General features: G+C 38.1%; 8 protein-coding genes and 1 pseudogene across 9 annotated transcripts; 3 read left to right on the forward strand and 6 right to left on the reverse strand.

The window, feature by feature from the left end:
- Positions 1–268: 268 nt before the first annotated feature.
- On the reverse strand, positions 269–1309 carry LOC137708904 (uncharacterized). The gene is made up of 3 exons (XM_068448066.1): positions 978–1309; positions 689–896; positions 269–496 (listed from the first exon to the last, which is right to left on the reverse strand). Exons 1-3 carry the CDS (start codon positions 1307–1309, stop codon positions 269–271), a joined length of 768 nt encoding a protein of 255 aa, XP_068304167.1.
- Positions 1310–3005: 1696 nt separating this feature from the next.
- Positions 3006–3910, reverse strand: LOC137708905 (uncharacterized). The gene is made up of 3 exons (XM_068448067.1): positions 3845–3910; positions 3345–3743; positions 3006–3236 (listed from the first exon to the last, which is right to left on the reverse strand). Exons 1-3 carry the CDS (start codon positions 3908–3910, stop codon positions 3006–3008), a joined length of 696 nt encoding a protein of 231 aa, XP_068304168.1.
- Positions 3911–7760: 3850 nt separating this feature from the next.
- On the forward strand, positions 7761–12782 carry LOC137708906 (putative E3 ubiquitin-protein ligase RING1a). Its single transcript, XM_068448068.1, has 10 exons — positions 7761–7950; positions 8094–8166; positions 8603–8661; positions 9928–10009; positions 10160–10280; positions 10450–10491; positions 10845–11363; positions 11578–11685; positions 12056–12286; positions 12750–12782. The coding sequence occupies exons 1-10, from the start codon at positions 7761–7763 to the stop codon at positions 12780–12782; spliced, it is 1458 nt and encodes a 485-aa protein (XP_068304169.1).
- Positions 12783–14174: 1392 nt separating this feature from the next.
- LOC137708907 (protein TPX2-like) lies at positions 14175–19412 on the reverse strand. Its single transcript, XM_068448069.1, has 18 exons — positions 19144–19412; positions 18305–18387; positions 18104–18219; positions 17852–17986; positions 17471–17740; positions 17288–17384; positions 17014–17205; positions 16761–16913; positions 16613–16675; positions 16446–16526; positions 16180–16347; positions 15953–16087; positions 15790–15867; positions 15575–15694; positions 15027–15193; positions 14776–14944; positions 14579–14673; positions 14175–14484 (listed from the first exon to the last, which is right to left on the reverse strand). Exons 1-18 carry the CDS (start codon positions 19313–19315, stop codon positions 14367–14369), a joined length of 2412 nt encoding a protein of 803 aa, XP_068304170.1. The 5' UTR covers positions 19316–19412; the 3' UTR covers positions 14175–14366.
- A 2172-nt stretch (positions 19413–21584) lies between these two features.
- On the forward strand, positions 21585–21938 carry LOC137708909 (non-specific lipid-transfer protein 13-like). Its single transcript, XM_068448070.1, has one exon. It carries the CDS (start codon positions 21585–21587, stop codon positions 21936–21938), a length of 354 nt encoding a protein of 117 aa, XP_068304171.1.
- A 297-nt stretch (positions 21939–22235) lies between these two features.
- On the reverse strand, positions 22236–27946 carry LOC137708854 (double-stranded RNA-binding protein 1-like). Its single transcript, XM_068448011.1, has 6 exons — positions 27627–27946; positions 26862–27020; positions 26261–26496; positions 25929–26148; positions 25361–25543; positions 22236–24222 (listed from the first exon to the last, which is right to left on the reverse strand). Exons 1-6 carry the CDS (start codon positions 27928–27930, stop codon positions 23921–23923), a joined length of 1404 nt encoding a protein of 467 aa, XP_068304112.1. The 5' UTR covers positions 27931–27946; the 3' UTR covers positions 22236–23920.
- Positions 27947–29384: 1438 nt separating this feature from the next.
- On the forward strand, positions 29385–30920 carry LOC137749423 (zinc finger CCCH domain-containing protein 2-like). The gene has a single exon (XM_068489518.1). It carries the CDS (start codon positions 29385–29387, stop codon positions 30699–30701), a length of 1317 nt encoding a protein of 438 aa, XP_068345619.1. The 3' UTR covers positions 30702–30920.
- A 3772-nt stretch (positions 30921–34692) lies between these two features.
- On the reverse strand, positions 34693–52784 carry LOC137708323 (phospholipid-transporting ATPase 2). Of its 2 annotated transcripts, none has more exons than XM_068447380.1 (25): positions 52552–52784; positions 51681–51901; positions 50941–51154; positions 49329–49445; positions 48659–48751; positions 48340–48514; positions 47490–47656; positions 46605–46709; positions 45364–45461; positions 45120–45262; positions 43812–43908; positions 43583–43692; positions 43338–43502; positions 42206–42360; positions 41978–42058; positions 41718–41838; positions 40903–41009; positions 39994–40125; positions 38072–38225; positions 37138–37255; positions 36810–36983; positions 36605–36656; positions 36264–36391; positions 35888–36038; positions 34693–35446 (listed from the first exon to the last, which is right to left on the reverse strand). In XM_068447380.1, exons 2-25 carry the CDS (start codon positions 51803–51805, stop codon positions 35108–35110), a joined length of 3321 nt encoding a protein of 1106 aa, XP_068303481.1. In that variant the 5' UTR covers positions 51806–51901; positions 52552–52784; the 3' UTR covers positions 34693–35107. The 2 variants fall into 2 exon arrangements, with proteins under 2 accessions (XP_068303481.1, XP_068303482.1); XM_068447381.1 differs by lacking the exon at positions 52552–52784 and adding an exon at positions 52204–52499.
- Positions 52785–65744: 12960 nt separating this feature from the next.
- Positions 65745–68255, reverse strand: LOC137709493 (reticulon-like protein B18; annotated as a pseudogene).
- Between the last annotated feature and the right edge of the window lie 1802 nt (positions 68256–70057).

Below are 70057 nucleotides of genomic sequence, written 5' to 3' on the forward strand. Positions count from 1 at the left end.
GAGTGAGAGTTGAGTGTTGAGAGAGTGAGAGATCCGAGAGAAAGAGATCAGGGAAAAAGAGAGAGATATGGGATGAGTTAGGGTGGTGCCACGTGGCAGCATAGGGGATAAGGGAAATCTAGATGGAGGGTCCGGATTAAATTAGGATAGAGGACCAAATTGCACATTTTTATAAACTTTCAGGGACAAAATGAAATTACAAATTAATAATGGGGGTGGGGTTTCACTATCTACCCCCTTATAAAAATTTCATCCCTTAAATTACAACTCAACCAAATAAAAACAGATACTGGTTACTCATCAACTCCTCCGTTTCCCATGTCGCTTCCTCGACGGTATGGTTTCTCCACACTACTTTCACCAATGGGATAACTTTGTACCTCAGTACTTTATCCTGTCGATCAATGATAACCATTGGTTTTTTAACATAGCTTGCATCTTGATTCACTTCTAGTGGTTCCAGCTGAATAACATGAGAGGGATTTGACAAGTATTTCTGAAGCATGGAAACATGGAAAACGTTGTGAATCTGTGACAGCTCTGGTGGTAGCTCTAACCTATAGGCAACTGCACCAATCCTCTCTGTAATCAGGTAGGGATCGATGTATCAAGGACTCAACTTTCCTCACTTACCGAATCAAACTACACCCTTCCAGGGAGACAACTTCAGGAAAATTAAGTCACCAACCTTATACTCTCGATCCTCGGAATGGCGATCTGCAATACTCTTATGTTGATCATATGCTGCCTTCAAGTTTCTCTTAATTAGCTGGATGTTAGCATTTGTGGTGTCAACAATTTCTAGTCCCATTAACACCCATTCGTCGACATCTGTCCAACACAACAACATCTGACACGCTTTCCCATAAAGTGCTTGAAAAAGTGTCATGCCAATACTGGAATGATAAATGTTGTTGTATGCAAACTCAACCAACGACAAATAACTATCCCAGCTACCCTTCCACTAGAGAACAGACACTCTCAACATGTCATCCAAAGTCTGAATTGTCCGTTTGGACCGACCATCGGTTTGTGGATGGTAGGCAGTGCTAAACAATAATTGAGTATCCATGACGGCATTAAAAGCTCTCCAAAACCTAAAGGTGAACTGGGGATCTCTGTCTGAAATGATAGAGATGGGTACACCATGAAGTCTGACAATATTATTAATGAACAACTTTGCCAGCTTCTCTAGTGAATAAGTATGTCGAACAGGCAAGAAATGAGCAGTCTTAGTGAGTTGGTCTACAATCACCCAAATGCCGTCAAGTCTTGACTGCGCCCTCGACAAACCATACACAAAGTCCATAGTGACGTCTTCCCACTTCCATGCTCATATCAAGAGATTATGTACTAGCCCTTCATGTATGTGTCTCTCTGCCTTCACCTGCTGGCAGATAATGCATCTCCTCACATAATCCGTCACATCTCATTTTATTCCAATCTATAATAAAACGAACGGATAATGTGATATAGTTTGGTGTTTCCCAGATGCATGGCGTACGCTGAAATGTGAGCCTCATCAAGGATTTCCTTTTTCACTGCTTCATTATCCTTAGGCACATACAACCTGTTTCCCATCACTAAGGCTCCATCTCTTTAGATTATAAAATCTTCCCTCTTCCCATCCTGCACTTATCTCTTTATGTCGGCACATTCCTGATCAAGTTCCTGAGCTTCTCTAACCATATCCACCAAAACAAGTTTAACCTGGAAGTGTGCTAACCAAGTTCCTTGTTTATCTAGTTCCACGGTAACGTCGGTTTCTCAAAGATATTCCGACTAAGTGTGCTAACCAAGTTGTCTATGATATTTCTGGCTAAGTGCATCCACCACTACATTGGCTTGTCCGAGATGATATTCGATAGTGCAGTCATAATCACTGATGAGTTTTATTCATCTTCTCTGCCTTAAATTCAAATCTTTCTAAGTGAAGACATGTTTAAAGTTCTTGTAATCAGTGAAGATGCGGCACTTTTCGCCGTACAAGTAGTGTCTCCAAATCTTTAAAGCAAAAACTACTGCTCCGAGCTCCAGATCATGAGTAAGGTAGTTTCTTTCATGATTCTTGAGTTGCCTGGAAGCATAGGTAATGACTTTCCCATGCTGCACCAGTACACAACCCAAACTTGACAGAGATGCATCAATGTAAATCTCAAACTCACCACCGCCGTCTGGAAGAGCAAGGACGTAAGCTTGAGTAAGATGTCGTTTAAGCTTCTGGAAACTCTGTTCATAATTCTCATCCCATTTGAACTTGACCCCCTTACTAGTCAACTTCGTAAGAGGCAAGGCAATTGCCGAGAAGTCCTGCACAAAATGTCTGTAGTAGCCAGCCAGACCTAGAAAACTTCTCACTTCAGTAACATTTCTCGGTTGCTCCTAAGTAGACACTGCTGAAACTTTCTGAGGATCCACACTAATTCTCTCAGTAGAGACTACATGTCAGAGAAAACTGATCTTGTTCAGCCAAAATTGACATTTACTGAACGTAGCATATAGTTGATTGCTTCTCAACATTTCTAACACTAACCTCAGATGTTTCATGTGCTCGGCAACACTCTTGGAATAAATCAAGATGTCATCAATTAACACAATCACAAACCGATCCAGGTACGGTCTGAAGACTTTGTTCATCAAATCCATGAATGTTGCGGGTGCATTTGTTAATCCAAAAGGCATGACACGAAATTCGTAGTGCCCATACCTAGTGCGAAAGACAATCTTCGACACATCTTCTTCACGGATCAGTAGCTGATGATAACTCGATCGAAGATCAATCTTAGAAAATACCTGAGCATCCTTCAGCTGGTCAAACAGACCGTCGATCCGAGGTAGAGGATAACGATTCTTCACCATCACCCGATTTAGTTGTTTGTAGTCAATGCAAAGTCTCATCGACCTATCCTTCTTCTTAACAAACAAGACATGAGCGCCCTAAGGAGACATGCTGGGCTGGATGTAACCCGCATCCACTAACTCCTAGAGATGAATCTTCAATTCTCTCAACTCTGCTGGTACCATTCGGCATGTGGTAAGGAGATAGGGTTTGTACTTGGAAGTAAATCAATGGTGAATTCAATCCCCCTAGCAGGTGGTAACCCTGGCAAATCTTCCAGAAACACATCGATGAATTTCTTCACCACTGGCACATCTTCAGGACGCAAGAAAGGTTCATCCCTCGTAACAACGTAGGCTAAGAATCCCACACATCTTTTCTGCATCAATTTAGTCGCCTGAATAACAGAAATCATACTATTAGGAATGATTCATTGCTTACCCTGAAATGTGACTGACGGTCGTCTAGGCCGATTGGATGTCACAAACTTCTCCCTACAACCGACATGAGCATGATGCCTGAACAGCCAGTCCATCCCCAAAATGACATCGAACCCCGCAAGTTGGAAGGGAGTTAAATTAGTCTCTATGAGTTCCCCTTCAACTATCACTAGGCAATCCCTATATTCACACTGTGCATAGAAAAGATCTCTACGTGCCATTTGTACTAGCATATCAAAACCAAGTGGGGTAGGTTGCGAGTTTATATTCCATGCCAAAGATGGAGATACAAATGAAAATGTGGCACCTGAATCAATCAGAACTCTAGCTGGAATACCACAAATGAGCAACGTACCAGTAATGACTCGGGGGTCATATTCAGCTTCTTGCTGAGTCATGGCGTTGATACGCCCATAAACCTGACGTCTTGCACCACTATTACGACCACCTCGAATCCTAGGACCCTGGTTGTTATGGCATACTCTGTTCCCTTGATTATGGCTACCTAAAGCTGCTCTGGTATGATGTGGCTGTCGTTGGGCAAAAAACTGGGTAATCTGGCTACCACTGCCGTTATAACTCTGACTACTACTGCCACTGCCGCCATAACTCTGTTTACCACTGCCGCCATAGTTCTAAGTCTCACCATAATTCTGAGTTGTCGAATAATCACCCCCACTGTAACCTAAACCAGAAGCATAACTCTCAAAAGGGTTCGCTGAAGGGCAAACATGAGCATAGTGCTCCGTACCACCACATCTGTGACAAGTGGAGGTAGTCACAGCGTAATCTCCTCGGTGACGCATACCACAACGTGCGCAAGCCACGATTGGCGTAGTTGAACGATCGCCTCGCCAACTCACTGCCTGAGCCGTCACTCGATGATCTTGAACCCTGGCTTTGCCGTTTAAATGAATAAGAGTGTTTAGGGCCAATAGGGTTAGAAGAGCTAGCTGGTTCCCTCATACTCCAAGATCGAAAACCTCAACCTCTCTGGTTCTAATTCCGAGGTCAGTTCTGTCTCTGGGGCTAGTTCTGAATCTAAGGTTGGTCCTAATTAAAACTGTCAAATCTCTACTGTTCGATATTCAAGGCCGTCTCGATCATTTCCTCGTAGGATCTAAGCCTCTGTGTGGCCATGAGCGCGTTATAGTCCGGATTCAATGCAACCTATGCTTGTATCATCATTTCTCACGGATTCCCATAAGTCCCCTCATGATGTCTCGACAGGCATTGAAAGGTATTATCAAACTCTGTGATGCTTAGATCGCCCTGGCGAAACTCTAGGAACTCTTGCCTTTTCCTTAACTGATAGTTGGGGCTCAGAAATTGTGCACTGAAAAGTCTCTTGAATATGGCCCAAGTCATCAAGGAACCAGGTGGACGAGACCTCTTTGCTGATTTCTACCAAAGCCTCGCATCTCCCTTAAGGAAATAGCCAATGTTAGTTGCCAATTCAGTCATTGGGCATTTCATGGCCTCTAGTATCCTCTATTTTCTCCAGCCAATCTTCAGCCTCCTCACAAGCTCCAACTACCCTTAGTTCCGAAACTCCGTGGCTATGAGCTATTTCCATATGTGTGCTGCTCGACCTGTTATTACTGGGAAAAATATTCTTTAAAGCATTGGTTAACTGCTGAAATCCCCTCATAAGACCAAAACGAGGTCGTCTAGGCACATTCCCAATAGGATTAGCCATGATTCTGATAAGAACTAAACAAGATTTAGAAGGACTGAAGATTATGGATACAAGAAGGATTAAGATTACCAAATGGAAAAATGAAGTCATAAGTATGCTCAACTACCAAACTGACACACCTCGATCCTAAATCATGTGATGGTCGACACCCGAAGGTGACGCAAGCCATTTATGAATGCAAATGCTGAGAACATGCACCTAAATTGTAGCAAGATAATAGAATGTGACATAAATAATATTCAATTGCCAACAATGAATTCACAAAGATAATGCATGGCATGTTCAAAGCATATTCTAAATCAGATTACAACGGAATGTGTTATTACAAGAGTGGTTAAGCAGAGGAGATAGCACGATGTCACTGGTATGAGAATGCCTCGTACGTCGGATCGTAGTCCTCGTTTCTATGTCCTGAAGGGGCGCAAAACAAACATGAGTGGACCAAGTTGATATATATATATATATAACAAAACAGTTATCAACATACTAACCCCTAAAGTTTTATGAAAACTAATAGCATAGTAAGTGGTAGGTTTTCTGAAAACCCTAGCATGCCATAAAACATTCATAAAATGTATCTTGTATATAGTGTGCTTAGCTAGTGGTATCAGTATCAGTATTTCTCTTTTGCACAGAACAGTGCCCTACACACGCCCGCCCGAAGGCACTAGAAGTATCATCTTCCATATGCACATAACAGTGCCCTACACAAGCCCGCCTGAAGGCAATATAAGTATCATCGCCCGGAGGCAGAACAATGATCACTAGATACACACAGAATCATTTAACATAATCTTTTCAAACATAGGTACATATATCTGAAAAAACATCTTCATAGTATAAAGTCATCCATCATCTATACTATAAAGAAGTGTGTAAAAACATATTCTAAATAGTATATCGTCATCCATCAGATATCCTACAAAGAACATGAGTTCAATAGAAAATATTGTATTCCAAAATAAGCTCAGTATAGCATGATAATCAATTTCTCATAAAACGTTCACAAAACGTAATCATTAAATCATGCTTTTCATGTATGCATTTCTACTATTAAAACATGCATTTTACAAGGGGTCCACTCACAGATACTCTGTCATAAATGAGCCATACGAAATAGGAATAATGGAATCATCGCTAGAAATTGCACCTAAGCACATAAAGAGTACAATTAACAAAACTATACCCCAAATGATTTAATTTGGAGAAACGAATGTCATAAACGGGTCCAAGATGTCGAAATTAGCTTAGGAGGGGTTCCAGATGAAACCCGAAAAGTCAATGGTCAACGTTGACCGGTCAAAGTCAACAATCAAAGGTCAACGGGTCCAAGTTGGTCAACGGGTTGGGTCAACCTAGGTCAAAGTCAACCTAGTCAAACTAGTTTAAGGTTGGACCAGGTCAAGGGTTTGGGTTAGCCCGGTTAGGGCCCTATGGGTTTGGGCCTAGTAAGTTAGCCGGGTTAGGGTTTTAGGTGAGCTGGGTTTAGCTTTAGGGAATGGGCTTAGGGTCCAACCCCAAGGCCAAGGGCCCGTGGTATAAACGGCCTGAAGGCCTACAAGAAAAAGGGTTTGGGTTTTATCCTAACAAGCCTTGGGCTGAAGGCCTGGCCCAAAACCTTTGGGTTTTAACAGAAAATAAAAGAAAATTAATAAAATGATTTTGGGCTGGGTTTAAGGGGTAACGGGCCTAATGCCTGGGTTTTGGCACGGCCCAAAGGGCTTGGTTTCGAGGGAAAGCGAACGCCAGAGCTTTCCCAACTTCGATTGACAGCGACCAAACACCCTAGGGTCTGATCTAGGTGCTAAAATAAAGGTGGAGGTGAGAGGAAGGAGTTGGAACCTGTTTCACGACGAGTGGTGGCTGGGAAGTGGCCAGATTTTGCCTCGAGACTCACATGTGCGCCGAGGGTTTCTCCTGGATTTCTAGGCTTCCTAACTTCATAGAGACAAGAGATAGAGAAGAGAGGTCCTCGGGCATGGTGGTGGAGCTGCGCCGTCGTCAGGGTTGTGGGTGTGTAGATGGGTGCGTTTGTGGGTGTGATCGGGAAAGGGAGTGAGAGTTGAGGGCTGAGAGAGTGAGAGATCCGAGAGAGAGATCGGGGAAAAAGAGAGAGAGATTGGGGATGAGTTAGGGTGGTGCCACGTGGTAGCGTGGGGGAGAAGGGAAATCTAGATGGAGGATATGAATTAAATTAGGATAGGGGACCAAACTGCACATTTTTATAAACTTTCTGGGACAAAATGAAATTACAAATTAATAATAGGGGTGGGGTTTCACATTATTGCAAGCTCAGCGTCGTCTTCAATAGAGCAATTTACATAGAATGAGTTTACTATCATGTGACGTCTTAATAAAATATTATAATACCATGTATTAAAAATTTACGCATGTTACTGTTTTATTAAATGGACCTCACAATAACAATGACGATATCAGTTAATGCATTCTATATAAGTGAGAATTTTTTTTCTGTACCTAGTACACAAATCGATACCCACTTATCATATCAAATTAAAAAGACCCGAAAAAATATATATTCTTTCCACTTATATTATGACGCTTGGACCAGCGGCTTGTGCATTGGGTAATTGTAAATATATCTCCATATAAGTCCTCGTCGCCTTCTTCTTTCTTATTAGGCAGGCAGTGAGATACAGAGAGAGAAACGTTTTCACAAACAGGCACAGCCACCGACCGATCTCTCTCTCTCTCTCTCTCTCTGTTTCCATCGAACTGTGTGTGTGTTTTCTCGTTGTTTTGTACGCAATACAATACATCAATGCCTTCACAGAAGCGTTCGTCAGCAGAGCAGCTCAGCGATGATGTAGAACATCGCCACCACCAACGGCAACGACCCAAGCAATCTCGACTGCAAGATGAACACCAACTCCTAGACCAAGAAGAGGAAGAAGAGGAAGATGACGAAGTAGAAGAAGAAGAAGAAGAAGAAGATGACGAAGATGATGCCGGTTACGTATCATCTCTCTCTCCCATCCCATATTCTCTGCTCTTTATATGGTTTTCTTCATATGGGTCCTCTTTTGGTTCTCGATTGACTAACTTAACAAGTTTTCTTGGTTTTTTTTATTTTTTTTTATTTTTTACACTTCAGATTCTGATGGAGGCGCATCTTCAACTTCTCAAGAGATTCCCGAGTACTCTCTCTATCTACTTTATTCTCTGTCGTACTTAAATATCTTATGTGGATAGTACTAGCTAGTTGTAGATTCATGTTGATTTTATCACCATTTTCAAGCAGTTTATGAAAGCTCCATGGGTTGAATGATGATCGGTTTTCGACGTCTATAGTAAAAGATGAAAGTTGGTTTCGATAATGTTGGATCGTCGTCGGTTGTCAAATTAGCTATTACCAAGTTGTGGTTCTGCTTAATATAATGGTCCAGTGATTGTTGCATGTTGGGATCTGAGCCTTGTTTTGTGCTTGCATGCGTCGATATATTAAAATTCGACAGGGCAGGGGCTAGTTTTCCGATTTTCTATTTTCGAGTAATGCAAACTGTTATTGTGTATCGTCCAACTAGTGCTATATATGCTTTGAAATTTTGCACCTTTTTCTATATTATTGAGAAACAATTCCACGTATTTCTTGTGCCCTTGCAGATTGATATTCATACAACTGCAAGAACTCCGTAAAGACGTACACTGTCCAATATGTCTCGGTAACTTCTGCTTCTCAACCTTTTGAGTTTGAATGAAATGCAATGCTTTAAGCTTAAAATTGCTATGTGTTCACTCACTGGACTCAACTGATGAAGATTTCCCCCTCGTGGCGTACATATCCTTTTTCTCTTTTGTTTCTACCCAGAAAACATGAGTGTTGCTTGCTTTAGGGTTTATTGCACTAAGATGTACTACACACATATACACATAACAAAATTATTAATTCACTTTTCATTTCAATGGTGGTTAACTGCTAATTTTGCTATGCATTTCGGTTCTTGTTGTTGCATTGCATGCCCGCATTTCTTGGCATGGATTCTCAGTGATGTAGAGATTGAGTTGCCTATAATTAAGTAGTTAACTGCCAATTGTTATAGTGTCCTTTGTAGTCTTCACACTATAAAATGCAATGTGGTATCCTTTGAGGCAAACTATTTAGGGACTGCAATTTGAATAATTTGGTTGGCTCCATATATCGTTCATCTTGTCAACCACGATATTTTCCGGCCAAGAATAATCTGGATCTGGAAACAAGGGCTATCTAATACCAAAACCAACTATCAGTATTTGATTTAGCCTATAAGTGAGCAAGGGGAAGGCTAAGAAGGGTGTGACTTGAGTTGAAGAAGGGAGAAAACCTCGGTGATCTATGGTTTAGCAATGACATGCCGTTGACAGATGGTGGGAAACCTGCCTCCTTACATTACACCTCGTTTTTCTTGGTTTATGAAACCTTCGGTACTCAGTGAAGTCCTACTTTTTAGAAATAAAGATAGCTTTGGCGTACGCGTAGGAAAACTATTAAGTAATGAATAGTTTCTAAGATATAAATAATAAAAGATATATTGATGTGGAAGAGTGGGAACTCAAGTGTGTAGAAAGCACACATACTTGTGCTGCTGCTTGGCTGATTAGAACCTTGAAACTATGACTATTGATTCATTCCAAAGAAAAGGTGGTAAAGGTATTCCAGTTCGATTATTCCCAAGCTTCCTGGACCTCACTTTCCACCGAGCCAGCATCTTCACTAATAATATTTGTTGTGAAATATGTCCAGATACAAGCAACCTCAACTTCTCTAAAAGTGTTATTTTTGTAGTGGTTCTGGTAAATTACTATTTTATCGTGATCTTGTTAAAGAAGAAAACTGTGATTCCGCTTCTATTTTCTTCTCCTGTTGCTTGCTTACATTTCCTCTTCTGTGCTATCCATAACGGGGTATCAATCTAGTAAACAAACATTGATAAACTTCTTCTCCTGGACAGGAATTATGAAGAAAACACGTACTGTAATGGGATGCCTACACAGGTTTTGCAGGGAATGTATCGACAAGTCAATGCGATTGGGGTATGTAATGTTAAGCTCTTTCCCTCTTAACTTTTTATTATTTTTTGTAACAGTGGCATTTGATTTTCTGATTAATAGAATGAAAAATATATTAGAATACGAGTTGAGAACCAATCAAATTTATTTATTTAGCTTGATATATAATTTCAGGAACAACGAGTGTCCTGCTTGTCGCGCACACTGTGCAAGTCGGCGTTCATTGAGAGACGATCCAAAGTGTGATGCCCTAATAGCAGCTTTATATCCGGATATTGAGAAGTATGAGGAGGAGGTATAAATTTAGCTGTTGTTTTTTATGTTTGGTAGCACTTTGACACACAGAAAATAGAGAGGGATACTTCAAATTAGTGTCGTTACAATGAACTTTTGACTTCATATAGATGACTCTAGTCTAATAATGTTTTTGCAAACGAAGAATTAAATTTGCAGCATGGTTTCAGGAATTGTCTTTCCATCAGGAGGAGAGGACTCGAAACGAGCAGGTTAGTTTCTTTTTTGGGTAAAAGTTTTCTTCCTAGATTTGGATGGTGGTGTTTTCTTCACTGACAATTTCAATCATGAAGTATCGCGTATCATCTTTCTTGGGACATGCCACTACTCAAGAAATATGTTCTCCAGTACTGTAAATAGTATGTGGTTTCATCAGTCAGAAATTCTCTTCAAACTATTAAGCCGAACCCTCGCCCAAAGAAAGCCAAGGAACAAGGAAATGGAGCAAAGTCGAAATGACCTTCCCTTATTTTTCTTATTGTTGTTTGTTTTTTGGCTTTTGGTTCTCTAAATAGGTGCTTACTGACAACTTTGATCCTGGTGCCATGTTAATGCCTTAATACAGATCCAAGCATCAATTGCCAAAGTTTTTGAACAACAATCAGAAGCTCTAACTAAGAGACGCACATCTGGAAAAGATATATCAGATTCATTTCCTATGAGACCACGGCCCAATGATCGGAGTTCTGTTTTGAGGAAACGGAACTCTCGAGCCACTGGGGATGATAATAACAATGACAATAATACCAAGGGCAACAATTCATCTTCCACTGATGACCGGCGTACTGAACTTAGGCCAAGACAGCGGAGAAGACGGGCAGGATTTGGATCCTCTCAGCCTCTTGCGTCTCTGGCCAATTCAAGTGGAGGATGCACTGAAAATGATGTAGAAGGGAAACAAGAGAACCGCGGAATTTCACCTGGTGTTGTCTGGAGCTCTGAAATGCTTGTTTGGGGGCGGGGTAGTGCTCGAAGTCACACACGGCGTGGCATTGCTAGTGGTTGCAACAGTAAGAATTCTGAGAGTACTCGCATATCAAAGTTGGTTGATCATCTCCAGAGCTTAGAGGAAAACAATGATGAGGTATAGGGAAACACTGCTGGCCTATTTGTTTCGTCGTTAGTAATTCCATTAATTCCATGTGCCACCCAGGGAGTACTCTTGCTGAGTTTTAGTTTCTCGGGTGCAGATGGAATGAGATACTTCTTTGAGCACCACAGTGACCAAATTAGAAACGGTATTGCTTTCTGTTTTCGTTGTTTTGTATCCACTTTGATGAAATAATTCTTTTCTACAGTTAGATGTTCATCTCATGCTTATTTCTTTGGATACAAGTTGTACACCAAGTTTACAGCGCCCACACCTTTCCTGTCGGCCGAGTTTGTCAGTGAAGCACCTGTGTGAAGTAAGATTATTCTCCTGATATTACTAACCTTAAACTTCTAAAGATGTAAACTTCATTGGTTAGACTTCCTTTGATTATGTAGTATGCATAATTTGTTCTTATGCGTGTTTGGATGAGAGTTATAACGTCTTGTCCGTGAAACTTGCTTGTCATGCCTCTTTACCTCATCTTGCGCCGGAATATTTGTTCGCATACAATTGATAAAGAATATAGACCCGATTCATTTGAAACTCTGACTAGCCTTAGATTTGGTAGGATTTTTGTTCAATGTGGAAATGTTAGTTTACCGCTCTTCATTCTTTGGTTTTCTTCTACATTACACAATATCTCCAGCGCCTGTGTAATTTTTACGTGCATATTTTCTGTACAGTATGTGTCTCACCAGACGCCTTTGAGGGCTGAGGAAGTTGAATTATTGGCAGTTAAAGGGCCTTCCAGTTCCAATGACAAGAAATTGAACCTAAACCTGGCGCCCTTAATTGATGATCCGGATTCTGTGCCATTTCTAACAGATCCATGTAGATATGAACTGCAAATTCTGCAAGAAGAAGAAACTTTGGGAAGGATCAGAGCCAATTGCACTTCCAGCAGGGACCATTTGGTGAGTAGACAAACTCTTTTAAGATCTCTACTTTTCACCATCTGCAAGCTAAAATGTGTGCACTGGTTGCGAATGACAGAGATCGCCAAGATTTTGTCAAACTTTACAATAATACGCATTTGATCAAGTAACAAAATGCATTCGCTGGTTGAATTTTCCTCTCTGATTCAACCACGAGGAACACTCCGACATCCATTTTTGCATTATATTTGACTGTTTTGAACTGTGCAGAGTACTACTTGACTGCGTTAGTTTGTTAGTAATGACGGTAGGAGTAGTTTTCTCTTGCTAGAGAATCGTGTATTATGCTGTAAAACTGTGAATGAAGGGTGTTGATTACACTAATCGTGTGCGAATAGGCAATCCCTTCTGTGAAGTGACAACATGAAATACCATTACGATTGTCTGGCAGGCGATCATTCTTTATGATCGTACTAAATTACTATCTTCTACTTCTTTTCAGATTCTCGCATACAGGCGAAAGGAGATTAGTTAGGAATGAAATTTTGAACCTGCCAAATGCATGCGGACGAGAAAATTGTTGTATTCGCTGTTGACAAGAGAGTTACTGTAAACGCAGTCGAAGATAGATACCGGGATGCATTGATCCCCGGTTGAGACATTGTTTGTTGTATTCTTGATTCCGTAAAACACTTGTTTGCATTGTTATTTATATTAAACCATCCTTTAGTTAACAGTTCTTAAGAGCCCCGTCAAGTTTTAAAGGCTTCCTGTGAAGAAGAATTCTGTGTTCCATGCTGACGGAAGTTGATGAAAACCTGGACTGTTGTTTCTTCGTGGTAGCTCCAAATGCAAAACAGAAACACGGAAATGGTGGTGGTGAAGCAGGATGAACATGTTTCGTTCCTGAAGAGAAATTTTTCTGACAAAGGTTTACAAACGTAAATCCTTCAAGACCAAAGTTGTGAATCCACCAGTTTGATAGAAATTCCAAAAGATAATTTGATTAATTGATGAGTTGACTATAATGATAACATCCAAGGCTTAAATAAGTCATTTACAACTCCATGAGACAACTCAAAAGTTTAGAAAATTAAAACATAATTAATATTTATTGGACGGAAATTGAAAGCTTTGATTTTTATTACAGAAACTAAAGTTGTGGTTTGGAGGTTGAAACGGCCTCGGATGGCTAAAAACCATCTTATGTCATGGAAGAGTAGTGACTTTGAACCATGGTGTTGTTTCCATTCCGAAAAGTATCATTGACCTAAATCGAAGTCGAAGGCCAATTTTGCAAATTCTCACTGTGTTCTTTTGTCTTCCAACAGTTTATTTCCTCTTCAATCCATTCAGCCATATGTCTACGTCATTTGCAGTGTGCCGAGAACACTACCTCACGCACTAAATGTCATAATACAACTGGTTGATTTTTTTTTTTTCAAGTATCCAACCATTTGTATTATGACACGTGGTGTACTGTCCCTTTGCCGGCATCCTTAGGACTAAAAATTTTCGTATTTGGGTTGGACGTACGCAATGAAGCCGAGATACAACATGATCATTTGCAGTGTGCCGATAACACTACCCCACACACTAAATGTCATAATACAAGTGGTTGATTTTTTTTTTTTTTTTTCAAGTATCCAACCACTTGTATTATGACACGTGATATACTGGCCCTTTGCCAGCATCCTCAAGACTAAAAAATTTCATATTTGGGCTGGACGTGCGAAATGAAGCCGAGATACAACATGATCATCAAAACCGAAATCGAACCCTCAACAGCAATAACACTAAACACAACCTAAAATGAAACTTCTGAAGCAACAAAGTTGTTAGTAAAAACTAAACACGAAGCAATCGAAGCAGACAATGACGGGACGGCCGCCGATTCTGATTCTAGAAATCTTTGATGAAAGGGTGGAGGAGGTTTTACATTGATTAGTAAAAGAAATTACACAAGTCATATTGAAAACATTACACATTGGATTGACATTGATACAAGAATTGGTAGATTCATGCTGCTAGTAAAGCAATAACTACATTTACTCGAACGGCCCTTCCTTGTACAGGGTTCAAGAGTTCTTGAACAAACTACCGTAGGGAAGGGAAACAATCATCGCATCTGTGCCGCTGCACTGGAAACCGCAGAGTTGATCACCATTTTTCGCCTCTCTTTCCGTTGGAGCACACGTAGATATGGTGATTTCGGTTTTGTTGCTTCCTTAGGACACCTATTATGTCATGAAATACACCATTTGATCAACCAGTCATGGAAATAATAATGCAGCACTCAAAATGCAATCTGGAATATTTACAATTCCTTACTTTTGGGGAAGGAAAGGATGCTCAAAATTAGGCGCTGGCCTTGCATGGGGTACCAATGTCCTTCTGAGTTGTTTCAGTGCCTTCTCTTCTTCCACCTGCAGATAGTTGACAACATTTCGGAGTATATGTCAGTTTAAATCATGCAAGTTCCCAACAACTATGCAGCAAAGAGTACGTATAAAAAGCATGACGCTTACCATTCTTGCTGCCTCGCTCTCTTCTCTATATCTCTTATACATCATCTCTTTCTCCCTAACTTTGTGATCAAATTCTGCTCTATCAACAGCTCGATGATCAGCATGGAGATTGAACTCTTGAACTTGGGTGAGAGGCTTGCGTTCTTTTTCGGGAATTGGAATTGGGTCCCTGCATTACAAAACAAAGGGTTATCAGTCCCTCATCTCTTTAAAGACAAACAATAAAATCATGAATAAAGTAGTTTGCTTACTCTTTCAAGATTGGCTGTGCCTTGAACACTCTCATCTGAGCTTCTTCTTTCTCCTTCCGCTGTCTTTCTTCCATTTCCCTTTGCAATTCCTCCTCATGCCTCACTAAACTCTCCAGCTGGAAAGGTTCCGGTTTTGTACATTGCTTAGGCTCTGGCTTGGGTGGGATCTGCATTTAAAACAACAGGATTTGGGGACCATCATTTCACCATTTTTGTTCCAATTGCATGTAATTGAACCAATGTATTAAAAGCGTGGCATGGGCGAGGTGTCCGAGGGATAGCCCGGGCTAGGCGTGAGGCGAAGCCTCACGGGACCTAAATTTTTTAATATATACTGAGCATACACATATATTATATTAAAAAAAAAAAGATTATTAATAATCACCATGAGCACACCTAGGCGGCTCCGGCGAAGCCTTCCGCCCACTCCCTCAAAACAGAGGCGGCAACCCTCACACCCAGCCTCAGAGGATGCCTAGGTGCGCCCTGAGGCGAACCTTTTAAAACAATGAATTGAACTCAAAAAACAAATTGATAAATATATGTACCACAGGGTAATCAGTGGTATAAGGATATGGGTTAGCTTTGGGAACCCTCGCTCTTTCTTCTTCCAATTGCCTGTGCCAGACTTCAGTAATGAATTTCCTTTCTTTCTCGGCCCCTCTTTCCTGATCATTACGTAAACACAAAATCAATAAGCAGGTTACAAGCAGACTGCATGCATCGCTGAATTACTAATGCTTTAGGAATTGAATTATCATACCTCTGTGTGGAGATGGAATGGGTTTGGCGTTGTGTTCCTTGGAACTGGTTTTTGGTGAGGCTCTGAGTTTAACGACAGCTGAAAAATAAATACAAGATGTATAAGAGAAGCTGTACAGATGTTTTGTCTGCTACTTATGCAGTAGTATTGATAACATACTTACTTTATCAAATAGATCAACAACAGACGAAGATTGGGGTGGTATCCTTTCATTTGTTGCAAAATGGAATTCCCGAGGTTTGGTCACATGTTTCTTGGCGTTACAGAACACCCCCATATCTCCTTTACTTTCAAATATCTGTGAACAATGAACATTTAGATAAATCAGTTCAGTAACTAATGTTTCCAAGATGAATATCTCAAACAGAAATTGAAAGGCTTGACATATACCTTCTTATTTAGAGGCTTGGCCTTGAATTTTGGGATTCTTTCGAGTTCTTCCTGTTCAATTTCAAACGAACTTTTCACCCTGGGTGGACGAGCCCTCAATGATGTTTGTAGCACAGGGGTTTTAGGTTCAGTAAGAAAAGACCCTAAACGAGGCTTCCATGGATTATTCTGTCATACAATGCAGAAAGAGAACATTGTCAATGAGATTCCTCAGCTGGCTTAGCAAGAACAAAGAATGGAAAGAGCAATATGATTCTGTCTTATACCTGATGGGACACTTCGGTTGAAGCTATCGAGGATGTTTCTGCACTCTGATTGGCCCTTGCCATTGTCTCCAAATGGAATTCCTACAACAATTAGACACAAGAGACTTATTATCACCACTGCAACATTGTATGTCCTATTTATCAACCTCCAATCCACAGTAACTTACGTGAAATTCTGGTGGCTGGGGTGTACTTCTTGGTATTGCAGGCAATGATGAAGCTTCTAGAATCTATAATCAGCAACAAAGATCCAATAAACTCAACTGATATAGACCGCAAATGAAACAGAAATAAGAGTATAAAATTACAAGTTACCTTTTTGTTTAATGGTCGAGCCTTAAACTTCGGAATTTTAGCCATCATCTCTTCTTCAAGCTCAGCAGTACTCTTCACTCTCACTGAACGAACACGCTGGGATGTTTCAAATTCAGGCTCCTTAGGCCTCGTCAAGGTGAGTTTGGGTTTCATCTGAATAATAAAAACAGCATCAACCTTTCATCATTAACATGAGAAATAAATGGAGTCATGAAAAAGAACTTAAAGGGCCAGATGGAGATAGATGCTTTACATGTAAAATATGCGGCAATGACAAGTCTCTGGTACTTGATTGGAACCTTTTCATCATTTCAGCCGTCGAAACAAATGGTGCTGCAGGTTCCCTAACATAAAGTTTTCTGTCCTCTTTTCGCACAGCAGCTGAAGAAGTTATATGACCCAGTTTTGACTTGTGGGGATATGCTTGGGGTTTGGGATTTAGAATCTGTATAAAGGAAAACAATTAGGGTAAATGTTGTCTACAAATAACAGTCAAGTTAATAAAACAGTACAGGAATAAACTTTACCTGTCTAGATCTTCCTTCATCCAATTTCTGCCGCTTTATCGCCTGATTTTCCTGTCCTAAATTGGGAGTTCCAGTTGCATTCTTCACATGTGTTTCTCTAGAGTTTTAAGTTATGTAGCTAATCAGTCATGACTATTAGAATAAATCAACACATACATCAGGTAAAAACGTACATACACCAACCTTTTCACACTATTTGGTTTAATGCTTTTAGTTTGGGATGACTGTGAGTGACTTTTTTGCTTCAGTGCTGAGGGGTTTCTGACCATGCTCGCTATCTTTTTAGCTGTTTGGTGCTTCTTGGAATGACTCGCAAGGCCTCCCCCCTTCTTGGAATAACTCATGGGTGGTTTTGGAGTGCAAGCTTCATTTTCATCTTGAATGATAGGTTTACTATTCTCCTTACCCTTGGTCAGATCAGTTTTCTTAATAGAAGATACTGCACCCAAAACACTGCAAAATCGAAAGTAATAAATGAGAAACCGTGGAGCTCAATGTTATAGTCCAATCGACTAGTACGAGTCAAGAGGCTTGAAACAAGCTTAAGAGGACCGCCCCCCTAACCTTCCATTTCCACTAGTACATTTGTCATCATGACTTGGACTGCAAGCTACAGTTTCAACTTGAATGATAGGTTTGCTAGTCTTCTTACCGTTGGTTAAATCAGTTTTCTTAATAGAAGATTTTGTACCCAAAACACTGCAAAACAGAAAGTAATAAATGAGAAACCGTAGAGCTCAATGTTATATTCTAATCAACTAGTACGAGTCAAGAGATCTGAGACAAAGCTTTTAAGTAAGAGGAGCGCCCCCTAACCTTCCATTTCCGCTGGTACAATTGTCAGTTAAGGCTTCAGCAGGCATGTTCTCTGATTGAGGCTTAGTTTCCATAGATTTATCATCAGCTTTTAAGTCAGATGATGATTCCAAGTTCTGCAAAACATAAACAACCATGGAGTTAGAGAGCTATAAACAAGTCTAAGTTTTAAAGGCAAGAAAGAATGAATGAGAACACCACCTTCTCCATTTTCTCTGCTTCGCTAAAGTCACACATGCTCTCGATCGTAAAGGATCTACCAGTCTTGATCTTAGGCATAAAGGCTGCACAGAAAAATACAAGTCCCATTACAATTCTAGAGAAACAAGAGCACAAATGAAAGTCACTTTCAGTGACAAATGGACAACTACAGATTGAATGTCCCTTGCTCCGTCAAACCAAACTACCAGTCATGTTCATACCATAAAGACCTATTCAAATTCTGCAGAAAATTTGGGAAAGGAAGAACGAAAATCCGGAAAGTTAAAATCTAATTCCCTTGAACAAATAACTACTTTAAATGCCTAAGATTAAAAAGTATAAAAGAACATCTTGCTTTCAACAATTTGGAGTTCCTGCTTTCAACAAATAGAAACTGAATTGTTACTCCTACTACTTAATCTTCTGGGAAATAAACACAACCTAATGATATTTTCCAATAATCAAACACCACAAAATAAAGCAAGCATCCAGATTCCAGACTGCAATCACATCCTAGTCGATTTCAATTTCAAGAAACGCTTGGAATTGGGGCAAAATTCACCACGAAAAGAAAATTAAAACCCTAAAAATCCAATAGAGTTACAGAAATCAACGCAATTCAGAGAAGAAAAGAAAAAACCCCTAAAATCCAAAGCAAATGAATCGCAAGAAAGACAGATTTGAGAGAAACCCTAACAAAGAAGACGCAAAAAACATACAGGTCTAAAGATATGAAAAGCACAAAAATGCGAAAGGCCAAAACTGAAATTAAAAATATGTCAGATAATAAGAGGGAGAGAGAAGAGACAGAGAGAGAGGGATTAGGGAAGACGACGTACGTGAAGGAGCATAGGCTAGAGCGCAGTCGAACCAGAGCTCGGCCTTGCGCCTATCGTCCTCGCTCTCGCCCTTTGTGAAGTCGAAGAAGCGTGGAGCCAAGAACTCGTACGTGTCATCGACGATGATCGCCGTCGCCGTCGGCGCCGGCGCGTTGGGCTCTTGATCGGTCATTTGGTCTTCTCCTCGATTTCAAAAACTCGTTTGGGATGTGGGGATTCAGAGGAGGATGAGGAATTAGAAAAGATTTGGCCGATTAATGAAGAAATGATGAAAATGAGAGGGAGGGAGGGAGGGAGGGAGGGAGGGAGAGAGGGAGGGAGGGAGAGAGAGAGAGAGAGCGTTGGAGTGTGCCTGAGTGGGTGCGGAGAGGAGTATAACGGTAGGGGGAAGGATCTCTAACGGTCTGATTTTTTGAATTTGGGGGCCGAGAGCCAATGTGACTGCTCGGGAGTGTGCTGTTTCTAACGGCTCTATTTCACTTGCCTTTTAGGGGAGGAACGACGTCGTTTCGTTTGGCTCAACGACATCGTTTGGTATGGGTAAATACCAAAATAATAAAGTAAAATAACAATTTTCAACTCAAAATTTTAACATAAAAAATTTAATAGAAAATTTAGCTCATATAACCTCATTCTACACTCATATTATTATTAATTAAACTGTCAATATTTCTTTAAATTCAAATTTACTACCTAAACTAATCTCACAAATCAACTTTAATATGTATAATTATTTTTATGCCCATTTAAAATGTAAAAACTCGAAATCAAAGCATACGTTCACAACTCTGACATTTTCTCTACCTGATCTGTTGTCTTTCCATTCAATAAATAGAAATCAAAATCAAAATCCATAAGAATTGGTGAGAATTAATTTAACATTTGAGTTTACAAGAGGATGGCCATTGGATGTTGCTAACACTAAAACACTTTCTTTTGATGGAGTCTCCATCACCTCTATAGGGTTGCGCTTGATAAATCCCAAGTTGCCTTGTGTGACCATGTCAAACAAGTCGTCCCCTCATCCTGAGATCCAACCGCAATCGATAGGTTCCTTCTTTATCCACAGTTTCCATCAGAATTAACATCAATTTATCTGATAATATATGTCCCAATAGTCTCTGTGAATTCTTCTCTATATATCTACGTGGGCAAGAAAACATTAAATTCAGGTGGTGTATAAAGCTAGTAAGACATAAGGGAAATAATGAAAAAATCAACACTTTTTCTTGAAGTTAATAAAAGGAAAAAGCTTTATGTATTTTATCAATAGATGCTTAAACTTTTACCCACCTTAAACTGTTTTGTTGTGGCAATATATTAGTCCTTGGTTTTTGAATGTCATAACTAAGTTGGGCAAGGACAACCTCAATATTCCACGTTTATGATGTGGCAGCAGCAATCATCTTTTATTTCTACGAGAGCATCTTAGGTTTTAGCCAATGAAAGAACGTAGCTAATAGCAATAACATCTTATTTCTTGCTCTTCCAACTGATGGCCCCACCTCTCATAAACATCAGACTAGAAATTTGCATCTATATAGCCTTCCTATTGCATAACCATAAATAATTCTACTCATTTGTTGCACTTCCTCAATCTAGAAATATGCATTTGTCAGCTGCTAAGTGTTTTGATCCTAGGTTGGATTGATATCGATTAGGATTGCTCACAACATATGCAATATCTGACCTTGTCCATATCATGGCACACAAAGACTTCCTATTGCATAAGCATAAGAATTCTACTCATTTGTTGCACTTCCTCAGGAGTTTAGGTCCCATCGGTTTAGAAAGGTGAATTCCATATCTCACATGAAGATAAACTTTCTTAGATTCCTCCATGTGGAAATACTTAACACCTTGTCTACATACATGGATTGGGACAATTCTATTAGTCTCCTAGATCTATCACAACAGAACTTTATTCCAAGTATGTATGATGCATCTCCAAGTCTTTCATGTGGAAGGTTTTGGACAACCATACTTTTACAAAAGAAAGCACTGCAATAAAAGTTTAAAGCTTAAGTAATATGTGGTAAATTTTAAGTGGCTGATAGTGATGTAATGTAATCTCAAGTTAAGTCTTAAAAAAGTTTTTCTTCAATATAAGGGTTGGCAAAAGATGATAGTTTTAAGGAAATGATAACTACCCACCCTTGTTTACGGGTGTGTTAGGAGGAATAAATTCTCTAAATTCTCTAAATTAATTATATTAGATTATATTCAAATCATTCATGAAGCATGATATAGTCATTTGTTAACTAGCAATCAACAAACTAACTGAACAACGTGCCGTTTCTTACTTAGATTACTAAAACCAATGAAGCTTTATTTGTGTTTTTATATCTAAATCATGTCCTACTACTAAAGCATCATATGATCATATACAATTAATCCCAGTTTAATTAGCCTGTTAATTACAAATTATTATCGCGCGATAGATGGCGCCTCGCCTTTTGGCCTATGTAGCCATGTTTCTGCTAGTTTGTGGATCTGCCAAGGCATCGCACGCGTCCAGTTTCTGTGTTAGTGTGTGGTATGAGTTGGGCAATTGCCTGAATTTTCTTACTGGGTTTTATGCTGACCCTACGCTCGAATGCTGTAACTCCGTCCGGACGTTGAACACGATGGCCAAAAGTGATGAGGCTGAACCTCAAAGTATTTGCGAATGCATTGAGGGCGTGGCTGATGTTTATCGAATTCGTTTCGTAGCCTCCCTCATCCAAGATCTTCCCATCAAATGCAATGCTCATCTTAGTTTCCCTATTTCTAATAGCATGGATTGCACCAAGTAAACTCTCTCTCTCTCTCTCTCTCTCTCTCTCTCTCTCTCTCACACACAAACACACGCACGCACGCACATTTTTATGAACTGAATTGTTACTGTTTTTTTTTTTTTTTTTTTTTTTTTGCAGCCTCAACTGAGACTTTATGAAGAGAAGCAAGGGATTGCTGCGAAAAGGGTTCGAATTCTTTTAGTGCATGAATGTATTAATATGATACAGAAGATAGAAAAATAATAATGGGAAAATAAAATAATTTAATAATTTATGAATAAAAGCTACTCTACTAAATATCTTTGCAGCCCTTACATTTGAAATTGTTTTTCTGTATATTCAGAACATAATGTGATACATCACGTGTCATAATATAAGTTGAAATACATTGAAAATATACACTAAAAGTAAGACATATCAATTATATCGTTCACATATTTCAAGCACACATGAAAGGATTAATGAAGTCGAGGCATATTCATTGAAGACCCCTAAAACTTGATAGTTGGAAACAAAAATTTAACAAAAACCTAGTTAAACAAGACTAGAAGTTCAATCTCAAAATTGTGAGATACGAATCCCAAGAAGCACTAGATGTGTGCTTTTCTTTGTGCCACCGAGTTGTAATCAGTGTGGAATGGAACATTATAACCACTAAATAGGACATTGACTATGTATATTAGTGGCTGCTTGGTAGCTATAAACTTTTGACACCCAAGTCAGCGAGATAAATCACTAGGGGGTTTGGATGAGGGTTTTACAAGATCCAACGGATTAACGTCAAGCTACGAAGAAATGGACCATACAATGTAACGTAAAGGGGATTAGAAAAACTCTGCATGAGCATTATAGAAAGCATGTTGGAAGGTTTTGCAGATGATACCTCCCATGTGAGGAGCAGAAGGGAGAGGTTCATACAGGCTTTACTAAGGACCTGATTCAACTATGAGAGACCCATACGCTATGCTTTCAAAGTTAAGTGCTTAAAATGTGAAGTTATGTGCTTATAATATGTTGTGTTGCTCCGTGTATGAACCCTTCTCGACACTCTTTTTCTATATACAATAGCCGTTGTGTTTCTTGACTTGTGCATAAATGTGCTTTTTTCTGTCTACGATGCATTCCTTTAGTATTAAAATCGAGTTATGTTTGTGCTTTGGATAAATGTGCTTGCTGTTGAAGTTGCATTTCCTTTATAACTCGTGCATTTTTTTAAGGATAAAAAAAATGTTATGCTTTCATTTTTTTCGAAAAGAAAAAAAAAAGAGAAAAAAGAAATGGAGATTATGGAAGAACATGCTTTTGTGCTGGGTATGCAGTCAACTACAACTGTTGTACTTTAGCCTCTTCACACTAAACTTATCCATATTGAAGATTAGGAGGAAGTTTTCCTGCTATAAGCAAGTCACTGTGTGTGCTCTGAACCAAGCACATTAGGAGAGGCTGTATGTGAGAGTTGGAGGAAATTAATCCAGGTCACTTCACTCCGCTTAGCAAACGGGTTTAATTTCCTCCAATATCTCACCTCCAGTTTTTGCTGCAGTATAGTTTATATCCAAATTTCAACAAAATCAATGAAGCAAATGAAGGAAATTAACTTCTTTTGCTTCTCTTAGCAAAATGAATTTAATTTCCTCCAATATCTCATTTCCAGTTTTCATTAGACAAGCAAAAACGATTTTCTTATGGTGCATTCACACAAAGTTTAAAGGAAATGCAACTTCAACAGCAAGCACATTTACCCAAAGCACAAACATAACTCAATTTTAACACTAAATGAATGCATCGTAGAAAGAAAAAGCACATTTATGCACGAGTCAAGAATGGCAACGGCTATTGTATATAGAAAAAGAGTGTCGAGTAGGGTTCATACACAGAGCAACACAACGTATTATAAGCACATAACTTCACATTATAAGCACTTTAACTTTGAAAGCATAGCATATGGGTCTTTCATAGTTGAATCAGGTCCTTAGTAAAGCCTATATGAACCTCCCCCTTCATGTGTGTGAGCAAACAACCCACGTTTCATCGCTCATGGGCAACATAGTGGTACCTTCAGGATATTCGATATTTAACTTGCGTGAATAAACAGAGATCTTGTTGTACGCACTCCTTTTAGTTGGTGGCTCAAGAGAAGAGTCCATAACGCAATTAGTGGAGCCATTTTGGGACACAGGGCTAGCTCTATGGTTCGTCTCCTGCACACGGCCATGTACAACATCAGAGGAAGAACCTTCCCCACCTGACGTGGGAGTGCAGGGTCCTGAAGATGCAGTGATCAAGCGTTGACGTTTTGCTTCTGCAATTAATGTAATCAAAGAAGATAAGCCCAATGATATGAAAACATCAATTACATGTAATATTGTGATATTTATGTAGTATAAGAAGATATAGTTATACAATAATTTAAGAAACAGAGAGGAGGATGTTTGAATATCAACATCTCTTATCCGTCTTCATGGTTCATACCCTATTTAAATTCTGAGTTAAGCCTGTGATGCCATGAATTTCTCTAATATTTGGGGTTTGGGTTCGTTTTCTTTACTTTTTTTTACTATCCTTGTGTCAATCAGAATTGTAAGCACGATTGTTTGTATTACTAAACTGAATCATTAGTGAGAAGTAGTCAACGACAAAGTCAACAGAGGGTATGTCCTTCGTTCAATGTCTTTGTATTGCAATTGTAGTGTTTCCGTAGTAGCTTTCAGGTACATGTTAACTAATGTACGCAGGAAAAACCCTTGCCATAAATCACACACGTTATGAACTCCATATGGAATTTGCTTCTCTGATGGATTTTACTTTTATTAGCTTTCTAATATATGCTCTCAGGGTGCAGCAATTGTGAAGTATTCACATATATGCAAGACCATGAATTCTCTACCTTCACTATCAGCCGTCCAATACGTTTTAGTGGAATCGTGCGGCTAGAAATATAACATGCCTTATAACCTTATGTGAATAGTAAAAGACGCCTGAAAGTTCTCTGCCTTCACGAACAGAGGACTGTCGTCTCACCAACTTAGCTTCAATCCCTTTTTCCGCGTGCCATATCCTCCATCAACAAAACCTACTGGGTTCTGAATGGGTTCAAGGATCTGGTTCTTGGCTGTGATTTTATCTATTTTTTAAGCATAAGGTAACTATTAATATTTTCAAAATTAAATAGAATTTAAGCTGTCCAACCCAAATTCAATTCGTGGCATAAAGAGAATAGTTGTTGTTACTCTCCTTAAAACCAGAGCTCCTTTCAGAGAGTTGGCAGCTTAGTTAAAAAAAAACATCAGAGCTGTTTAATCAGACTTTCATAGCTAACCAGCATACTCTAATTTGATGTACGTATTTTGTCCCGACAAAGACATTCTGAAACATATGAAAGCAACGACAATATAGCAGTGGGGTAATAAAAGACTAAGAGTTTTCGGGGAAAACAATACCATTTTTCTCATTTTTCTGCTCTTTAGTATTCCTATTTGGAGAAAAGATCGCAGGTGCGTCAGGCCTGGCTTGTTGATGTAGTTCAGCAGCTGGGTTTGACTGGAAACTTGAACATAAGATCTCGGAAGCTTCTTGCCCTTTCCGAGCAGAGGATGGGACCAAAGGTAGCTGACTTGATTTACCTGAAGAGGACGGTTCAAAATGTTGTGAAGCATACAATAGATCTATTCATCTTTTGCTTCCCCATATCATCTGATATTATTTTTAATGGAAAAGGTCTTGCAAAGCACATCTTGTAAAAAAAAAACTATTTCATAGGATAGTTACTTAGAGCTATGAAATTGAAAAAAAAAAAAAAAAAAATCCATAAGAACTATAGGTAACATATTTATGAAATTTGATGTAACGAATGCATTGAAAATACAAACACAACTTTAATAAAAAAAAAAAAGAACAAAAGAAACATAACTATCTTAAGCACGTCAACTTCCATAGAGAAACATCGTAATAAATTAAAAAGAATATAAACAGCGGCCAACACTAATTTGCAGCTAGTAATACACTTACGCTCTCTCAAGGTACGGTAAGCGACCTTTGCTGCACTCAACTCTGCCTGCTTTTTGCTTCTTGCTTCTTGACCCATAAAAGTTTCTCCTTCTATCTCCACTGACGAAACAAAAATTGGCACATGAGGTTTACCAGACATCCTTGAGCTATAGACTGGTATAGAAAAACCTTCCTTTTGAATCAATTCTTGTAAAAGGTTTTTGAATAAACCAGAATCATCCTATGGAAAGAAAAAGAGAAAACGAAACAAAGACAAAAGAGATATTTAGAGATGCTCAAAACAATCACATTTAACAAAAAACACGTAGAGCATATAATACACAATTTTCCACCTCTTGAACTCCATTTGGAAGAATGGACATTAGAGCAGCTTTTGCAGCTGCATGTTCAGCATCCTTCAGTGTGGGAAGAAACTCTTGACCCTCAAATGTCTGTCCACCAATAGTTACTCTACACTTGAAACGACTGTTATGAGGTGGACCTTCCCGCTCACAAGAGTACACAGGTGGAAGCAGATTTCTCTTCTGTGCATAAGTTTGCAGTTGATTCTTGTGAAAATGTTGTATATCTACACCCCATATTAGAAAAGTATAAGTTGTAAATCGACTTAAAGTAATCAAGACAAGGTTCAGACAATTCACAGAAGCTAAAGAATTGAAGGTATTATATACTTGTCTTATTTCTGTTTTGCATATCTATTATAAGTTAAAAGTTTAGATTTCAACAGTTTTTAGCAAGCTAGCTCCAACATTGAGATGAAAAATGTTATTTATAGGCTCGGTTGCCAGCAAAAATTAAGTTCAAAGCAAAGCTGCTGCAGGATATATATATATATTTTTTATTTGTGAAATAATGCTCAAAACGTCAAGGTTCGGTGAAACGATCATAAAACATTGAGGCTCAGTGCCAAACCAGAGAATATACACATCTTACTCAACAAGGTGGCATTTGCCTGAGGAGTGGCTCCTGATTTGTTACCACTAAACTGAAGTGGCAGCGGAGGAATCTGGTGCGTTTCTTGAATCTTCGGTTGCACTATTTGTGGTGATTCATGTGTAGTATTGGAATCAGCGGCCGCGGTCGAAGGAAGTGCTGGAATAACAGAACCCATATGTGAAAACAAAGTAATACATTGAACTCAATTTCGAATGACATAAATTATCTCCTAGATAATCAGGCAGAAATGGTAATTAACATAGTTAATCAGCATTCACACAAGTTCCGAATTTCGAATGAGACATAAATTATCTCCAAGATAATTAAACACAAATGGTAACACAAGTTCCGAATTTTGAATAAGACATAAATTATCTCTGAGATAACCAAACACAAAGAATTTCGAATGAGGCATAACTTATCTCCTAGATACTTAAACACAAATGGTAACTAACATAGTTAATCAATATTAGTTCCGAATTTCGAAAGAGACATAAATTATCTCCAGGATAATTATACTCAAATGGTAACTTGATCAACATTCACACAAGTTCCGAATTTCGTAAGAGATGTAAATTATATCCTAGATAATTAAACACAAATGTTAACTAACATAGTTAATCAACAGTCACAAAAATTCCAAATTTCTGCGGGTTTAGAAATAAAAAATAAAAACCCTAGAAAATTAAGGAAAACTGAAAAACCAGTAAATAAAAAAACTTCCTATTAATATCAACGGCATTTTTCAGATCGAGCGATTACCTGAGCAAAAGGAAGTGGAGGAGGAAGAGGGAAGACAAGGTTGAGGGAAAGAGGAAGGGACGGGAATGGGATTCCTGGGTTTGGGTTGCGGATGATCAGAGAGGTGGTCGAAGGCGTGTTTAGCGGCGTCGTTTTGGGCTTCTTTGGAGGACCTAAAGGTATCCACAGTGTGGAAGTCGAAGCCATTGATTGTAACGGTGGCGGAGAAGCAAGGGATATGATCGAGGCCAACCTTGGTGGTGTTGTACTCCGGCAACCGCCATTTCCTCTGCTGGCAGAGCTCCTGCAGCCTCGACTTGTACATCGTCCCTTCCCTTCAAATGGCGGTGCAATGTCTCCCGTTGTTTTGCTTTTGCTACTATTTATTTAAATTTATTTTTTGCGGGTTTCTTGTTTAAATGAACTAACTTGGGCTTGGGCTGTATTCATTGTCCTAATTGGGCCTAGTGATGGGCATTTCATCCGCAAGATTGGTTTGATTAATAGAGCAAATTGTCATTTATTTTTCTTTATTAGTACGATATTCCAAATATTTATTAGTCTAATAGTATTTTTAGTAATTTTTTCCGCTTGTAACTAAGCAGTTTTAGGATTGAATCGCGGATTTATCCTAATTTTTTACTTCATGTGTTAGTCTAATACATAGGAAATATTGGGAAAATATTCGGACTTATCATAATTTTGTTCTTCTTCCGCTTAGTTATGAAATCGTAGTAGTTGAGGTATTAGGGTTTGGATTCGTGAGTGGAGAAGAATGAATTTGAGATGCATAGTCAGACGAAGGAGAAGCAGAGGTCGTCATTGTCAAGATTTAGGGTTTGCAAGGAGAGGCAAATGATCGAAGATCCAATCAAGAAGGATAAAGGTTCAAAACGAGAGAAGGAAGGAAGCGTGTTTAGATTGGGTTGGTGGACATAGGCGGGTAAAACCATATTAAGAAAATAAGATTACATCTTAAATATATATATATATATATACAATTCATATACATAAGAGAGATGACACTTCATTGGTTCATTTACAATATTATCCCTAAACAGATTCCTCATTAGAATTTTGTAAAAAAATCAAGGATTGAATCAATTCTATAGGGTGAGGAAGTAGATCATATGCTCATCCCTTGTTCGTGTTTTCAAATTCATGAGCCCCATTTCTTTTTTGATTTTTTTTTTCAGTATGATCTACAATAATAGGTGGGGAGTAGATTAAACCTCACAATAATTAACAATAATATAGTTCAAATTCGTATTAGACGAGAGTGGTACCTAAGATTTATCACTTATAAATAATAATAAAATATTATTAAACTGTAATACTAAGTAGGATGACTTGTCATTTAAATATACAGTTTTAACCCGTCTTTACGTGCATGTAATGAAATAGGAATATAGGTGTTGGCTTCCGAACCCAAGCCCAAAAACTTGCTGTGAGAAAACGGAGATGCTCCAATAAGCAAACACATAGCCAAGCTATTGCGTGCCAAGTGAACTGTGAAGGTGCCACATAACCCTTTTGCATGTTCGTCCCTAATGCTATGCAGCCACGCATCTTTCTGCCCATACCCCTTTCTCCGTCCTCGTCATCGATCATCCCCCCCTCTCTATCTCTCTCACTAAACTTGTCTCCCTCAACCACCTATATAATCCACCCCCTTGTTCCCCTCTCATCAACACCACCATCTCTCTTTGGCTAGGCAATTATCTGGTGTATATATATTGATATTATTATTGTTATTTGCATTCATCAGATCAATCAGAAATGAGTAGTGTTTGCGCAGAGCAGCACAAGTTCCACTCCTCCCACCAGCTCCTATCATGCAAGAAAACCCTCCTCAGAGACACCAACATTGACATCCCACCGAGGAAGCTCCTCACCTGCCGCAGCCCCCAAGAATTTTCCTCTTCTGACGTGTACGCCGCAGCTGACTACGGATCCCCGCGCTTCTCATCTGCCGACGAGGCCCTCCTCCGCAAATTCCTCCCCTACAACACCGGCTCCGATGGCTCTGACGACGACGAGGTCGATCCCTACTCTTCCGACCACTTCCGCATGTTTGAGTTTAAGGTCCGGCGCTGCACCCGCAGCCGCAGCCACGACTGGACCGACTGCCCTTTTGCCCATCCCGGAGAGAAGGCTCGCAGGCGGGACCCGCGTCGCCACCACTACTCGGGCACTGTGTGCGCTGACTATCGCCGCGGATCATGCAGCCGCGGTGACAGTTGTGAGTTTGCTCATGGAGTGTTCGAGTGCTGGCTGCACCCGGCGAGGTACAGAACTGAGGCTTGCAAAGACGGGAAGAACTGCAAGAGGAAGGTGTGCTTCTTTGCGCATACGCCACGGCAGCTTAGGATTCTGTCGGCGGATCAAGTGCTCTCTCCCACGGCTAGTTCTAAGAAGTTCCACCTGAACAACCACTTACCGGTGGGGTCTCCGCGTTCCTGTTCGAACAACAAACAGTACTGCTGCTTGTTCTGTCATCCAGCAGCAGCGACGTCGTCTCCAACTTCGACTCTGTTGGCCGGTATGTCTCATCCTTTGTCGCCGCCTGTGTCGCCAGCAGGTAACTGCTCGTCGGTGAGCGGTTTTCATAGTTCACCAGTTATGTCTCGCTGTGGTGGGCTAGGGTTGGGGGGTTTGGATCAGGTGCATGCAAGCACAGGTGGGTTGATGACCTCCAAAGAAGTGGTTGCTGAGCTCATGAGCTCCATGGAAGCCATGAAATTCAATGAAGCTGCAGCTGCAGGCGCTGCTGCTTCTCCGAAGAGGTGGGTCGACGTTTCATTCGATATGTACATGAATTATGCTTCTTCTGATGACGATCTGCAGCCGCAACAACAGTTTATTCTTTCGCCATCCACTCCGAGCCCAACAAGCCGACCATTTGGAGGTGGAGGACGTGGAATCAATTTTTTCGGTGGGGATGAAAATTGCTCCCCAAGAAATGGAAGCTTATTGGGATTTGATCGTGATACCAATACGCACATTAATAAAACGGAGATTGTTAACGGAGAAGGGTTTGCCTCAGCCGGTGACTCGGATCCGGATCTTGGCTGGGTTAACGACCTCTTGATGTAAAGGACTTTCGTTACAGTCTGACTGCCATGATTTGGAAGCTAGATGATCATCATCGTGTGATGTCAAAGGACGGACGGAGGAGATCCAAATTAATAAATGATGGATGGATGATGATCGTATCTATCCATCCCATTCTCAAGCCAACTGTATATATTGCATGCTTCAGCAGCCGTACGTACGTACGCCGTATGCAGACGTGTATTGAGCGTACATAGTTAATTGTTGTCATTATTTTCTGTTTATTTGTTTCAAAGTATTCGTTGTTGTTAATTTCTTTCTCGGTGACGTTTTTTGTTTTCTGAAGTGGTAGGCCAAGTGTATCAGTTGAGTTGATGTTGTTGATGTTTAACTGTTTTGGAGAGGAATTATCAATCGATGCAGTTTTTATTTCGTTTTTCTTTTTTTTTTTGGTTAATTTGGTTTTTTCCCGTTTTCTTTAATTTACTGCCTACAATTCACAATTGCGTGTCAAACCTAATCAGCCAAGATAAAATAGGGTTCGAAAATCATTCGTGTTTAAGATGGTTACTCTTTCCGTGAGAACTTTTTGTGCATTGTTCCTAGGCCCAACAAACGGATCGTATTTGTGTCATGCTTGTTATCTTAACAGCTTATGTTATATAATGTCAAACTCGTTATCTTAACGAATTTTTAACAGGTGACTCAATAACGATCTAATTTTGTTAACGGGTTATGTAAAAAATTGTCATGCTTAATGTTTAGATCTAGTAAACAATATCTTATCGGGTTCGTAGCGGGGTAATGCAAGAAATTGTTATGTTTAATGTTTAGATATAATAAACGATATCTTATCGGGTTCTTAGAGGGATTATGTAAGAAATTATCATGTTTAATGTTTAGATCTAGTAGACGATATTTTATTAGGTTCTTAACGGAGATCCAATAACGGTCCAATGCTTTAACAAATTTTTAATTGGTGATTCGATTCGTTAACAGGTTAAACCATTCGTCTCGGATTAACGTGTTGGTGTAAGAAATTGACGGCCTAATAGGTGTCAAAGCAAATCTTGATTAGCTACATGGAAGACATGCATGCAGCAGTGTTCGTTTTCCTGGAGATTAGGTTGAAGTGTATACTCTGAGAAAATGGTAAAAGTAAGGGAATCCAATTCTGACCAGGATCACTCCAAATCCAATACTACAGACATCTTGATTTATTCGTCAACTATTTTTGGTTGAGGTCGCATGCACAACACGAGGCATAGACCCTTTCCCCTCGATGCAAAAGTACGTACTACTCGTACCATTACGAACGACTTCCATATATTATTCCGAAGTGACAAGTTAATATTAACTCAATCTCCTCCTAATTTGGGACCTTCAAATAAACTAATTTGAGACATCTTGTGGAACTCACTACGTAACTTTTTTTTAATTCAAATCGTCTATATTTTGTCACCACGCATAGATCATCATTGAAAACAAGATCATACTTTTAAAAAAAAATGGCAAATTCTTTTTCATTAAGACATCCGATTATTGATGATGAAAATATTTGTGATGCTTTACAAAAACACTAAGATGACCACCATTTAATGTAACCATCATGTTACTTTTTATTTGGGTGATTTTTGTCGAAAATGATGATCAATAGAAGACCTAAAATATTGACGGTTGAATTAATAAAACGTGTAGTGTCTTACAAGAGTGTCATTTAAATAAACATATTTAAGGATCCATCAACTGAAGCTCGTCGTTCAATTATAGTATTTTACCATTTTAAAAACAAATGTCATCCTGTGATATTTGAACACATGATACTTTTTCAAATGCTCCACTTAAATATTATTCATCTTTTACAACTGTTAGACAAATTTTGAATTATACCACTATTTACACACTAAATAAGAAAATAATTAACAAATGAAAGTAAAACAAAATTAACAATTTTTTTTGCGTGAGACTAAAGGACTTAAACGATTGTAGTGAAGTCTAGTAGGATTAGCGCCAAAAAACAAAATTTCCGTTAATTCTCTGTTAACCCCATTAACCCCATGGCCCCATACTCACCAACCAAGCTTCCTCCGCTGCCACTACCAGTTGTGAAGCAGCCAACCATTGCTTGGAAGACTTTGATTCTAATCTAATAAATAAAAGATTTAAATTCAATTCATCTATTTATCAAATCAAGTTTTATTAATAAAGAAAAAAAAAAAAAAAGACAAATTTATCGAATCCGCGCTCGAAGACTTTGATTCACTGTTGCTCTCATATAGGATTGTTGGAATTCAAGCTTTCTCTTGGTTAGATTGAGCTAGTAAGTTTCTAGAACAACATTGATGAGAAACTTGCTAAATAGGATTAAAAACAACAAACTTCATCACAAGGGTTCAAATTTTTTTACCACAGAAACTATCTTCTCAGTATACCGTATACCGCATCATTACCCATGAATGTGAGTAGCAGGGAAGTCAATTACTAAATCGTCATGAAAATCTTAGTAACATTGTTCATAAAAGTAATAGTAATAGTAGTGTGAGTGAGGGAATGATGGATGGAAGGATGTAATACTTGTTTCCTATGAGGGATACTTATCTGAAGAACAGCTGGGGTGGTAGGGAAATCACCCATGACCTTCTGTTTGGACTTTGGAACTTGGAATATGCATGCAACTTTTTCTCTGCTCTGTACCAGTAGGGTTTGTTTGAAGAACAGCTGGGGTGGTAGGGAAATCACACATGACCTTCTGTTTGGACTTTGGAACTTGGAATATGCACGCAAATTTTCTCTGCTCTGTACCTAAAGGAAAAAGAAAAAGAAAAAGAAAAAGAAAATAAATGGAAAAGACATATTACTTTGCCGGACGGGTAGGGTTTGTTTGTTGCTGGATACTGGCTAGGTGCAGTGCAAACTGCAAATGCAATGGTCCTAGCGAATTTGGTCATGATTTGTCACAGACGACTTAAAATAATAAACCGGGCGGGGGTGGGGGTGGGGGTGGGGGTGGGGGAGCAGCCCATGCTAAAATCCAATGATCATATCTGGTTTGGGAAAGCAACTTAGGGCTACTTCGTAAGCATCAGATATCTGTTTTTTGCATGAAATATTTGAAGTGTTTTTTCAGGATTTACTTAAATTTTTACTAAGAATTAATTTCAAAAACATTTTTACTAAAAACGATTTTCGTCATTTTTAAAAGCACTTCCAAACAAGCCCTTACATGAAACAAATTGGCTGTTATTATGGGGTTCTAAAATCCAATGACAGTATCTACTGTCGAAGAGCAACATGAAACAAATACGTTGTTATTGTGGTGCTTTAGTCTCATAACGCAAATTTTATCTATAACACTGTATTAATGAACTAAAATTTAAATTTATGTATAACACTATTATTAAACTAAAAATTACCGCTACGTGATAAATTTGTTTCATACAAGTCTTTTTCGTGCCTGAACGTCCAAATCTCTATTTTATTTTATTTTTGTGTAAATTAAAAAACTGTTGGGTTTAGGGACAGAAGGCCCATGCTATGCTCATGAGTAATGCTCGTGACAGAGTTTATTAGGTAACAGGTATGGCTGACACCTGTAAATCGGTTCATTTTACGTATTTAGCCACCGTGTAATGTTTCATCGATCAACTTCTCAGCAGAGACACAAACTTTTATGGTCGATAATCTTTCTGACGTTCGTGCAAACACAATTAGACGCATCAAGCTTGTGAACTCATCTATTGCATTTTGCAATTTATTTTATTTTTCAAACTGAAAAAACACTACAAAATAATCATTGGTGGATTTTAAAACTAGACAAATCAAAATTAACCTAGGTAAGATCACATTTGGAAATTATTATAACAAATAAGTGAATATTGTAGTTACTAACCAGTAGAGGGTGGGCAAATGGATCCTGAAACCGCAGGTTGGGACGGATCAAGGCAGTTCAGGACGGGTCCACAAAATTCGCAGGTTTGGACAGGTCCAAAAATTTGGAGAAACGGGACCCTGGCCCAGACCGTTTCCATAGTCGCTTCTAGATAAATATGATCAAATGTGTAATTCATAATTTACGGAATAATTTTCCCAATATCTTGTCAAATAGTAGTGAGTTTCGACGGAATCTGTATAGCACAATGTAAAGTCTCTCGAAGAGCCATAACTTCAGCCTAAAACAACATTGTTATATCCTTCAAATACAACATAAAACCACTATTGGTAAGTATTTAGGCACGCGTTTACCTCGCCAAAAAAGTTAAAAACAAAACAATCCTATCCCATGTAACATAACAAAAAGGAAATGTTACTCTTTGAATTTGAAGAATGTATACTGACAGCCTATACCTGCTACATACAATGCTTGATTGACAACAAAATTGACAGTACAGTTTAACCACAGCACGAGTAATGAGTTGTGTTGATCAAATGGTGCTAAAGAATCGTACAAATCAGTTGTCCTTACAATTTCTTGTGTAATTAGACATAGACAATCTGGACTGCGACGGAAAGAAATCGAAAGGTGCACCTGAGCCGAAAGACCTTCTAGTTGAATTTGGTGTATCTGATAGTAGAGGTTCGAAAATTGGATTTCTGTTCTTGGGTTGAGTTATCGATAACGGAGAAACATCTTTTTCTATGGTTCTGGGTTGTGGCTCAATGCTCCCAAGAGACAGGATAGGACCACCCAATCGTTCTGCCTGCTGTAGCGTATTGATTTTGCTTGGCGTGTACGTATACCTGAAGTACTTCAGAGCTAGAATCGGACCCATCCCTGCTGCAACTATGAGCTGCAATGCACGAAAAGTTTCCATCAGTTTTGCATTGTAAGGATGAACCACAGGTAGCATCAAGCGTAGGGGCTTTTAGACCAGCGAGTAACCTGGCCCTCCATTCTTGATTCATAAAAGAACAATCGATAGATCAAAATCAAATCAAATCATCCGTTGGATAATACAAAGGTTATTGAGCGACCAGTGTTTCATCTCTCTGTATTCTCTTCGGTGGTTCGGTATCATCCTAAAGAAGGTCCTTGCCATCAATTTACCAAAGAGAAACCACTAAACTAATACAACAGTGTACTGTTCTACAAACCACTTGGTGGTTCATAGCGGTGCCTTGCTGGAAACACCTATCCAACATGACTTACATCCGAGAAACCAATGGTGATGATATTTAAAAGGAAGCCACGTGGAACAAATAACTGTAAAGAACGGAGAACGGAAACTTACCAATATTGTCATCCAATAAGATGGCTGTCCACACAAGCGAAACATTATTGTATACATTCCCGATGTTGGAATGGCACTGAAGATCCAGTTGATGATATAGAAGGCAGCTAAATTGCCCCATATAGCAAGATGTTGCAATAGCGTAAAGGAACTGTACAAATCAAACAAAAACAGGTAGTCAGTAAAAAAAAAATCAAAATCATTTTTTGTCAAAAGTTTTAGGTTTACTTTTATTAACAAGAGATGACTTGAACAAATATCTAGTAATTACCAAGCAAGTCACACCTTGATTAAGAAGGATACGTATATTTTTATCCAGAGTAATTACTTGGAAACAAGTTGGAGCTACACGAATGCCAGCCATGATAACACTTACTTTGTCTCTAATGCCATGACAAAAGCTTGCAACCAAATACATCCGGAGAGAGCTACCATTGAAATCTCCTCCATTTCACTTTTTTCATAGGCATAGGCATGTATGCTAATCACAAACACAATAATTGCCTGAAAGCCACACCCGGAATCAGAATCGATGGAGAGAAGTAACAGGAAGAAAGTTTAAGCCAGCACTTGGATTTTCAATAAAATTTCTCAGGGTTTCTAAAAATAGGCACTTCTAGCTGAACCGCTTATGAGAAGAAATGCTTTATAGAGAAGCAGTCCCAAATGGGTTCTTAAATGCGATTACTCAAGTGATTTCAATGGATGAGCACTCACATGGAAAAGGGATCGCCCAAACCATCCAGCAAATGTGCTAGGGTTCAGAAGCCTGTTTCAAGAACATCAGAAAGTTCACTATAATGACAAATAGAAAGAATAACTAAGCTCAGAGAGCAGATGGCCCGCTGCACTGTCAAGTCAAAAAGGTCTTGCACATATGAATTGTAAACAGAACAAGGATAATGCAGCTTAAAAACCATACCTCCCCGCTTGGCAGTAAAATAAAATTTGTGGATGCTGCATCACAGTATCCTCACTGAGATCTTTGTCAAGAACACTGACTAGAACAGGAATACTGGTGTAGAAAACATTATAAGCCATCAAGCTAACAGAATTGAAAAGACTGGTTCCAGAAACACCTGAAACAAAAGAGAAACTGGCAGTGTTCCAATGTCAGTATAACAGATAATAGTGATGATGCTGATGACGAAGAAAAGGTATCCAGGAAAGATCAAACAACAAATGCTATCAGAACGAGCTGGAATTGAGAATCAGCTATAAAATGAGAAACATTGTCCATGGAAACTCACAAAATTTGGATGAAACATATAACCAGGGATTTATAAAAGGAGTACTGGGACAAAAAAGTTGTACGATTGTACGAGTAACGCCCATGCACAAGTATTAATCTTTTCAGAAACCGAAACCCTGCAAGCCAGGAGAAGCAGTCATATAGTCAGGGACTTGCAAATACATACATACATATATATTGAGACAAGAAACATAATTACAATTACAACATTAATAAAGCACTCAAAATGGACAAAAATATGATCTCCTTCGTAGGTTATGCTCATCCTAGAATTAACCAGGCATGTGCCTTGTATTTCTTTTGTAAGAAAAGAGAAATTTATTGAAGATGAGAAGAGAATTGCACACCAAACTGATGCAAGCTAAACCAGTCTAAAACGGCAGAACAATCCAAATGAACCAAACTAAAAGGAACGTCCTTAAAATGCTTAGTCAAGGAAGCCAAAAGGAAAGCCAGAAATCTTTTCCTGTCCCACAGAGATAACCTTGAAGATTTCTGTTTTCATCCCATGCAACCCTAATTAACATGATAGCACAGTACCAAAGAGAGGCAACTGTTTTCTCAACTCCACCAGAAAAAGTTTAGACAGCAAAAAAAAAAAAAAAAAAAAAAAAAAAAAAAAAAACCTGAACTTGGTGGGTGGCCTCACTTTCCATATTAACTTCCAAGGACAGAAAGAAAGAGCTTTGAAATTTCAAAAATGGAAACAGAAAAGGACTTTCAAGAAAACACCCTGAACATCCCAATGTTTAATACAGGACAAGAGGGTTTGGAGGAGTTATTTCTAAGTACATAAATATTTAACATCACGCAAAAGTTGGCCAAACTTAATAACCTAAACCATATTCTAGCAATATAAGCAGAACAAAGTACATCTGATGATTTTTAGTCTGCAGAAAACACATGCACACACACAGTTGTCATGAACTTACTCCCAATACTATAATCAGCTGCTCTAGCTGCTTGCAGTCCTTCTCTACCACTGATGCCAACCCCAATGTCTGCTTGTTGTATCATCCTCACATCATTTCCACCATCCCCAATAGCCAATGTTCTATAGTCACATGATTTTAAAATCTCCACAAGCTGCAAAATATAAGCATCACATAAATCAAATTGTCTTCCAATATATCCTACACCACTACACAGAATCGCCCAGATATATATCATATACCAGGGAGTTGCATCATATGATTAAGGAACATGAATTACTCAAATGACACGTATTGCTTCATATTAAATACACAGCCTCTACAAATGCAGAGATACATTGATAGTTTCAAAGAATCTCTGTTTAGTTAGCATCTCTACCAAATAGAAATGTATGTCACCAGCATAATCCAGATGCCTCTTCAGACCATTTAAAGAAATGGATGCATAAAGTTAATTCGCAGCAACTTTAAACATTAGTTAGATGGATGTATAGGCTATCACCTATGGTTGTTACTATATCAAGCATATAGAGCATTTGGAAGCACATGCAGATAGAGTTAATTTTACTAGCTTAATATAATGAAAATTGGATAAGCTAATGTACCCAAAAAACTGACAAGAGGTGAAGTAAAAGGTAGGAAACTAGGAATGACAGACTTTGGGCTAGCTCGTTTCCATTTAGTATAAGTTAGAGTTACTAGCTTCCTAGAACAGGACTTTGTTCATTAGGAAACCTATTAACAGTGCAGTGTCTCCAAAGGTAAAGATCAACATTTTAGCGTATTACAGGTTCCTATCCAAGACTAGTATCATTTGATGACTCCATGTGAATTGCCGTAAAAATTAATGTGTATGGCAATTTGGCAAACGGAGTACCGAAAGTTTCACAAGGGAACTGAAGCAGGCTCACATGAGATAAATGATTTTTCAAAAAAGCTATGTTGCACAGATCTGTGGTACGCAATAATAGACACAGTATGACATGGTGATACAGAATATCTCCAAAAATTAGGATACAGGTATGTCATGGATGCAGGAATTAATAAATAATAGATATCATTTCATATCAACTCTAAATAGATTATATTTTCTTGGAATATTTCAGTACTATTATGGTTTATATTACTTAACATCGAGTACTTAAGTGGCCTATATATTCCATATAGCCTAAGTGATAAGTGCCACCAAGGATGTTGGGAAATCATTGCTAAGAGAGGGTTGCGCTTTCCAGTCATTTGTTAGTGAAATGGTTAGTTTCACTAAAAGGAGGCCATTAGCTGATGTTTTACAGTTAGGTCACAGGACCTCATCTTCTTCCACAGTATGCCGTGAGTATTTGATATGGATAGGCCATGTATGGAGGCTGTATCCATATCGAATACTCACCGTGGCTAAGTTTTCATCCCTTTAACATAGCTAAAGAGGTTCCATGGAAGAAATATATCTCCAAGGTCAAGTAACATTTTCCGTTTCCCCTTTTTTTTCACAGCAGTTATTCAATGTATTCTCTTGGATACACTGGAGAGTTGGAAAGAAAACTGTATCCAGCCAGGGATGGGCATAAGTTAACTCGTAAGCTATCGATGGTATTGATAATCCAGGTCTTATTGCATATTTTTCTTGCATGGGAGCCTTCCCTGTCATAACTGAGGAAAAGGCACATAGCTAACTGTATCCAGCCAGGGATGGGCATAAGTTAACTCGTAAGCTATCGATGGTATTGATAATCCAGGTCTTATTGCATATTTTTCTTGCATGGGAGCCTTCCCTGTCATAACTGAGGAAAAGGCACATAGCTATCTAAAAAAAAAAAAAACTAATTAACACACCTGATATTCTGCATTTAGAGGGATCAAGCTTGAAGAAAAAAGATTGATACAAGAAAACTGAAATTATTTATAAAAATAAATCTAAAGAACACCTGAGCTTTTTGTGATGGCGTCACACGACAACATATAGCAGTCCTTGACAGTATTGCTAATTCGGTAAAAGCTTTCCGATAATGCTTAAGTGCAATTTCAAGAGACCAGCCATCTATGGCAAATGCCACATCCTGTGGAAGGAAATTATAAAGAATTACAAATTTACAAGTGGGAGACCAAGAGAAAGAATTATCAGTGCACAGTGAGAGAGAGAGAGAGAGAGAGAGAGAGAGAGAGAGAGAGAGAGAGAGAGTCAATGTTTATGCTATCAGACTAAATCTCGAGGAGACATTCAGGCAACAGTCAGCAGTTCAAAGGACCAGATTCAGTCTGACAATATATATGTGTGTGTGCGTGTGTGTGCGCGCGCCCAATGTAATGCAGGTATTTTACAGAAGTTAAAATGATAAAACAGAAAGTTTCCTATTCAATCACCTGCACTACCTGTCAATGTAGAAAAGCAGAATAATCACAACAAATCTAGTATGGTAAAACTAATTACACACTCAGGATTCCGATTTTCTCATAGACTACCTCATTTCTGTCCCCAGCCAGCCAAAGAAACGGGAAACAAAACACTTTTGAGAATACATAACAATGTCTTTGAAAAATAGAATCATACAATTTTCAAATAAATTATTAGATCCAAATCCAGTTCAAGTATCTTTTTTTTCCCGGGAGAAACACAAGTTTTATTAAGAAACCACAGAAGGAACTACAAGAAACATGGACAGGCAGTCCATCAGACCCTAAAACAACAGAGAAAAACTCCATGCTCAATTATATTTCATATGACCACAAACTTTTTATCAATATTATAGAAATAAAATAGCTTTCAAAATTCACAAAAAGGCAGGGGAATCCACAAATAAATTTGAGTTTGTAATGGTTAAGTGTAAAAGCTGTACCTTAGGTTCTGAAGTCGTTATCCTCATTGTAAGTAAAACTCTCTCTAAACTTCTACGCACTTCATCTTCAGTTTTGCCATCAATTAACAAAAGCTGACCTTTCGGCTCTGTCCAGTGATTGGTTGATTGATTGATTGAGTGAGAGAGAGGATGAAGAACCAAAGATTAACGGTGGAAAGAATATGGAAAAGCACGAAACAAAATTTCTTGAGAAGCTTGGGTATTGATTCATTGAGCTTTAAGAAGCAATATAATCCAAGTCCAATTTAAATTAAAAATAGAACCACTAAGTACAACATAAACCAAGTAATTAAAAATGTGTGTATGTATATATATTCGTTCAAAATGAGCAGAACAGCATCAATTCCGTTCACCTTAAACAAAGTTGACAAAAATAAGGCAAATTTGAAACTAAATCAGCATAAAAATAATCATGCACGCAAAAATCTTTAAGAACTCATGCATAAGGTATTTTCTTGTCAGTGACAACCTCAGTTTCATCAATTAAGTACATTCAGTATTTAACTATTTATAGGGTATAGACATACAAAAAGAGAATCTTATTGAGCGTGCAAAAATATTCTTGTCCACGTGACAAAGTAGATGCAAAAATAATTGAGAGATTAAAATATGAATCACAGGCAAAGCATCATAACAAGATAGTTATAGTGTTATACACCTCTCTCTTACTGCTTCAAATCAGCTAAAAAAGCCTTACTCATTCATAGACAGGTTTGTCACAACATGGGTAACTAAAATGGACAAAGTGCACACAAACATCATACAAAAACTGATCCAAGAGATATTGCAACTACCAGGGGAAATGAAATTGCACAAAAGAGCAATCTGTATCGCAGTATTCTGCTTGTCTCCAGTCAGCATCCAAAAATTTATGCCAGCTTTTCTCAACGTCTCAATTGTCTCTGGTACACCATCCTGAAATTTATATACCGACAACATGACAAGTTAGGTATCCAGAAACTACCAGGAATTCAACACTCTATAGACAATCAGCAGAAATTTGAGCAAACCTACATCTAATAAATAATTTTCACAGTTCTATGGAGACATTCACCTGTAGGCGATCCTCTATTGCAGTAACTCCAAGAATTTCAAAGTCATGCTCTAATCTTTGACAGACCTCAGCAATTCTCCACTGCAAAAATAGTTGAGTCAAAATATAGAGATCCAAATAATTTCCATGTCTGTGTATCAGTGTAAGTACCTACCAATTACAAATGTAATGGACAAAAGTAGATTTGAGCAAATACTGTTAGGAAAACATATATGATATTTACTTTACCTCCCTGTCAACTAATGTGCTGCTAGCCTCTTTGAACATCAAAGACCATTCTTGATATTCTTCTTCTTTTAGTTCACGCCAAGCTAGACATAGAGTACGTAGTCCTAATTGAGCATATTGGTCAACAGCTTCAACAAATGTCCTTGTTTGCTGTCCTGAGGTATATAATGGGGATTATTGAAAGCCAATGTAACTGGTATACGCATTCATTAACAGAAAAAATTCAAGTAGATGCCAAAGTAAGACTATTCTCTTTCCATTATTAAGAAGAGACAAACTTTAGTAAAGAACTACAGACCACTTTCAATAAGAAAAAAAAACATTCTAACTAACAACAGAATACACATTATTCAAGGAAAAACTAAACCAAAATAAACAAATTAAAAGCAATATCATGTCACCACAGCTAGCAAACCCAACGTAATAGACGAATAAGGAATCCCCCCAAAACCAATGCCCACAATGCTGACGAAAATCTAACATGATTCCAAACATCTTCCACACCTACCCTATTGTAATCCTCAGAACTATCACATTTCCTCGGTCAAATTCATCCAAAGATTGCAAACACCAAACCACCCCACTACCTCTCTTTCCCCAAAGCCTTGAACTGAATGCTCAACTAATTGAACACCAATTTGGAATGAAACGGAACTCATAAATTCCCTTAAACAGCTTCACGAAAAAAAAAAAAAAAAAAAAAAAAAAGGAAAATGAGGCAGTTGAGAAACACTTGATTTCCCCATTACCCACCACAAACTTGCAGCAACTTAAATTGATGCATAGACTTGAGACATATCATTCCCCTTTACTAACCACCCTATAGCAGACTATTCTAAGCACTATAGTTAACAATAGACAATCAAAAGCCACAACTGAAACCCTGACACTAGGAAAACATATAATCCACATACATTCTGGCAGAGGGCAAGTCCAATTATAAGAATCAACACCTAATGTGAATGACTGTCAGTTTTCACCAAATCTGAAATCTGAGTCATGGATGGCATCCTATACATTATTTTTCTATTGCCACCCTTTCTGGAAAAGCAGTAAGTGGCAGCAGTAAGCAGGGCTCTCTTATATATGCATACTATAAAGTATAAACACAATAAAAATAAAAAACTATTACCAGCACATGCCAAAGGGAGAATTGCTTCATCTGCTCCTTTTGACAAGAGGATAATCCTGCCATTTTGGCAATCCTTCACCACTACTGACATTCTTTTCCTGTCAGAAGTGAACTCCAGAATTTCCAAGGCTTCATATTGAATTGTTGAAGCATTAAACTTGATCTCTGCAATTTATAGGTGGAAAATATATCATCTTTCCTACAATTAGAACCAATTTATTATTATTATAGCCAAAGTACTTTACCAAGAGTATTTGAATTTTTATTGACAAAAACCATATGCAGCTGAGCAGCAGCATGAACAAGAGCATCCTCATCTTGAGATTGTGCCTTGTACAAGATACTTCCACTTTTGCTACAAACAACAGAAAAATGTACAAGAAAGATTTTTACTGACAGGGTGCTAACGCACATAAAAAATTATTATCTGATACTTCTGTTTCAAACACAAAGGCCACATTATGGGAAGGTTACCTCTGAATAGGTACCACTGTATTACATATTGCCATAACTGTAAGGAAACGTATAACATCAGAAGAGCCACCAGCGACAGCATTTATGAGCTCCTCATCTGCATTACAAAGGATTGAATACATCAGAAACTGAAGTTCATAAAATATTCAGCAAATCCGAAAGAGCTCACAAAAATCTGTCACAAAAACAAGTCCAACTCAATCAATAATTTCACACCTAAAGTAACCATAAATCAGCAATAAGAATCCCCCATATTTGTAACAGAATATGCTTCATTGCACTTAATGTTCACTTAGATTGGTTGATAGTGGCCTAACAAAGCAACAATTTCAAAATCCAACTACAAGCGACACTTCAACCAAAAGGAAAGAAAATGGTGTAATGTAACTAATCTTTATATAACACTATCAGAAGGTTGCCTTACTAGATTTGCATAGCAATGATTGGGTGCAATTATAATGGAAGAGCCACATTCTTTAGGCGGCTTTGTCTAATATTTTATTTCAGCTTCCCAGTGACTCGATGACAGCACATGGAGAGCTGTGCTTTTAATATTAAGTATTGGAAGAAACTCATGCCCTACATAACTTGATTAAGTGCCCATTGTTGTTCAGAATGAATGGTTTCGTTTTTGTAATTTTCTAAAGTCTGAATTCTTTTAGAATACTCTTTTCTTGAATATCATTCAATGCCTATGGTACCCCTCTTCAAATACTACTAATTCACCTGCCATTACTTCATCATTGATGTTACCTACCAAATAAAAGGCCTGCTCAGGAAGGCCGTCTAATTCTACGTTTGGACGCAATGATAAAGGAATACCCGGAAACACATTTACAATTTATATATAAATTTAAAAAGTTTGTTCTTACAAGGAAAAACCTGTTGATTCAGCTGATTCGTCTGTCAAGGCATATACAAGTGGCTCATATTTGAAAGGAAAATGTAATCACTTAGCTGTCTCATGATCGGAAAAAAGAAAGATTTATTTATATACAATAATCCTAGAGGCACCAACATTTATCTCAACCTTTTAAATCCCAACTGATGTGGCAGAATTTTATTGTGTTTGGGCCACTTTGAACCTCATTTACGTATGACCAGTTAGGTGTCACAGTATTACTTGTAGAGAATTCCTGCATTAACTTTGATCTCTGCAATTTATTAGTTGTTGCCCAAGTATTACTCATAGTTATTTTTTGTTAATCTCCTGTGTAGTGTAGAGGTTTAAAATACAATAAACTGAGTGTGAAATAAAATAGACAGGACAGCAAGGAAAGTTGCATAAGTAGAGAGTTAGAACCAAACCTTTCAAGGCATTCCCATTTTCATTGCCATAGAAAATTCCATTGATACAACATCTTCTAAATATCATTCTATTTTCGGTTAAGGTACCGGTTTTGTCGGTCAAAATGTACTCTACTTGTCCCAGGTCTTCACTTATTGCTGTGCTGCCACATACAGCACACACATCTCATATACACTAATCAATATAAATTGATTCTTTCAAGAAATGGATGTCTTTGCTTCTTTAAATACCACTTCAACTTACTTTGCTGCATGGGCTGGAGTACTCGTTTCTCTGTCAATCATTTCATTATCCCAATCAATAAACTTCGCATACAAGCCCTTCACAAGGTCGAGAGATACCTTTGAGAATAAAAAGCATTTCATTATTTTAAACGTTAGAATGCAGTCCCCAAAACTGACCAGCAAAACTTTATGACTATTCCAGAGTTCCTATAAAGAACAAAGATTTAAATGCTGCCACAATAAGTATCATGATCACCTTTATGGTTAATGCATCCTGACTAAGAGATGACAGGCCGCCCGCCTCTTATTCAAACTTAATGCAGGAATTCTTTAAATAAAATTTGCCGTAATAAATTCAAACTAACAGCTACAGTTCTCTAGAGTTGATAATATTTTTCAGTTCAGATATGCTTCGATTATTATAAAATACAAAACCCTAGATGAAAATGTACTTTTTGAAATGATTTGATCTCCATATATTTAAAATGACAAGCAAACCAAAATAACCTTCAGATATATATCTGTATATAGTATTATATTTGAATCTGTTTTTCTAGTTTTCATTTTCTTATAAATATTTGTTTGATAAGAAATTGATCCTGGGTGTCATAGTAGCCATTCTTGTATGCAATGCAGGATGAAAATCGGCATTTCCAATGTAATATGTGGGATTTGGATTTTGCAAATTTCATAAGAACAGGGATGCGCATGCGAATTGTAATTCTGCCCGGTTTGTCCAACAAAAATAAAAAGTTCATCATTTTTTAACTATTAACTGTACCACCCTGGATAAGTGCAGAGAAAGTATATCTTTACAAAATCATTTACTTCCTTCACTCTATGTATTAAGGGTTGGAATTGAAAAATTCTTCTAAAAACATTTCCTCTTCCCCAATAACATGTTGGAAGATGATGGTACTTTATTTACTGTTTTGAAGACTTTATTTCCGAACATGAGAGGAGACCATTCTTACTATATCAATACAATGATAATTCTAAAGATAGTTACAAGTAAGGTTGAGAAACAGAAACAGACAGAGACTCACAGAAAGGATCTGAGTCCAAATAAAAATCATTTTTAGCAATAAGAGAGCAGAGTTTTAGTAACTGAAGATCTTAACAAAAGTCTCTAAGATTTAAAAAAAAAATGTTATCTTCCAAAATAGGCCTTGACTGAATATCAAAGAATGAGAATCATGCAAAACCATAAGGCGACATTGTAGTCAACAAAAACAATCAGCACAATATTCACAAGCTTACCTTAATTGATATGGGTATCATGATGGAACAAAGTAGTTCAAATCGAAGAGGGATTACTAATAGTTCGTACCACGGACCTTCCTCTGGATATAGAACATACCATTGCTGAAAAAAGAACAAAAAAATAAAAGAAATTGGGCTTATGCTTGATATAAGATTCAATAATTAATAAGGCAAAAGAAACCACAAAAAAACCAATAACATCTGAGTAGTGTCAAATAGACAGAAATGAGCTTAAGAAACCAATGCACACATATAAGTAATATTTCACAACTTTGAAGTTATTTTTCATATTTAAAAATGCATAATACTTGTTTTTTATTTGAAACAAATATTTATTTGAAAGCTATATATGAAAGTACAGCAAAATGCGGACAAGATGTCAACTGAAATCATACAACATCCATAACTTGGCAAGAGGCTTGTAGCTCAAGTGGTTATGAGCATTTACCCATGCACCCAAGGTCCTGCGTTCTATTTTTCCCCTCCCCCACTATCGGTTGTATATTAAAAAAGCATTCATAACCTGACAGCTTCTAAGAGCACCAAATCCAGTTTCAGTTAATCTGAAAACTAAAACAAAACAGCTAGAAGGGCTATTAATCTTAAGATACCACCACCCAAGATCATGGTACATCCCAAAATTCTGCTCAAAAGAATCCGACAATGATGCACAGAAACAAACTTTATCCCATGATCCTCCACTTCCATAATCCCTATAGTTAATTTGCTTGCAGTGGCCGTAAAGTCCTCACTATCATTATAGTCTTTATTCGCATGATATTATGCACCTCAGGAAAAAACGTAAACACAATTCCAGCATCAAAAATAGTTTGAATACTTGGACAATTGAAGAAAAATGCAAGGTTTCACGCTTTGACATACCTTCCTTGCTTCTGTATCCTTCCATACATTACCAGCAATGCCTAGAACCATCACCACCACTATTTGGAAAACAAATATAGCTCCAGTCAATTTGTCAATCATGGCATCAACAGCTGTAAGCTTCGGCTCAGGTATGCCCCTACTCATACCTAGCTTGGTTTCATTGCCTAAAAAGTAAAAAGGAATTACACAAGAGACATAAATGAACAATTACTTTAACTGATGACAATATCATCAGAGACATTACCATATATAACTTGTGGCATACCTACAGCCTACCTACATCAAGAATATAGATCCAAACTTCTCCCAAGAGAGAGAGAGAGAGAGAGAGAGTACAAAAATTGAATTTGGTTTTCAGGAAAGAAATCTTGAACTATTAAAAATGTTACAAAACTAGATTTATATCATTTCTTCTCTTTTCTTGAAATCCACTCAAATATTCATGATATTAATTGTGGAAAAACTAGTTCATGTGGTCAAACTCTATACTGCTCACAACTCTCCCACTAAATTGTTAAATAACTTAAAATCCAACAAGATCAACATGCAACCCGAATCCCTTTCTTTATTTTACAGTTCCAACTTACAAAAAATTAGGCAAACTTGTAACCAATAAAAAAAATGGCCCTAATAATAGAACATCAACACCAAGAATGAATGTTACCACAACCAAGAAATGATGTACTTAATGTCAAGATTGAACGAAATGTTTGTCAAATCTCAACGGCTTCACCACCCTCAATTTTGAGTAAATTGTACACCAAGAAAAAACCCAGACAAAGGACACATATAAAACAAATTAGTTTATGATTAGCTACAACTTGACATTTTGTTTATAAGTACTTGCCAGTGTACACTGCTACTCCACAGGCCCACTCTGTATTCCGCAAGTAACAAGACTGAAGTAGTGTGTTTTTTATTGTTAATGGGCACAAGTCATTATCAATAAATGGAGGAAACAACCGCAGATTTGCATCAAATCTTCTAATATCCTTATCGGGATTAGGGCACTCAATTAAACCCTGCAGATCAAACATTTTAACAAAAAAAATAATCAGAAATTTGATCAAAGATGATATGACATACCAACAAAACATTTTTTCTTTTCCTAATCTTAGCAAGAAATGATGAACTTTTTATCGCTGCTTAGCAATGAGAAATCTTGCCTTAATTTTGTGCAACAATTCAAGATCTATCCCCATGCAAGCTGGGGGTATAACCCTCGTCTTCAGATCAGTCTCGCCATCTAGGGCAGAAGTCTGAAAAAAAATGTCACCTTATTAGGTCCTTCAAATTCTCAAGGAAATCATATCCATAACAAAGAAAAGGAAAATCAAAACAAGTTAATAACTGAAATTGTAGGGTTGCTACCACAATTAGACTTAAGTCATTATTCAGGCAAAATCTAGACAAATAGAGTTCAACATCAGCTCGTTTTGAATTTCTTCCAATCTTGTTTTTCATGCGTTCAATGTTTAGTATAATTATGAAATATTGTGTCCACTTGGATTTTTACTATAGTATTTAACTTAATTTCATTTATACATATATAGGAAAACGTTCTAAATGTGGACCAAAGATCAGGTTGCATTTTTCGAAATTGTGCGATCCAGGATCCAGATTCAGTCTATGTCTGTGTGCACGCATGTGCACACACACATAAATATTTATTCATATATAATATTTTTATGTAATTATATATATAAGAGATTCTCTGTGCAGGAAATCATCTCTCTACACACACACACACACACACACACACACATATGTGTGCAGAGAGATAGAGAGAGAAAGAGCAATTCAGAATCAAAATCGAACAAGAAATTGAAATATTACCTCTACATAGCACAGGCCTTGTGCTTCAGAGGTGCCAATCAAAACAAGATCACATGGCACCTCATCATTCTCTCGGAGCCAAACGATGTTACCAACATGAATATCTTGTGCTTTAATCTAGGGGCAAACCAATGCACAAAAAATATCAAGCTGTTAGTCCAGTAAAGCCTGAGGAAAAGTAGATGACAACGTCTAATCCAAGAAGTCGTTGCATCAGACAAGACTGAGAACCAAAGATCTATTCTAAAGTAGATGACAACGTCTAATCCAAGAAGCCGTTGCATCAGACAAGACTGAGAACCAAAGATCTACTATAAGAACATAACACAAATGTAGTTATCATAAGTAAATCCTTTTTCTTATAAGTTTATGTAAATCGTATTTAGTTATATTCTATAGCATAATGGGGATGCTTGTTTCTTTTTGTTTGGTAAGTACACTTGATAAGCAATATATGTATGAATCTCTTAAACTGAATCAGTGTGGAGTTATTATTCCTATATGAAAGGGACATCCCCACCATAGATTGATCCCAATTGTAAAATCTTTCATCAGGCATCAGAAGGTAATATCAAAAATAAGGATAAAAGCACCATCCATAAGTTACAAAGAAGTGCACACCTTACAACCGCTTTCAATCTTACTAGCACTCTCTTTTCTCCCAAAACGATACAGCCTTTTGCTGGTATAGGGAGGAAATTGATTTCTTTTTCCTTCATTTTTTTTCTTTTTTAGGAAAATTGTACCGATACCACCTGGACTATAAGCCCTGCTGCAAATTGCTACCTCCAAACAAAAGATGAGTAACATTGCCACGTCAAATTGTTGCAATGTCCAACCTACTACTAACACACTCCATTTTCATCTCCAACAGTTTCACTTGCTTTGCATGTGACCCTTACCCTTTAAATAAGTGTGCAATGTCAAAATAGGTTGTGCAACTTTTTGGACAAAAAAATTTGACCCAGGTGGCAATGGGGTTAGATCATTGCAAGTGGCAAATTGCAACAATGCCTACTCTTATAGTGGCAATAGTGTAAATTTCCCTTTTTTTTCCTTTTATTGTCCATGAGAGTTATAGTTGGTCCTAAATGGTCTATCAATCAATTAAGTTGATGAACCAGTTTAAATGGTCTCATATGTCATAAGACTCCCAATATAGCATGTACACATGTTTTAGTGCATGTAGATGCACATATTCGACCAAAGAAAAAAAAAGATACACATAATTAGTCAATCATATAAACAGGATGTCCATACACACATGAATGCCTTCGGTGATTGTACTTATTGTCTAGTTTTATCAGGCATGATTCTATCTCTCATCCTTTAAGTCAGAAATTTTTTTATTTTTTATTTTTTAATAACCTTTCAAGTCAGAATCATCCACCTAGTTAGCTATAAGAAAATGTTCATTCAAACCTCATAAACAAACCAACCAATTTTTAGTAATAGCTAATGCATGAAGCAAATTAAAGAAAGTTGATTGATGCCAAGCTGTTAACCCCACTGTATTGATCGACAACAATTGTAAATTAACTTTGTTACTCTATTTAATTTCAAAAGGTAAACAAAATCAACCACAGAAAAAGAAAAGAAGAAGGTCTATTACATGTTTCTTGATGCCCTGCCTAACAACCCAAACTTCTTTCTCATTCGCCTTCTTGTCTGAGAGATATCGGTTGTAATCATCCCATGCCTCTTTTGAAGCAGAGACTGCAAAAATGAAGATAAGTGGACCCCATGTACTAGCAGGATTTACTGGAGTAATAAGTGACCATAGCTGAAGGCAAGCAATCAGCAGAAAGTACTGATTCATGAAGCGGCTGAAAACAGAGACAATATTTGTTAGAGAAAAGAATGTGTGGGGGAAATAAGGGAGTGCTCAAAACATAAGGACAATTCAAAACAAATTAGTAGAATAAATAGTAAGGAAATAGCTGCTTGTTGAACAACAACAATTTAAGTCACGGCGACAAATTAGAAAGATTTATGCGTCTCTATAAGACTATAACATGAGACTAATTCATGCACCACAAAAGTACAAACTATCAGTGGCAAAATAGAAAAACATCACGTTTTTTTTATAAATAAAAGAAACATCAAATTGTCCCATTAATCTTCATGCATGTTATGATGGATTCAAGAAAAACTTAAATACAGTAGATTCCAACAAATTGAGAGAGAGCTGCATGTTAATAGAGTGGAGGTTTTATCAGTCTAAATCTCAATGCAATGGAAATGAACTGACTGAAGTCCACCAGAACATCATATTCCAATTAAAACGTTTAAACATATACCCAACCAGAAGTTGAACGAATATAAAAGCAGAAGTATCAATTCCTCAATCACCTGAATTGTTCCCATAAATTCTTTGGGAGAAAGTTCAACAGAGTATACTTTCTATTTGATATGCGATTGTCACAGTAAAGATACTGCGATGACTCGTCGTCATTGATGTAGATGTAGCGCTTCATTGTTGAACTACAAGAATATGACTTGGTTCAAATGTTCTTTCCAAGTTACCCACAGCGCTCGGCAGCATGTAGAACCTCCATACAAGACACAACCGACTGAATGCAAATATAAATTAATAAATCAGACAATGAACTAGAATATCAAATATATTGTACAAGGAACAAATACCGTGGTGGAATCTAAAGAGACAAAACAAAGTATCCCAATATGACATGATTTTAGGCAACCTAATGTGGTAACATTTTCTAGCGGCCTAGCCATTAGCTTGGTTTCCAAGAAAACCGAAAATCGCAAAATGCCGATGTTTCATCCTACAAACTTCATGAAAAGCTGCTAACCTGTAATAATGTTCAGCATTTTAAGTACAGATAAAAAATAATGGTATTTGGCGGGCGACCTGGAAAAGGGAGATGAAGCCAGATTTTCACCCACAAGTCGCCGAAATTTCTGGAAATCGGCTAAACATCACCAAAGAAATGAACCTATCGAATCAAAGAACCGTTGAAGAGAAGGAAAATTCCGAAACTTCGAAGGAAACCCATAAATTTGCTTGAAATTCACCGAAATTGAACACAAAGGAAACGGAAGACATCCCTAAAACCCAAACCCTGTCAGAGTTTGTAAATTCCAAATGAAGCAAAATCTAAATTACAGAAATTAAGATGGCAATCCAATCCAATAATCCAGCAACAAACACTAAGGAATCAAACATTACAGAGAAATCAGTATTATTTAGAGAGAGAACCTCTGGCGAGTTATTCAGCCACTGTGAGTCGGGCAGGCATCTCTACCCAACTACCATTCAACACAGATCGGCATTGAAGACCAGAAAATCTTAGCGAATTCAGAATTCAGAAAGCTAGAGCACTCAAATCCAACAGAGAGTTGTTCGTCTTCAGATCACACACTGACTCCCTCTCTGTATTTCTTTTACTTCTGCTGCTGGGACTTTTTCATTTTTTGGTCGAAGCCGGCAGAAAGCACAAAACGAAAAATGTATGTTTTTTCTGCTGTCAGGAATCGAACCCGGGTTACGTCTGCGGGTTGTTTATTCCAGTAGGAGTAAATGCTTGTGGATTAAATGGGCTTAAGTGGTTTTTTAATTAAGGCCCATTAGAACCATGAGGCCCCGGGCTTACTTTCTTCAACAGGCACACTGTCAGACCCATGCGCTCCCACTGCTTAGGAGTCTACGGTTTTATGTTCTATCATTCTCGATGGGGGTTCTTTTCACCCTTTTCTCACAATACTACTTAACTATCGGTCACCCAATTGTATTCAGCCTTACGAGGTGGTTCTTGCTGAATCACACAATTGTATTCAGCCTTACGAGGTGGTTCTTGCTGAATCACACGAGATTCCACGTGTCCCACGCTACTTAGATCAAAGCTCAAGCTAGTGATGCTTTCAGCTCCTGGACTCTTGCCATTTAGTGTGCAACACTCCACACTCTGAGTCCCTCACTGTATTTCCTTTACTTTTATTGCTGGGACTCCTTTTTTTTTTTTTTTTTTTTTTTGGTCATAGCCAGCAGAAAACACAAAACGAAAAATGTTTTTTTTTTTTCTACTGTCAAGAATCGAACCTGGGTTATGTCTACGGGTTGTTTATTCCATTAGGAGTAAATGTTTAAGGATTAAATGGGCTTAAGTGGGGTTTTAATTAAGGCCCATTAGAACCATGAGGTCTTGGGCTTAAGTTGTTTTGCGCTCCTCTCACTGCTTGGGAGCTTATGGTTTCATGTTTTCACTCCCCGACTGGGGTTCTTTTCACCATTCCCTCACAGTATTACTTAACTATTGGTCCCCAGTTTGTATTTAGTCTTGCAAGGTGGTCCTTGGTGAATCACAGGGGATTTCACGTGTCCCATGCTACTCAGATCAGAGCGTAAGCTAGTGATGCAGCTACTGGACTCCTGCCATTTAGTGTGCGACACTCCACACTTCACCTAGTAGCACAATGCTTGATTAAACTAAGTGTCATGTGGATTACAATTATCCCTAATTTAACACGCATACGTACCTTATTATGACGAGTTCACCCAAAAAAAAAAAGTTGAATTAATTCAAAATTTTCACGAGAACATTACATCCTCGTAATTCACTCTACCAAAATCTGTTTGGTTTACATTTCTTCACACCATGATCATTTTCTTCCCCGAAAAATGAATGTCATTGTAAACTTTATATCGAGGCGATTCCTTTCTGGGCAAGAATAGTCATCTCTCTTTGCACCATCTCTATGCTCAAATTGGGATTTAAAAAAAAAAAATCAAAAAACTTAGGGTAAGTGGTTAGATTGAGGGTTCATCATGTTTGTACCATATTTGACCAATCCCGAAATTACTGAGCACTGGTGAACAATATACCGTCAAGAACCCACAAGACTTTTCCACCAACCAGAAGGCCAATCACAATGCGACACGTGTCAATATCAGAGGCCAATCACAGCGCAACACGTGTCGATATCAGAGGCAAATCACAACACGACACGTGTCAATATCAGAACAAACCTAGAAACTCTCTTCTATAAAAGGGGATCATTCTTCCACAATAATACCTAATGTCATTTGTACTAAACTATTCACTAGAACTCACTAAAAGAGAGCTTGAACCTATGTATTTGTGTAAACCCTTCACAACTAATGAGAACTCCTCTAATTCGTGGACGTAACCAATCTGGGTGAACCACATACATCTTCTGTTGTTTGCTTCCATGTCTCTATTCATTTACATACATATCCATACTAATGACCATAGCGAAGGTCACAAACTTGACAGTACCAAGGTCCTCGCCAATTTTGTGCATTAACATTTGGCGCCGTCTGTGAGAATCGACACAAAAAGCCATGTAGGTTATCTCTACTTTTTTTCATCTCACCACCGTGAAACCCTCACAACCTCCACCGTGAAATCTGCACAAACCCAAGAACATTACCTCTGCACAGTCACAGCAAAACCCAATTTTCAGGAACAATCCCAGAAATTCTGCTATCCGTAAGGCCCTGCTGCCCAGACCCTCAGAAGCTTGCAGATCACAAATGGCACCCAAGTCAGCCACACACGAAGGCCTTCTGCAACTCGCACCTTTCCTCTTTTTCGAGCTTCTACTTCTGCGACCTGCAAAAGCTTCAACAACAGATCTCCGACCGTCGGTTCTGACGATATCACGACCTTGCTGCCACCACCAGTGGAATCGGGGGACTCAAACTGTCATCACTACTCTACCCGAGAGACGCCGAAGCTGAAAACTGGCCGGAGGCATTTCTCTGAAACTGCCGTATATCACCCACTGCCTGGAAGATACCCACGAAGGAGATAAGACCTTTATCTTTTCTCAAATTATTTATTTAATTGCTGGAAACCCACAGAGCCGCCACAATGGTGGCTCTATCGAAATCAAAATCGGGACTCACTCCCTGTCAGAAATTCCATCATTTCTCGAATCCTAGAGAGAGTTCAACGAATCTGAGCTCATATCCCTTAGAATCAAACTGAAAAAGATCTGAATGGGAGGCCATGGTCAGAAGAATGGTGGAAATGACGACAGTTGCTCAAACCCAGGCTGCAACGCGCAGCCGTGGCCTTCACAACGCACAGCTCGCGAGGAATCACCGCCACCAACGGAACCTGTAGACTTGGACTATCAGATTCTCACTCAATCTGAGTTGTGCCGCTGCTATCTCCACTGTTTGGGAAAAATCCATCAAAGAAGATAAAGACTCTATCTTCTCCAAATTATCATTGTTTATTTAATATTTTATTATTGTATCTTTAATCATTCCTAACCATTATATTCATTATTATTTAAATGTTAGGGTGAAACTTTAATCATTCATGGCATAGTACAATCAGAGAAGTCAGGTCCCTATTCCACTGTCTGGAAAAACTCACAAAGAAGATAAGAGCATATTTATCTTCCTTTACAGCTTATTGTTTATTATTTTAATATTATGTTAACTAAAAACATATCACATCACATACATTTTATTATTTTAATCCATTAGACACATGGGTAGGCTGATCACATTCACCTAAAACCCTCTTTAATCTGTACACCCACTTACATCATTTTGAGTATATTATTGTATTCTTGCAACGACAACTTATCAGATGTACACCCACTACATCGCTGATTATGTCGCAGGTCACATCACATACATATCATTACTATTATCATTATTTTATTTTTATTATTATATAAACTGCTCTATTTCAATGACCAGGATGACATGTTATTATAATATGTTTTACATTATTATTAATGGTTTTTCGCATGACTATTTTCCATAACACGTGGCAAGTCTGACCAAATTATACCTTTTATTATTTGAATGTTAGGGTGACATAACTTTGGTGATTCATGGCACGGAATTATTGAGCAACTAGCTCTATTGATTAACATTGTTACTGATTAAAGAAGCCTACCAACTTATAGATTGATGAGCCACATTCTTATGGTGACAAAGATTTAGTCTGAACAGTAATCTCTTGTCTGACTAGACACCTACTTCCTCGGACACTCGCTCATTTAGACACCTATGTGCTTGGACACCTGCAAGCTTGGACACCCATTCGTTCGGGCATTTACGAGATTAGACACCGTTAAACTTGGACACCCTTGAGCTCGAACTCCGACTCACTGACCTAACTTGTGGACCCAACTCAAAGACCATACGTATGGCCCTGACTCAATGACCCAACTTGTGGACCCGATCCGCGGATTCGACACACAGACCCAATATGCGAACCCGACAAGCGGACCCGAGTCATGTCAAGAGTTAACTCATAATGAGCTTACGCTGACGTCGAGTGCATACTCGCAATGAAGAACGCCACAAGCCGAGCCATCTCGCAACGAACACCACCTCTAGCCAAGCAACCGCCTCGGCGGGAGCATTGCCTCTAGCCAAGCAGCCTCGCAATGTATGCTACCTCTAGCTGAGTATTGTTTCATGTTAAGCACCGTCTCATATTGAACACTAGTTCTAGACGACATCTAGTCATTTCGGCCCGCACATGGATTGAATTTGAAGTCTCCAGCCAAAAGACTCTCTTGACTGAAGACCTGGGGGATTCCTGTTGTACCATATATTGGGCCTCAGTATTTGGGCTTCATTACTTAACCCATGATTCATGTAAGAGGGGAGGAAACCCTTATTCTATAAAAGGGCTCCCTCGCACTCACTAGAGGACGAGGACAGATAGCAAAGGGAAACACAGAGGACAACACACAGATAGCTCTCTTGCTTATCCATTGTAATCCACACATTTACATAGTGAAACGGAATCGACACCAGTGTGGACGTAGCCCAACTTGTATGAAAGTTATAAACTTTACACGCTTTATAAACACATCATATTTGAATAAATTTAAGTTTAGGAGTCTTTATAAAAGCTATATTCAAGATATGGCACCCAAAATAAAGCTTGTATGGCCTAAATCTAAAGCGTGTAAGGCACAAATTAACAATAATTCAAAAGTTGATACATGTCTGAAGGACTTAATGAGAAGATCGTTGGCAAAACGAAAGATAAATCTAGACTACATGCGTCCGTCACTTATTAGGTTTAAGTGGTACAAACCTTAGTGGTCAAATTGTCTGTAGTATGGTATTGAGTCGAGTAGCAAATAAGGGTGTAAGGAAGCCCTAAAACGAGTTGATTACTAATAATACTATATAATAATACTATCTCCACATGTATTAATTTCAAAGAGCAATCAAGTAAGTTCTTATTAACTAATTAATATTAAGGTTAGTTATATGTCTACACACACACACACACACACACACACACATACATAGTGCAATACAATACACTAGCCCAAGATCAACCCACAAAGGTGTGAAGAAGAACAAGCTAGAAAGATGAATAAATAAAAAACTCCAACTTCTATTTTCTGCACACACAAAAAGATTTGGTACAAGGAGAAGGAAAGGCACAACTAGTGTCCTTTCGTTTCTTACTAAAGACTCCTATTTTCTCTCTTTAAGAAGACAATAAAGCTAGACCTAATAAATAATACCCAAAAAGATAATTCTAGACACTACCAGCACATACAAGCAAAAGACAAAAAATGCATGGCTAATTAGTTTCTCCAAAACAACAACTTTAATGTTTAACATTCCCCCTTAAAGTGATGTTTTGGAAATGAGTCCAAGCTTCACATGAAGAGCTTCAAATGGTCCCCTTGAGAGAGCTTTAGTAAAGAGGTCTGCAACATTCTCCTTGCTGCTCACATGTTTATTCTTAACGGTTCCATCAAGAACTTTTTCACGAATGAAATGATGCTCGATCTCAATATGTTTGGTCCTAGCATCGAAAACAAGATTTGATGCAAGCTTGATAGCATTCTGATTATCACAAAAAAGAGTAGTTGATTTATCATGAGGTTGATAAACATCCTTGATGAGTCTCCGTAGCCAAACACACTCTTGAACTGGGAGTGAGGCAGCCTTATACTCCGGTTCTGTAGTAGAGAGTGAAACTAAGTCTTGTTTCTTACTGCACCAAGAAACACTTGTAGAGTCACATAAAAAAAACATAACCTGATGTGGATCTTCTGTCATCCATGTCTCCTCTAAAATCAACATCTATGTAACCATTCATCACGAAGCCATCACCTCTTTTGTAAAGAAGTCCAAAATCAAGTGTAGAGTTCACATACTTTAGAATATCCTTCGCAGCTTCTAAATGAGGCTTTCGAGGCTCCTGCAAGTATCTACTGACAATCCCAACAGCAAATGCAATGTCCGACCTTGTTATAGTCAAGTAAAGAAGACTACCAACAAGAGCACAATAGGTTTTAGGATTTGGAATGAGTGACCCTTCCTTACGCCTTAATTTCTTATCTTTGTCAAGGGGAGTAGAGCGTTTCATGGACAACTTGAGCCCAAACCTTTCAACAAACTTCTGACCATATCCTTGTTGTGACATAAAAATTCCATTTGCCATGTTTTTCACTTCTAAGCCAAGAAAATGACTTAACTCACCTAAGTTCTTCGTATTAAATCGAGTAGAAAGTTCCGCTCGAAGCTTTGCAATCTCATTGTCATCACTTCCAGTAACTATCATATCATCCACGTACAAGAGAACAACCACATGCAAATTCCCATATTTCTTAACAAATAAGCCTGAATCTAAATCTGAAGCACGATAGCCACAAAACTGTAAGAACTCATCTATTTTTCCATACCAGGCACGTGGCGCTTGTTTCAACCCATAAAGGGGTTTCTTCAGTTTGCACACATAACCTGGATTGGTTTGGGATACATATCCGGCTGGTTACTGCATATAAATATCTCTATCAAGATCTCCATATAAAAACGCATTTTTAACATCAAGTTGCCATAATTTTCATCATTAAGACGCTGCCAACGAAATCACCACACGAACAGATGTCATTTTTGCTACAGGACTGAAAGTCTCTTCATAATCATCTCCATAGTTTTCAGAGAAACAACGAGCAACTAGCCTGGCCTTAAATCTATCTATGCTTCCATCAGCTTTTCTCTTCAATCTATAAACCCACTTACATGTAATAAGATGCACATTTTCAGGTTGAGGCACAAGGTCTCATATCTCATTCTTCATAAGGGCATGCATTTCTTCATCCACGGCTAGCCTCCATTCTTTGACGTCTTTGGCTTCTTCATAATGAGAAGGTTCTGCCTCATCAATTGGACCTACAAAAAACCCAGAATAAGTACTTGTAAAGTTTTCATCTCGAAACCTTGCCGGTTTGATGATGGTTCTTTTTGGCCTCTGATTTTGTTCAACTTCTTACTATATAGATCCCACATCCTCCATCATTTTAACATTTTGCGGACTTGATAGGAGCATATTCATGCGACTTAAATGGCTTGTTCTCGTACATTTACGTTATGTTTCTTTAGTTATTTTAGTCCTTTATGCTTCTTTTGTGTGTTTTCAGGTTCTAAGGGCTTAAGGAGCAAAGAAGTGCATTTAGGGGCCTTTTTGGAGCACTATTGGGCTAATGATGGATAGCTTATGCTTGGAGCCCAAGTGTTGGATGAAATTGAAGGCCTTGTATGCACTTTAGGACATAAAACAAAGGGCCTAGCCCATTCTCTTCCCAAAAATCATCTTAACCCATGCATAACCTACCAATTTCAGCCACATGCACACAAAACCCATCTTGTGCCTTGCCTTCCCTTGCAAATTCATCCCATTTTCAGCCATCCCACTTCATCATTGCAGCCACCATTCACCATAGTTGTCAATCACATGCTTTCCCATTCTATAAGTCATCCACATGCATCTTTAACCCTTCACTCACATGCTTTTCCAACAAACAAATCAGCCACATGCACACAAAACCCCCATTGCCGTGCCTATCCCTTGCATTTCCAGCATTCCCATTTGCATTTTCAGCTTTCCACCAACCAATCTAGTTGTCATTCCACATGCATTCCCTTCTTTAATCATTCCTAGCTGCCATTCACATGCTCTTCCATCCATTCTCTCCCTATAAAACCATGCAATGCATTCATACAAACCATTCCATTCACCACAACACAACACACAACACACAACACCATTCTTTGCCGTGCATCCCCTTCCATTTTCTGCATTTCTTCTCCTCCATTGCAGCCACTCCAACCACTCCCCACTCCATTCCACATACACCTAATGCCCTAAACATTTCCTTAAACCTTGTGCCACAACGAAGAGGAAGATAAGAGGGCCTAAACGTTCATACAATTCAAGTTTGAGTTGTTGGAATGTTTAGGTGTTTCTTTGATTTCAATGTTTAATTTCAATTCTCTTTGTCTTGTACGTATGAGGAACTAAACCCCCTTTAGCTAGGGGGTGATTCGAATACATGTTTATGCTTGCAATATGATTTGATTACTATTGGTTGGAATTTCATAAGTTGTGGATTCAATTTGTTTAACCGTTTGATTGATAACTTATTTATGTATGTTTATTGAAAGTGCACGCTTAATTTTCATACATGAATATGACACTAGAATATAAGTGAGTTTCACCTAATAGTTATGAACTTATATTCACAAGTAGTGGAGGTTGCTTATAAACAATCGCGTTGAATGAATTCTTGGCACTAGTTTCATGCTTATCATAGTAACGAATGTCTTGTCAACACTTATGATTTCCAAAGAACGTAATGATTCTAACTTGTATCTTTATCATGCTGTTCATATCGAGAACTTGTTAGGAATAATTTGGTTGCGATGCATATTCATCCAATTCAATGATTCTAGGGAAATCTGAAGGTTAATTTAAGCGGACCTAATTAACTTGGAGTGTTGAGTTTCATAATTTATCGAAAGACCAACTGAAAATCATCTTGTATGCAAGTGTAACATGTGTGGAGAAGAACCCCTTGGCTATTCCATCATCCATTAATTCATCACAATTTGTTTTACAATCTGTTTTAATTATAATCTGTCCATTTAATTTAATCTCGTCCAAACACATTCCCCCCATATTTTGTTGAGTCTTAGTCATTCAAATCTGTTTTATTTTGTGTCTTTAAGCATTTGGAGTCATAAACACTTTCAAATTCGTCTAAATCAAGTTCTAGTTTCTGTTTGAGTCAATTTGATTGTTTTAGGCAGTTTGAGTGTTTCAAAGCTATTCTGAGTCATAGTAGTCTTGTTAAGAGTCTTTACATTTAGTTTTTGTGTTTTTGAGTCAATTCAAAGTAGATTAGCACCCCTAGTTAATCCCCGGTTAGAACGATCCCTACTTACATCATTACTACAATTGTCACAAATAGGGTTTAATTTGTGTGCGTATAATTCTCGCATCAGACTAACACTCCCCATTTCATCTTGCTCGCCAACATGTGAGGTATCATGAACACTAGAAGGATTGGAAAATGAAGGCAACTTAATTACAATAGGTTCTTGAGTGTTGTCACTGGCTAATTCATTTTTCTGGCCATAAAAAGAAGAAATTTCATCAAAGATCACATCCTTTGACACAACACAACTGTGAGTCTTAGGATCCATACATCTCCAACCTTTTTTTCTTTCATCATATCCCACAAAAATGCATTTTTTCGCCTTCAAATCTAGCTTCCCTCTCCTAGAGTCAGGCACATGAACATAACAAATTAAGCCAAACACTTTCAATTGTTTTACAATAGGCTTATCACCAAACATCAACTCATATAGAGTTTTCATATTATTCGAACTGAGGGGCAATCGGTTAATCACATGGATTGCACACATCATACCTTTTGTTCACAAGGCTTTCGACAAGTTTTTAGCATGTAACCAGCTTCTACATGTCTCTGTCAAGTGTCTAATCTTCCGTTCAACAACTTCATTTTGCTGCGGAGTTTCAACACAAGATAATTGCCTTCTTATGCCAAATTGTCGACAAAATTTGAAGAATCTTTCGGAAGTAAACTCCCCACCATTATCTATACGCAAGCATTTAATTTTCAAACCAAGAACACCCTTCACAGTCTCCTTGAACTCCTGGAACATGGTAAGAACCTCTGACTTCTGTTTTATGAAATATACCCATGTAAATCTTGAAAAATCATCAACAAGAATTAGCATGTAGTGAAATCCAGAGAAGGAAGGAGTTCTAGTTGGCCCCATAACATCACCATGAATGTATTTTAAATGAGCTTTGCTTCTAGAATCAGATTTGGCAAAAGGAAGACGATGAGCCTTGCCAAATTGACATCCTTCACAAATGACTTTTTCTGGAAAAAATTGAAATATTAAGCAGCCCATTTACAAGATTTTTCTAAACCATCACCTTCAATTTTTCCATATTAACATGCCCCAGCCTGGCCTGCCATAAGGAAGCATTTTCATTGAAGCTAACTTTATCAATATATGATGAAGAGGCAGATAAAACAAATGTATCTTTTACCCTCCTACCGGTATGGACAACATCAGCTTTTAAAATTTCTATATTCCGGAGAAATTTCACATATTTTGGTCTAAACAAGACAAAATTACCAACATCCACAACATTATGAACTAAAAATAAATTTTTCTTCATCCCCGGAACATGGAAAACAATTTTCAATGTGATAGAATCATTACCTCCATCATTGATGATCACAATACCTTTTTTTTCAACTTGGTGCATTGTCTTGTCGGCTATCACCATTGCTTCATTTCCCTTGTGCGGCTGTATATGGACAAACTTTGACTCATCACCTGTCAAATGATGGCCACAACCGGAATCCATAATCCATTCATCTTTAAAGTTAATAGTCATGGCATCAATGGTTGAAGTTTTTGCTAGAAAACATTTCCCCCATTTTGCTTCATCTTCTGAATTACTAGAAATACGAGAGCTGCCATTTGTTTCAGCCACGTTTCCTTCACTCATTTTAACTTTACAGAATTTTTGAATGTGACCAAGTTTTCCACATCGATGACACTTGAGAGGCCTTTTATCTCATGGATTAAATGACTCTTTAGGTGCAGCATCAAATTTCTTGTAATCTCTTTTATCAAACTTAAATCATTTTTTCGAGTAAAAAGAGCATCTTCAGAGTTGTTCGAAATAGACACTCCAGCCATTTGGCGAGCTAGAGACTCTTGAGATGGCAATAAATTCTCAAACTCTTCCAAGGTGGGTAGTCAATCTCATCCTTGAATTGAAGTCACGAAATTAAGGAGTGTACTCCTTTTTTAAGCCACGAATAATGTGCCTCCTTATTCGAGCTTCAGAGACGGGCTCATTCAGATCTAAAAAGGAAATTTCAGAACATAAGTTCTTAATCTTCAAGAAAAATTGAGAAATTCAAAGGTCACCTTGACTTGAATTTGCTAATTCATTCTCCAGCATCTGTAGCCTCCCAATGTCCTTTTTGTTGAATAATATGTCAAGAGTCTCCTAAATGTCATTGGCAGACCTGCTCTTGATGATATGTTCGAATAACCCATGAGAAACAGATCTCTTCAACACAAACTCGGCTTTCACATTAGTCATTACCCACCATTTCAAGTCATCGGCATCTGCACCGTCTTTGGGTTTGGTTGTGTACGTTCCTCCAACAACATCCCATAAATCTTCACCAACTACATATGACTCCATACACGATCTCCAGATCTTGTAATTTGATGGATTGAGCAACTCTATGCCAAGCCCAATAACCCGACTTGAAGATTCCATCTTTTGGCACAACACTAGTTGATCTTCTTCACCAAGGGATTCAAGCAAACAACCAGTTACCATCATGTGGCTCTGGTACCATGTGAACAACAACAATAGTGTATTGTATTACACTGTTGTTGTTCATAGTTCTGGATACACTGTTTGATTTGGCATCAACTCTATAAATTCCAACGATGAGTAGAAAAGATACCCCAAACTCTCAACACACTGGTTTATATGGATTGCCCTTAATTATGGTTTGTCTAGTACCTTTTCGTCTACATTTACATCCTTAACTCTTCGAGAGCAATCCTTCATCAGTGGTTGTGAATAACTGATTTTTCTCAATCTTTTCGAACTTGGTTTTGTAGAATTTGGATCCATTTGATTCTTAAGCCATAAATATCTTCTTCATTGGCTTACCAGGTAATACAACGAGCTTTAAGTTAATTCTATGAAGATCCTTCTCAAGTGCTCATGTCAATCATTTAGTATATTGAAGGTGCTGCATATAAAAGTTTTGGAAGTATATGGATTGGATTATACATACATACATACATACATATATATATATATATATAGTTTGTGGGAAGAAAATCAGAGAGGATTAAGAATAACATCGATGGATTTATGGAAGTGTTGTTATTGATGGAAGATTAGCAATGATTTAGTTAAGTTTCCACTAGCTAGTTTCTTCCCATTTACTTAACTAATTAGCTTTGAAATCAATCATCTACCCAGTCTGCATTTCTTTTCTAAGAGCATCTCCAATGGAAGTCCCTATTTAGGGACTCCCACCACCTCTTTTGAAGACTTATTTAGGGACCAAAGAGAATCTTTGAGTCCTTAAAAGAATATTATCTCCAATGATAAAGTCCTTATAGTATAAATCCTAAATTTTAGGACTATATAATAAAAAATTCTAAATTAAATCTAGACCATTTATCTATAATAGAAAAAGAAAGTGTGTAAAACCCAACCTGCAGTTGCGTCAGTAGCTGTCTGGCAACTAGCATCCATTTGCGCTGCTGGAGCAAGTGGATGAGTACAACATCACTCAAACCCAATATTTGGAAGAAGCACACAACCTTTCACGTGGGTGGGTCTCCATCCCCACTCAAAGTTGTCCCTATATATAATCCTCAATTGTGAGGAAAATTTTGAGTACTCCAGCCAATTCCTCTACCATAGGGACTAGAGCTTTGACCCACTGGAAACCACAAAGTACTTAAATTTAAATACATGGTGGTAAAGAGTGGTAAGGATTCCATTTAGGAACTCCACTGGAAATGCTTTAAGTAATAGATGGAAATATTTTCTTTCCTTTATCTTTTTTTAGTTTATGTCAAAAGACTATGGAGAATTTGACTACTTATTGACATACAGACCTTGCATGATTTCAACTTTGTTCTACGACTATTTGGTTTTCGCTAAAAACTTGGGTCGATGAAGAAGAGGAGTTGTAACTTTGTGAATCACCACATGTGTCTAGGATAAAAGATGAACCTGCAGGACTCACGGTGGAGTTATCTGCATTTTATGAGATCTTGAGGTAACATATGTGTCGCACTAACTTCGACGATGTGGGAAATATATAGCTCTGGTTCAAGTAGTATTGTATGATTTACAAATACTAAAACGTTCTCGCTCTGGTTCAATTTATCGAACAAAACGTCGTTTCATCAATGACATTGAATATCTAAATAGAATCCCTTGATGTTCCAGGTTTTAAACGATCACCGGAGCTGATGACAAGGGCAGTCCAAACAAAAGAATTTGAAACGATTAGTATTTTTAGATGAAAAAGACCTTGTTAATGATCGGTTACTATTTGTTGTCATCAGGTACAAACACATTAGTGTTGGAAATGGGTACAAACATCAGGTACAAACACATTGTCACTGAAACTACAACTACTGATTGCTTGCCACTTCGGTTACTACTAATGCATGTTTCTGTTCTTGTTTTCCATCTGCGTCTACTTTTGCCACCACTTTAGGAACTACTACCACTAATGCATGGTGCTGCTCCTGCTCCGCTTCTGCTTCCCCAATCTCCAGCGGTTGCTCCCTATGTTGGCGATACTATCAAAGACTTACAAGAGATACAAATGCTGCAAATGTAATAAACAACATATCACATAAGAATCAACAGTTACTGTCAATCACGATGAGGTATGGTTTTCTTTGGCATTTGTATCTTGTAATTTGATCATCTTATTGATCACTAATTAGCAAACTATGATAAGATTACAAAGGTTACAAATTAAAGCAAAACATATGATAGTGAGGTATGTTTTTCGTTGGCATCACAGTAAGATGATTGCTAAAAACGAAAACATTATGCAGTGCAATAAAATTACCTGTAAAAATACGAGTTTTGACAAAAGACAGATTCCAAAAAGCTATGGATGCTAATGGTGCTACAACATTTTTGTGTGAGCAAGCCCCCCATGCTTCCAACACCCACCATTTCAAACAATCAACTACCCACCGAAATTACACTCGATTTAACACACTAGATGGATGAGTTATAAAGACAGACTGAAGTGGATAAGTAGACTGGTGGATTATAGATACCTTTTTGGTTGATTTGACTGGCGTAGCATAAGTATAGTTTTGGGATTGTGAAGCTGATAAAAAAAGCTAGCCATTATTTCACACAATTAGCACCATGATTATGGTAACATGGAACAAGTAGAGCAACGAAAAATAATCAACAACAGACATACCAAGCACACAGAGCCTCCAGAGTGTTATAAGATGCCCATACTCTACTCCCAGAAGAAAGAATGGTGTTACATAAAACCCAAAAATTGAACTTTGCTAATTGCTCAAAGCAAGCAATTCCGAATCCAAAAACTGCTTTAGTGTTTTGTTTTTCATTAACTTGAGGGTCATGGATGTCTCTCTTGAGAAAAGCACTCTCATCTTTGATAAGGCAAGATTTACAGCAAGAAGTATCTGTTTAGCCACACCAAGAATGTCATCTCCTTTGAGGATAAAATCACGCTACTTTTCGATATTATTTCTGCAAATCATAATCCGAAATAGAAGCTTTGCAAACAAATGAAGCCCTCAAAAGCAAAGAAAAGAGTAGCCGAAAGGGAAACCACTAGTACCTTTGGCAGATTGAATTCGAGACAAATGAAGCACCCAAAAACAAAAGTCCGACGTGGGAAATTGCTGAGAAAATGCTGAAATAATTAAATTGGTTAAAATTAGATGATTTTCATAGGCTAAAATTAACATAGGAAAAAGGGGGGGGGAAGTGAATAAGAGTAGTTGTAGTAGTCCACCTAAAGTTGATTCCTTTGGCAAAGCAAGAGGAAGGGAATAAGAGAGACCCCAAACCAAACCAAAGGCTTGACCTTGCAACATTTCTCCACATAATCAAATCACTCATGAGCTGCCCAATTCGATCAAGGCTACCCCAATACTCATCATTGACTGCAAAACCAAACAGCGAAAACATAAGAACCCAAGAATTTAAAAAGACAAAAAAAATGAAAAGAGAAGACAGCAATGTCAAATTAGGACGGACTTGATGATGAACTTGGGGAGGGCAAATAGGGAACCAAGACGGGCTTTTCCTTTTTAGACCGCCTTTTCCTCGGCTTCTCCATCTTCTCCACCAAGCCTGAATCTTTCTCTTCCTGAGTCTTAGTCTATGAACACCTCCGCAACCTCCGAGTGTTCCTCGGCGAGTCACAGCCCAGTAGTCTCATCTGCGAGCCTCTGCTTTCGCACCTACGGTGCAACCCTGTAACCTTGACATCAGGGTCATCAGCCATTTCAAAACGACCCATGAGACGGGTCTTGGATATTTTTTGGACAGGTGGAGACGAAAGAAGCAGTAGCCCGTGGAGAGGAAACGATTCAGAAGTTTTGCGGGAATAAGCGGAAGGGCATGGAGTCCTCTTGAGTCCTCTTGGGTGATGATTTAATGAGGCCGAGAGAGAGGTGGGGGATATGTTCGGTGTGAGCAAGGCGTGAGGTTGACTTGGCATGAGATGGCAGCTCGGATCAGGAATGGTGGTGATAAAGCAGTGTTGTCGTTGATGTCGATATAGCTATTGAATCCATCAGATCAGATTGGGTTTCAATGGAAGATAACAGTTTCGGGATCAAAGGATTTATGGGTTTAATTCCAAGTGCAAGATTTCTGGGTTTAATTAAAAGATTATGGAAAAGATTTTCGATTTTTCGGGGTTTTGAGTTTGGGTTGCTTCTTGGTTCTTGAAAATGGCAATGGGGTGATTGAGCTCTATAATGTAGCCGTTAGGGACATTTGAATTTTAACAGTGGGGATGGTGGGGCCGTGAACTTCAATGGGAAGAAATGAATGTGTCGTTTGTTTGCCACTTTTTTGTATTGGTACCATGTTACGTTATATTATTAGTTCACATTTTGCAGTTTAAGTGAATTATTTTATGTAATAATCCTCTATAAATGAAATGTATTAAAAAATTTATGTAATGTGATTTGAATCAAGCTTTCTCCATCTCGGTTCTAATGATTTTATTGTATTATCTCTCATAAAGATTCAAATTAATAAGGAAGATTGTTTTGTTTTTTATGAAACAACGATATACATAAAATTAATTTAAATAGTGCATAAAAAATTTGTATTAGACATGAATTTCAATATAATTGTAAAAACAACTCAAAAACTAAACTAACAACTAAAAAAATCCATAACACCAGTATCTAGTATAACCTACATCCAAGCCTGCACACCCAAGACAACCAAAACCCTAAAACATAACTGTTACCACGAATCGAAGCCCCGCCGCCACTAAGGAACCTATAGAACAAAAGGTGAATTTGGTGAAGTTTCAATTTCCAATGACCCTTCATCATTAGACTAAGTTGGCCAAAAACATATGATTAGATCACACCGAAGTCCTTCAAATCGGCAACATGAATAAAGTTAGGGAAATAAAAAATTAGGTTAATCTCAGTTTACTACCATGAAGTTTATTGATTTTCAATATTTGATACATCAATTTTTTTCATTCCAATCTAGTACCTAAAGTCATAATGCTGGGACACTTTCACACATCCGTTAAGTTTTTCACCAGAAACTCTGTTAATTGATGACGTGGCTTCCACGTGGATAATAATTGAACGCCACATGTCAATATAGGCCCACATAAATATTTAAAAAATTAAAAAATATAAAAAAATTCCATCGTCTTCCTCGCACGGTCTTGGCTGCCCAGGCCGTCCAAAATGCCCCCCAAAAATCCTATCTAATTTCAGCTTCCTCTCTTATTCTGCCAAAATCCCTCATCCTAGTGTTAAGATAAGGTGTAGATTCTTTCATCTTCTTTCGACCCGCCATCTGCAACTGTGAATCGCGACACACCCGTTCCCCCTCGTCACATCACCGCCGCGAGCGTCCAATCAGCCGAACCCACCTTTCCTCGTCGACTCCCCCCCACCCTTGCCTCTTCTCCTCCATTCATCTACTCCTAACACAAACATTCTCCCAATATATTTGTTAGCTCTAATTCTCCAAAACCCTAAATCAAAATCAAAATCCAAAATTTTCGAATTTGATTCATACAATTAGGTCCATCCGCACAGAGAAGAAAGAGAGGGTGAGAAGTGTGTGGATAGAGGTAGAGACTTGAAATTGGGGAATGACTTGAAAAGAAGCTCGAGGTTTTCATCGGAGACGATCATCCTCTTGAGGTGGAGCTTTTCGATCTTTTCTGGGGCTTTGACAGTGGCAAAGGGGTGTTTGTGGGTGGCGCGGTGGGTGAGGGTAGGATTTTAATTAGGGGTTGAAGGGGAATTGGAAGGTGGGTTTGGGGGAGTGAGACAGGAAGGAGGAGGCGGACAGTGTGGCTAGGTAGGAGCGAGTGTGGAGATGAAATTATCTTCTCTTTTTTGCCTTGTTTTTTAATTTTTTTTAATTTTTTAATTTTTTTGTGGGCCCATATTTACACATGGCGTCCAGTCATTGTCCACTTGGACGCCACATCATCAGTTAACAGAGTTTTTAACGGAAAACTTAACATATGTATGAAAATGTCCCAGAATTACGACTTTAGATACCAAACTAGGACGAAAAAAAATTTGATGTATCAAAATGTTGAAAATCAATAAACTTTAGGGTAATAAA

The sequence above is a fragment of the Pyrus communis genome, chromosome 11, assembly GCF_963583255.1.
Source record: "Pyrus communis chromosome 11, drPyrComm1.1, whole genome shotgun sequence".
Taxonomy (NCBI): Eukaryota; Viridiplantae; Streptophyta; class Magnoliopsida; order Rosales; family Rosaceae; genus Pyrus; species Pyrus communis.

Bases quoted from the DNA above. Each gene is read 5' to 3' on its own strand.
- LOC137749423 (XM_068489518.1), top strand. From the start codon at position 29,385: ATGAGTAGTGTTTGCGCAGAGCAGCACAAGTTCCACTCCTCCCACCAG.
- LOC137708906 (XM_068448068.1), top strand. From the start codon at position 7,761: ATGCCTTCACAGAAGCGTTCGTCAGCAGAGCAGCTCAGCGATGATGTA. The intron at 10,281-10,449 runs GTATAAATTTAG...GCATGGTTTCAG, and splicing joins TTGAGAAGTATGAGGAGGAG to GAATTGTCTTTCCATCAGGA. The intron at 10,492-10,844 runs GTTAGTTTCTTT...GCCTTAATACAG, and splicing joins AGAGGACTCGAAACGAGCAG to ATCCAAGCATCAATTGCCAA.
- LOC137708854 (XM_068448011.1), bottom strand. From the start codon at position 27,930: ATGTACAAGTCGAGGCTGCAGGAGCTCTGCCAGCAGAGGAAATGGCGG. The intron at 27,021-27,626 runs GTAATCGCTCGA...CTGTTATTCCAG, and splicing joins CTCCACTTCCTTTTGCTCAG to CACTTCCTTCGACCGCGGCC. The intron at 26,497-26,861 runs GTAAGATGTGTA...TATGGGGTGTAG, and splicing joins GGCAAATGCCACCTTGTTGA to ATATACAACATTTTCACAAG.
- LOC137708323 (XM_068447380.1), bottom strand. From the start codon at position 51,805: ATGAAGCGCTACATCTACATCAATGACGACGAGTCATCGCAGTATCTT. The intron at 43,693-43,811 runs GTAACCTTCCCA...TGTTGTTTGTAG, and splicing joins ACAGTGGTACCTATTCAGAG to CAAAAGTGGAAGTATCTTGT. The intron at 43,503-43,582 runs GTAAAGTACTTT...TATAAATTGCAG, and splicing joins TAAAAATTCAAATACTCTTG to AGATCAAGTTTAATGCTTCA.
- LOC137708909 (XM_068448070.1), top strand. From the start codon at position 21,585: ATGGCGCCTCGCCTTTTGGCCTATGTAGCCATGTTTCTGCTAGTTTGT.
- LOC137708907 (XM_068448069.1), bottom strand. From the start codon at position 19,315: ATGACCGATCAAGAGCCCAACGCGCCGGCGCCGACGGCGACGGCGATC. The intron at 16,914-17,013 runs GTAAAGCATCTA...TTTATTATTCAG, and splicing joins CATTGCCGCATATTTTACAT to ATGAAACCCAAACTCACCTT. The intron at 16,676-16,760 runs GTAACTTGTAAT...TGCTGATTATAG, and splicing joins CTCGACCATTAAACAAAAAG to ATTCTAGAAGCTTCATCATT.
- LOC137708904 (XM_068448066.1), bottom strand. From the start codon at position 1,309: ATGGACTTTGTGTATGGTTTGTCGAGGGCGCAGTCAAGACTTGACGGC. The intron at 897-977 runs GTCTGTTCTCTA...TTATCATTCCAG, and splicing joins TTGGATGACATGTTGAGAGT to TATTGGCATGACACTTTTTC. The intron at 497-688 runs GTTGGTGACTTA...TCCATGCTTCAG, and splicing joins CCGAGGATCGAGAGTATAAG to AAATACTTGTCAAATCCCTC.
- LOC137708905 (XM_068448067.1), bottom strand. From the start codon at position 3,910: ATGGCGGCAGTGGTAAACAGAGTTATGGCGGCAGTGGCAGTAGTAGTC. The intron at 3,744-3,844 runs GTAGCCAGATTA...CATAACAACCAG, and splicing joins TCAGAGTTATAACGGCAGTG to GGTCCTAGGATTCGAGGTGG. The intron at 3,237-3,344 runs GTCGGTTGTAGG...TCTGTTATTCAG, and splicing joins TGTTCAGGCATCATGCTCAT to GCGACTAAATTGATGCAGAA.